General features: G+C 48.7%; 2 protein-coding genes across 7 annotated transcripts; one reads left to right on the forward strand and one right to left on the reverse strand.

Moving 5' to 3' along the window:
• The first annotated feature begins 15,927 nt into the window (after window positions 1-15,927).
• ROBO3 (roundabout guidance receptor 3) lies at window positions 15,928-32,795 on the forward strand. Of its 4 annotated transcripts, XM_064375524.1 has the most exons (28): window positions 15,928-16,230; window positions 19,288-19,614; window positions 19,926-20,083; window positions 20,487-20,607; window positions 20,704-20,842; window positions 21,141-21,268; window positions 21,545-21,669; window positions 23,168-23,339; window positions 23,663-23,868; window positions 24,085-24,166; window positions 24,471-24,636; window positions 24,843-25,009; window positions 25,813-25,934; window positions 26,123-26,348; window positions 26,575-26,696; window positions 26,962-27,133; window positions 27,283-27,468; window positions 28,161-28,184; window positions 28,268-28,310; window positions 28,516-28,655; window positions 28,934-29,128; window positions 29,296-29,434; window positions 29,599-29,811; window positions 30,231-30,382; window positions 30,492-30,602; window positions 30,814-30,975; window positions 31,460-31,644; window positions 32,570-32,795. In XM_064375524.1, the coding sequence occupies exons 1-28, from the start codon at window positions 16,074-16,076 to the stop codon at window positions 32,579-32,581; spliced, it is 4,152 nt and encodes a 1,383-aa protein (XP_064231594.1). In that variant the 5' UTR covers window positions 15,928-16,073; the 3' UTR covers window positions 32,582-32,795. The 4 variants fall into 4 exon arrangements, with proteins under 4 accessions (XP_064231594.1, XP_064231595.1, XP_064231597.1 ...); XM_064375525.1 differs by lacking the exons at window positions 15,928-16,230; window positions 19,288-19,614; window positions 19,926-20,083; ... (12 more) ...; window positions 26,962-27,133; window positions 27,283-27,468 and adding an exon at window positions 27,591-27,936; XM_064375527.1 differs by lacking the exons at window positions 15,928-16,230; window positions 19,288-19,614; window positions 19,926-20,083; ... (13 more) ...; window positions 27,283-27,468; window positions 28,934-29,128 and adding an exon at window positions 27,591-27,936.
• A 2,607-nt stretch (window positions 32,796-35,402) lies between these two features.
• Window positions 35,403-49,040, reverse strand: ROBO4 (roundabout guidance receptor 4). Of its 3 annotated transcripts, XM_021671220.2 has the most exons (18): window positions 48,669-49,039; window positions 47,903-48,232; window positions 47,480-47,637; window positions 47,165-47,285; window positions 46,762-46,889; window positions 46,449-46,677; window positions 46,073-46,185; window positions 45,184-45,352; window positions 44,837-45,022; window positions 44,671-44,713; window positions 42,611-42,747; window positions 42,244-42,507; window positions 38,682-38,789; window positions 38,304-38,445; window positions 37,922-38,158; window positions 37,409-37,767; window positions 36,004-36,210; window positions 35,403-35,884 (listed from the first exon to the last, which is right to left on the reverse strand). In XM_021671220.2, exons 1-18 carry the CDS (start codon window positions 48,736-48,738, stop codon window positions 35,874-35,876), a joined length of 3,012 nt encoding a protein of 1,003 aa, XP_021526895.2. In that variant the 5' UTR covers window positions 48,739-49,039; the 3' UTR covers window positions 35,403-35,873. The 3 variants fall into 3 exon arrangements, with proteins under 3 accessions (XP_021526895.2, XP_064231599.1, XP_064231598.1); XM_064375528.1 differs by lacking the exon at window positions 35,403-35,884 and having other exon boundaries at window positions 36,146-36,766; window positions 48,669-49,040; XM_064375529.1 differs by lacking the exons at window positions 47,903-48,232; window positions 48,669-49,039 and having other exon boundaries at window positions 47,165-47,315; window positions 47,480-47,546.
• Window positions 49,041-60,791: the final 11,751 nt, after the last annotated feature.

Raw genomic sequence — 60,791 nt, forward strand, 5'->3', positions numbered from 1 at the left:
AAAACTAGGCCCCTACCTCTTACTGTACACAAAAATCAAATCCAAATTGATTAAATACCTAAAACTATGAAACTACCAGAAGAAAACTTTGGGGGAATGCTCTAGGATATTGGTCTCAGCAAAGACTTTTTGTGTAAGACATAAAAAGCATGGTCAATCAAAGCAAAAATTGACAACTAGGATTGCATCAAGCTAAAATGCTTCTGCAGAGCAAAGAAAACAATCAACAAAGTGAAAAGACAGCCCACAGAATTGGAGAAAGTATTTGCAAACTAGCCATCTGACAAGAGATTACTAACCGGAATATATAAGAAGTTCAAATATCTCAGTAGAAAAAGAAAACCAAATAATCTGATTTTCAAATGAGCAAAAGATCTGAACAGACACTTCTCAAAAGAAGACATGCAAATGGCCAATGGGTATATGAAAAAATGTTCAACATCACTAATCATCAGAGAAACGCAAACCCAAACCACAATTCATTAACATCTTATCCCAGTTAAAATGGCTTGTATCAAAAAGGCAAGCAATAACATACTGGTGAGGATGTGGAGAAAGGGAAACACTCATGCACTGTTGGTGGGAATGTACATTAGTACAGCTACTGTGGAGAACAGCATGAAAGTTCCTCACAAAATGAAAAATCGCACTAGTTTATGATCCAGCAATTCCACTACTGGGTATAATATATATGTGTGTGTGTGTGTGTGTGTGTGTGTGTATACATATACATATACATATATATATATAAAGGAAAACAATATACAAAGAGATGTCTGCACTCCCATGTTTATTGCAGCACTATCCACAATAGCCAAAATATGGACTCAACCTAAGTACCCATCAGTGGATGAATGAATGAAGGAAATGTGGTACATATACACAATGGGATATTATTCAGCCATAAAAAAGAATAAAACCCTGTCATTTGCAACAACATGTGGGAAACTTGAGGCCATTATAGTAAGTGAAATAAGCCAAGTACAGAAAGACAAATATCACATGTTCTCCTCATTTGTGGGAGCTAAAAACAGTTGACCTCATGAAGATCCAGAGAGGATTGGTGGTTACCAGGGGTTGGGAAGGGGGCAGGAAGTGAATGAAAGGGGAAAAAGAGGATATAAATATATCCGTGACCACTGAACTGTACACTTAAAAATGGTAAAGGTGATAAATTATGTGTATTTTACCTCAATTAAAAAGAGAAATTTCTGCCACACAAAAAGACAGAGAGTTTGAAATTAAAACTGAAATTTAAAAAAAAAGGGGAGCAAAAGAGCAAACACAAGGAGTACCAGGTTTAGTATGGATAGGTGCAGGGACGAAGGGATTTAGGAACCAAAAACAGAATGACAGAAGAATAGCCAGAGGTCTTAGTGGATTAAATTCAGTAATATAATGGTAGGAGTCATTCTGTTACAAGAAACATACATAAAAGTAGAATGTGTGTGGGAGCGGGAGCAGGGGGAGTCTTCCTTCTGCTATACTTGCTATACAGATGAAGGTCTTTCACAGAGATGTGGTGTACAGTATTGAGTAAGCATACAAGTGTACAGTCAGCCTGAGTTTAAATCCTGGATGTTCTACGTCACAGCCAAGTAACTTTGGGCAAGTTATTTAAACACTCTGTGCCTAAGTCTCCCCATCTATAAAATGTAGATAATTTTTTTTTTTTGAGACAGACTCTCACTCTGTCTCCCATGCTGGAGTGCAGTGGCCTGATCTTGGCTCACTGCACCCTCTACCTCCCAGGATCATGCAATTCTTCTGCTTCAGCCTCCGAAGTAGCTGGGATTACAGCCAGGCTGGTCTCGAACTCCTGACTTCAAGTGATCTGCCCATCTTGGCCTCCCAAAGTGCTGGTATTACAGAGGTGAGCCACTGTGCCTGGCCAAAATGTGGATAATAATTAGACCTAGTCTTAGTTATTTGGAAAATTAAATGAGTGTTAAATAAAATCTATAGGAAGTCATTGGTTTGGACTGAGCTCCTGCACTAGACCCAACAGACCAAACCAAAAATGCAATTACTCAGGCTCAAGTTCCCACCACCAGCCAAAACTAAGATCTTCATCTGACCTTCTAAGAAATCAGTGGGGGGAGAGAGGCAGGTACTAGCCAAATCCTCAACCGACCAGTTTTAACAGATGTAATAAAGAAGTCCCCTCTACTTTCACCTTTACAAGAAAAGTTATGTTGAAAAGATCAATCTACTTTTTTATTTTCTGTTTATTTTATTTTCTGTTTCTGCTTCCCTCCACCCTTTTCTGTCTAGAAAACCAACCTCCTCTGCTTGGTTAATCAGAAGACTCATTCTATTTTATAGAATGAGGTGTTACTCAATTCTAGGACCTCAAATAAAAGCCAGTTAAGATCTTTAAACTATTTTCTTTGGTCATTTTGTCTTCTGACGTGGACAAATACATGTAAAGCACTTAGAACAGCCCCCACAATAGCAAATTCACAATTATGTTATATGTTAAAATTCATGACTTTGTTAATGTTAAATGCACACCTACTATAAACCATACATTGTGTTAAGCTCCAGGGATAAAAGACAAATAAGGTACAATTCCTGCTCTCTATGGGGAACTTGAAGCTTATGGGGAAAATATACATGTAAGCAAACATTTAAAACATTGTTTATTAAGTTATACAGGAGGGAAATAAACCAAGTGGTCTGGGAGGACCATACAGTCTGAGAAGGTTGGAAAGAGTCTCTAATTAGTTAACTGAAGCTGGATTGCTAGAATAAAAGGAATTCAGAAGGTGGGGAGTGGAGAGGAGAGGGCATTTCAGGAAGAGGGAGTAGCAAGAGCCGAGGCATAGAAGTACAAAGTCAAGAAGTGCAGTCAAGAAAAAAAGGTGGTTTCGTGCTGGAATATAGATGCCCAAAGAGGGGTCGGTTGTGGTGGCACACGCTTGTAATCCCAGCACTTTGGAAGGCCGAGGCTGGTGGATCACCTGAGGTCAGAAGTTTGAGACAAGCCTGGCCAACATGGTGAAAACCCATCTCTACTAAAAATACAAAAATCTGCTGGGCATGGTGGTGCACGCCTGTAGTCCCAGCTGCTTGGGAGTTTGAGGCAGGAGAACCACTTGAATAAGGGAGGCGGTGGTTGCAGTGAGCCGAGATTGAGCCACAGCACTCCAGCTTGGGTCAAAGCTTGAGACTGTCTTAAAAAAAAAAAATGGCCAAAAGGGCTAGAGTTGGGGTGGGGAGTAGTGGAGAAGGTCTTGGAAAGGCGGTCAGCACACAGACTATGGTGATAACTTGTGTGTCACCTGTGTGGGGGTCTATCCTGTAGGAAGTAGGAAGCCCTTATAATTTTTAAGTAGGTGAGTGACATGATGAAACCTGAACATTAGAGACAAGCATGTAGCCCAGTGTCTGGCACTTAGTAGGTGCTTACTACATGGGAGTTGAGCAAATATATAGCAACTCCTTGCAGCATTAGTGTAGAGGGTGAATTCTCAGCTGAAAGCAGGGAGTTAGGAGGCTTTGGTGAACCTGAAGTAAGAGAGTCACATGGAGATAGGCAGGAGGTACAGGGTTGATGAACTCCTTCTCAGAAACTCTGGAGTGGCATGTTCAGTTTGGGGTTCAGGGTTTCAGAGGGGTATGGAGAAGCTAGAAAGAGTCCAAAAGAAAAGATCCCGTTTGCAATTGTAGCACAAAAATAATATTTATTATTACTGGAATAAACACAACAAGAAGTGCTCTAGATCTAAACTACGATGATTTAAAAAGTATTAAAGAATATAAGAAGGTAGCTGTTTTATCTTTCATAACTGTACTGCTGGACTTAGTGGGATTGGCATTCTTCTTGCTCTCCATTGTTAAATCTGAACCGTTTTCCTTTTACCCTCCCTAAAAACTTCCCGTCTTTGAGTCTAATGTCATAAGACACTACTATCCACTGTCTCAGTGCTACTGACTACCTCCTCCTGGGGTCGTTGCACCTCATTCCCTGCAGAGTGTAGCTCTCAGCTCACTGTTGCTCTCACCAACTCTTTCCCTGCTGTAATTCTTGATGGTCTCAAAACATACTAAGACAATTTACCTAATATCCTTGCTTCTTAGTTTTGTGACCTCCTCTCCTCCCACAATCTTGTGGTCTACTCTACCTTAGCTATTCATTCCTGTGCTAATACCCTAGTAAATTGTTGTCCCCAGTAACTGAGCTTCTGCATGATGTCAGTTTCAAGCATTCTTATTTCTAGTCACTATCTCACATATTTTCCAGTTCACTTCTTCTGGTATTTCAATTCCAACAAATCTTAGGCCACACCAAAACAATCTACCGATCTCACTTTTTTTTTCCATTGATTTAATTTTCTATCACTGCTGCTCCTTCAATTTATTGACTCATGGCTCTGCTTCCCTCCTTACTCAGTTTAGATTCCCATGGTCAATCATCAGAATCAGTTTCTTGCTTACATCGTCAACTTCCTTGCTTGTCTTTCATGTCTTTGAGCTTGTCTGGCTCACCCACAACTTTGGACAAACCCATCTTTCCACCTAATTCATCACCTGCACCCAAGAAACTGAATGTACCTGCAGAAAAATGTGAAACATGCAGATTGGTCTCACTTTTAATTTATAATCACTAACCTGAAGCAGACCTCTAATGCTGCTTAGGAATATATATATTTAGAGACAGGATCTCGCTCCATCACCCAGGGTGGAGTGCAGCGGTGCAGTCATAGCTCACTGCATCCTCAAATTCCTGGACTCAAATGACCCTTTTGGCTCCAGCCTCCTGAGTAGCTAGGACTATAGGCATATGCCACCATGCCGAATGTTTTAATTTTTTGTAGAGATGGGATCTCACTATGTTGCCCAGGCTGGTCTCAAACTCCTGGCCTCAAGTGATCCTCCCACCTTGGCCTCCCAAAGTGCTGGGATTATAGGTGTAATCCACCATCCCCAGCCAATTTTACTTTATTTCTATAGCTGTAAACTGTCCTGCTTTCCTTCCTGACTCTGTCAGATATTTTCCTCTCTGCTCAAACTGTCATCACCTCTTCACCTATTCTTACTCCTATCTGGTAATTTTGTTTCCCATTTCATGGAGAATAGAGATGCAATCAGGAGAGAACTCACATTGGCTCCTAGCACTACATCTTACTACCTCTTTGTGTCTGTGTCCACACACCCTATCCTTTGTCCCATTACTGTGGATGAGCTGTCTGTGTCCTGGCTAAGTGACTCCGTTCACTTATGCTCTAGACCCCATCATCTCTCCTACTCAGGAATATTGTTCCAGCAACTCTCACCCCTCTTCTCTATCATAAGTTTTCCCTCTCAATGACCTAATTTTAGTTAGCACATAAACATGAGGTTGTGTTAAAATTCCTGATCTCATTTCTTTAACTATCTGCTTATAAATCTCCTTCCCATTTCACCAAAACTCTAACTTCTGTGCTTCCATTTACCGTTAAATCCACTCCAGTCAGATTTAGCTTTCACCAATCTACCAAACGTGCTTTCAACAAGGTCAACAGGGACATCCATGTTACTAAATTCAATGATCAATCAGTCTTCATCCTAGCTGTCTCAGTCCGCTTGGGCTGCCATCACAAAAATGGCATCGATTGGCTGGCCAAAACAACAAATATATATTTCACACGGTTATGGAGCCTGGGAAGTCAGGATCAAAGTGCCAGCAGATTCCGTGGTGAAGGCCTGCTTCCTGGTTCATAGATGCTGTCTTCTTCAAGTGCCCTCACATGGTAGAAGAGGTGAGAGAGCTCTCTGGGGCCTCTTTTTTTTTTTTTTTTTTTTTTTTTTTTTTGAGACGGAGTTTCGCTGTTGTTACCCAGGCTGGAGTGCAATGGCGCGATCTCGACTCACCGCAACCTCCGCCTCCTGGGTTCCGGCAATTCTCCTGCCTCAGCCTCATGAGTAGCTGGGATTACAGGCACGCGCCACCGTGCCCAGCTAATTTTTTTTTTGTATTAGTAGAGACGGGGTTTCACCATGTTGACTGGGGCCTCTTTCATAAGGGCACTAATCCCATTTATGAGGGCTCCACCCCCATGACCTAATCACCCCAAAGGCCCCATCTCCAAATGCCATCACTTTAGGGGTTAGGATTTTGACATCTGAATTTTGAGGGGACGCTGCCATAACACTAGTTGGTCTCACTCCCCTTTCCCATTGCTCACTGCCTCCTCCTTCACTTGCTTTCTCCTTTCTGCACTGAGTTTCCAGGTCCCAGAGAATTTTATTTCTCTGGTCCCTTAGTCTTCTTTATTCTTCCTCCTCAACTCCCACTCCCCAAATTCAAAATGTTTGGTTACCCAAAGGCCTAGTCCTTGAACCTTTCAATTTTTAAAATTTCCTTTGATGGTCTTACCTAGTTCTATGGTTTTATATGCCACTGATATGATGAGGATGCTCCTATATATATATATATATATATATATAGCCAAGACTCTGCCCTGGAACTTCAGACATCTCTAGCTTAACATGCCCTCAACCAAGTTCCTAGTATTACCCACTGAAGCTACAATGCCTTTAGGTTTCTCCATCTCAATAAAATTTTGTCAGTTCTATTTTCAAAATATATCCAGAATCCAGGTACTTCTCATTTCTACTGGTGCCACCCTGATCTGAAACACAACCATCACTTACGTGTGTATTACAAAAGCTTGCCAGAGCTTCCCAGCTGCTTCCCTTGCTTCCTCCCTTCAGATTTCTCTTCAGTCTATTCTTAGCACAGCAGCCAGAGAAATTCTATTAAAATAAGTGAGGTTATGTCACTCTTCCACTGAAATCTCTCTCCATGGAATCCCATTTCACTCAAAATAAGCTGGAGTTCTTATTATGTCATACAAGTTCCTATGTAATTCCCCCAGTCTTGATGTCTCTCTCTCTCTTACTCACCCTACTCTGCCTCCTTTTTTCCCTCCAACCCACTTGTTATGCTCCCGTCTCAGGGCCTTGCATTGGCTGTTTCATCTGTCTGAAATAACGCTTCCTTAAGGTAGCCACGTGGCTAATTCTCTCACTTCCTTAAAGGCTTTACTCAAATGTCATTTTTTCAACGAGACTGGTTCTGGGAACCCCATTTAAATGTTAGTTTCTCACGCCACTACCAAATAATTCTCATCACTATTTAACTTCTTGTATATTTGAGTGCTTGGTACAGAGTAATGTTCAATAAATAACTTGTTCCTGAAAAGAAAGAATCAATATTGTAAACATGTCAAATTTCTTAATCTACAAATTCAATGTAATTCAATAAAAACATCAAAAATAGGCTGAGCATGGTGGCTCACGCCTGTTATTCCGGAACTTTGGGATGCTGAGGCGGGCAAATTACCTGAGGTTGGGAGTTTGAGACCAGCCTGGCCAACATGGTGAAGGCCTGTGTCTACTAAAAATACAAAAATTAGCCAGCCCTGGTGGCAGGCACCTATAATCCCAGCTACTCGGGAGGCTGAGGCAGGAGAATTGCTTGAGCCCAGGAGGCGGAGATTGCAGTGAGCCGAGATTGGGCCACTGCACTCCAGCCTGGGCAACAGAGTGAGACTGTTTCTCAAAATAGACACACACACACACACACACACACACACACACACACACACACACACGATTTTTTTCCTAAAGCTTTGTTTATTATTATTATTATTTTTAAAATTTTACCTTGCAGCTCCAGCTCAAAGGACCTAAAGCTTAACAGAAAAACAATTAAGGACATCTGAAGGAAAATGAGAATAACTGAAGAATATCTAAACATTAAGAGTCATGAAGGGTAAAAAACGATGAGTTCGTTTACTTTGTAGGGACTTGGATGAATCTGGAAACCATCATTCTCAGCAAACTGACACAAGAACAGAAAACCAAACACTGCATGTTCTCACTCACCACATGTTCACATAGGCGGATGTTGAACAATGAGAACACGTGGACTCAGGGAGAGGAGCATCACACACTGGGGGCAGTTGGGGGGGGGCTAGGGGAGGGACAGCAGGGGGTGGGAAGGGTGGGGAGGGATAACATGGGGAGAAATGCCGGATATAGTATGCACCTATGCAACAACCTGCATGACCTGCACATGTGCCCCAGAACCTAAAGTAAAATAAAATTTAAAAAAAAAACAGTCATGAAGAGAAACTGTCAGATAGTAAACTGTGTTAAGAGCTATAATAATTGAACAGTTAAGTACGTCATGGGAAATAACATGCAGATCAACTAACAGAACAGAGATTCCTATTCATATTTAGAAATATCACTAGAAATTCAACATATAAGGGAAGTGGTTCTGCAGATCAGTGCAGGAATCAGGGACCACTGCTTATTTAAGAAGCAACTATATTTTTACCTTACTATTCATACCAAAATAAATTCTAAATGCATCCAAGAGCTGTATGTGAAATATCAAACCTTAGAATTATTAGAAGAAAGTAAAGATTCTGTTTTTATAATCTTAGCATGAGGAAAGTCTAAGCATGACACAAACTGAAAAGCTATATTGAAATACATTAATACACTTGACTGTTTTTTAAAATCTGGTAAAATATTTTCAAGTCAAAAACTGTATGACAAACTGAGGGGAATTTTCAACATATACCCATGAGACAAATAATAAATTTTCCCCAGTGACACAAGAAGGCAAATCACGGAAAAAATGTGCAAGTGGCCATTAAACATACGAAAATGTGCTCAAGTTCACTCAGAATTAACTATATAGATGTTACAGTAATTACATACATATTTTATTTATTTAATTGTAAAAAAAAAAAAATTGGCCAGGCGTGATGGCTTACGCTTGTAATCCCAGCACTTTGGGAGGCTGAGGTGGGCAGATCATGAGGTCAGGAGATCAAGACCATTCTGGCTAACACAGTGAAACCTGTTTCTACTAAAAATACAAAAAATTAGTGGGGCATGGTGGCATGCACCTGCAATCCCAGTTACTCTGGAGGCTGAGGCAGGAGAATCGCTTGAATCCAGGAGGTGGAGGTTGCAGTGAGCCCAGATTGCAACACTGCACTGCAGCCTGGGCAACAAAGCAAGACTCAGTCTCAAAAATTAAATTAAAAAATAAAATACATTATAATATTTGGTCATGATGAGCAGACAGGAGCTCTCATACACTGCTATGGGACTGTCAATTGTGGCACCATTTGGAGGGCGATTTGATGATATATATGAAAAATGTAAATGCAGCCAGGCGGATCACTTGAGGTCAGGAATTCGAGACCAGCGAGGCCAACATGATGAAACCCTGTCTCTACTAAAAATACAAAAATTAGCCAGGCGTGGTAGCGTGCACCTGTAACCCAGCTGCTCGGAAGGCTGAGGCAGGAGAATCACCTGAACCTGGAAGGCGGAGATTGCAGTGAGCCGAGATGGAGCCACTGCACTCCAGCCTGGGCAACAGAGTGAGACTGTGTCTCAAAAAAAAAAAAAAAAAAAAAAAAAAAAGCGCATACTTCCTGCTATATAACTTTAGGCAGTTTACTTAACACTTGCTATTCTTTCTTAGGCATAATTTTGGTATTTGAAAACTGGAAGTAATCGTATCTACTTCACAGGGTTCCTATGAGCATTACGTGAGATTATGCCGACAAAGTGCTCAGATTTTTCTCATTTCTGGTGGCCTGCACATCCAGAACTATGTCTAGCACATGGTAGATACCTGGTGAACATCTGCTGAATGAATGAACTTACAGAACCACTCAATAAACAGTAGCTGCTGTTAACTATTATTTGCCTCTATAATTTCACTTTTTAAAATTTATTCTACAGCTATAGATGTGTGTAAAGATATAGGTGTAGAATGTTTATTAATAGCATTGTTTGTAAAACAAAAAGCCAGAAACAACCTAAGCCTCCATAAATAGAGGACTGATTACAAATGTACGCTAAACCTATGTGATGCAGTATTAGGTAGTCAGTAAAGTAAAAAAGATGGAGATACATGAACTGATAAAAGAGATGCCCTAAAAATATCAATGGGTTAAAAAAGGCAAATTGCAGAACAGTACAGTCTGAGACAAAGGTCTCACTGTGTTGCCCAGGCTGGTCTTGAACTCCTAGGCTTAAGTGATTCTCCTGCCTCAGCCTCTCGAGTAGCTGGAACTACAAGACGGTGCCACTATGCCTGGCTAATTTGTGTTTTAAAAGAATAGAGAGGAGGGATGCAGTGGCTTGCACCTTTAATCCCAGCACTTTGGGAGTCCAAGGCAGGTGGATTACCTAAGCGAAGGAGTTCAAGACCAGCCTGGGCAACATGGCAAAACCCCATCTCGACCAAAAAACAAAACAAAAAAATTAGCCAGCTGTGGTGGTGCATGCCTATGGTCCCAGCTACTCGGGAGGCTGAGGTGGGAAGATCAGTTGAGCCTGGAAAGTGGAGGTTGCAGTGAGCAGAGATCGTGCCACTGCACTATAGCCTAGGTGACAGGGTAAGACTGTGTCTCAAAAAATATGTAATTAAATAAAATGAAAGGAATAGAAATACATATGCTTATATATGCTTTTAAAAAAATCTGAGACCAGGCGTGGTGGCTCATGCTTGTAGTCTCAGCACTTTGGGAGGCTGAAGCAGGTGGATTGTCTGAGGACAGGAGTTCGAGACCAGCCTGACCAACATAGTGAAACCCTGTCTCTACTAAAAATACAAAAAATTAGTGGTGGTGGATGCCTGTAATCCCAGCTACTCGGGAGGCTGAGGCAGGAGAATCACTTGAACCCGGGAGGGGGAGGTTGCAGTGAGCCGAGATTGCACCATTGCACTGCAGCCTGGACAACCAGAGCAAGACTGTCTAAAAAAAAAAAAAAAAAAATCGGAAAGGATACGCAAGGAACCATTGGTAGCTCCCAGGCAACTGAATCTGTAGGATAAAGAAAGACTTAATGATGGAGTGAGGACTTAGACTTTTCATTTTATAATTTCTTATATTGTTTGAATATGTTTGCCTGAGCATGCATTATGACTGTTATTACAAGAATATTTTAAAACCTCAAATAATAGGGCCCTGGGAGAGTATCTGGAATATGGAGAGAGCAGGGGAGGAAGGAAATATAGGAAAGTAAGGTATACTGAGTTAAATGTATTGCCCCCTTTAAAAAAATTGCTACCCAGCCAAAACTTCAAAATGTGACTTTATTTGAAAATGAGGTGTTTTTCGGATGTAATTAGTAAGGGTGAGGTCATGTTGGATTAAAGTGGACCTTAATCCAGTGACTGGGGACCTTATAAGACGAGCTACGAGACACTGAGACACACACCCAGGAAAGAAGGCCGTGGCAAGACAGAAGCAGTGATGGAGTGATGAATCCACAAGACAGGAGGGCAAGCGCTGCTGGGAATCAGCAGACACTGGAGGAGGCAAGAACGGATCCTCCCCTGGAGCTTTCAGGGAAAGCACGAAGCTGACACCTTGGTTTCAGGCTTCTAGCCTGTGAGAGGATACGTTTCTGTTGTTTTAGGCCACCTAGTTTTTGGTACTTTCTCACAGCAGCTGTAATGCAAAAGGAGAGACAGAGAAGTCCAGTGGGCTCTGCACAGGCAGTTGTGAGGACTAACTATATAATCAGGTATAGTCACCAAACATATATTTATGGAAGCTTGCTCTGTATCTTTTTATAAAGAGAACCAAGAAAGCTCTTGTTCTCCCTGGCCTTTGTTGTATCTGTATTGGGATGTGGATATTTCTGCCCAGTTGCCTCCAGATTTCCAGACTTGGTAGAGTGTGTTGCAAAGTGTCGCCCCGCAGTCTCCTCCACTGGAACCCTGTGAGGAAAGGCGTACTCTCACGCAGGGGCCTTGGCTTATTATCTCAGCAGCTACAGGGGTTGGGCCAACACACTCTGGCTCCTGCCGGGGGCAGGCTCCTGCTATCTGCTTTCCAGCTGGGTGCCTGCTCTTTGCTCTCTGATTCCCCCTCCTGTTTGGTTCTCTGGCCCCTGCTGGCTAGGTCACTGCCCCCTGGCATCATCACTCTGAAGCCAGCAGCCCTGCTGGGCCATTCACAGGGATACCCTAGAGGGGGTAAGGGGCAGATGTTATTTCCGTGTCCCCCTCCCAGCGCGCGCGCGCGCACACACACACACACACACACACACACACACATTCACACTCAATATGTATTAATGCCCTGGGAAGGGGTCCAGGCAGAGAGTGATGGGAGGCTCTAGGCTCTGGGGGGATGCAAATGGACTGGGTAGTGTGTGTGTGTGCATTGGGGAGAGGCAGTGGTAGTAATGGGGGGTTGTCCTTGGACTGCCCTCTTGGGCAATTACATGCCAGCAGCTCCATCCACTACCAGCTGGCATGCAGGCTTTAGACCACCAAGAAGCCTCCCCATACGGCCCCAGCTTGACCACTGAAAATTCCCAGCCACATTCTCTGGCTGATATGCTGGCACTAGGCCAAGGAAGTTAGCCTAGGGTAGCTATTCTTTCCCTTAGCACGTGTATGCACGCACCCGAGCACACACACCCACATCCCAGTGCAGGGTGGAATGGAGAGTTCCTTTAGAGTCTTATGATTCCCAAAACACCACTCCTGTTTAGGGTTTCTGCCTTACTCATAATCACTTGCCCTTCCCATTTCCCGTGTTCCTCTGCAAATCCACCAACCCAAAATATCAGCCTGGGAAAGAAATACTCATCTTCCATATTACCTCATCAACTCCTGGCCCAGGGCTCTCTACCTGTGAACCCACATATGGACACACATGCATGCGCGCACACACACACACACACACTTCTTCCCATCAGATGCTATAACCTTATCAGAACAAACTTAGCCCCTAACTCTACAAATTCAACTCACCTTATCCTCCCTGCTTCCTGCTATTCTCTTTTCTTTCTGCCAACCCTCCTTCGAAACCTGTTTTTTTTTTTTTTTCAACCTTCCTAAAGTCTGGTCTGTGCGTATTATTGGTAAAACTCTGGGAAAGAAGTAGTTTCCTGAGGTGGTAGAAGGGAGGAGCTCTAAACTCAGCTCTGATTCTTTCTCCAGCCTAAGGTGGAAATTTGTAAGTCAGTGGACTGGACCCTGACTGAGGCTCCTCCAATCGCAGGCCACCTGTTCAGTGTTTTAGGTGGTGTACAGGCGCTTACAGTTAGGAAACGGACATAGTTGCAATGAGTTGCATACCCACTCTAGCAAAAGGACAAAGAGTTGTCTTGGTAATTTTCAGAGGGTAGAGCAGGCAATGAGGAGACTAGCAGGAGGCAAACCCCTTCCAGAACTCCCTATGGTGTAGCCAGGAGAGAAGCTGGATGTGGACAGGGACAGGGCCAGTTTCTAGGCTGCCTGTCTGACCCTCAGTAAAGAAGGGAAGGTGGGGAGAGGGCAGCTGAAGAGCTGGGGAGTGTGACTTCTGCTGGGCCTTCTCTGCCTACTCTCTGCTCCTCTCTGTCCAGACCAGGGCCCTAGGGACACCAGAGAGTGGGGAGGAAAAGGGAGGGAACTTAGGCTGTGGTTGGGAGGTATTTATTCTCTGACACTCCCAGTTGGGAGAACTCAGCCCTCTTGGCTTAGGTCTGAGTTTGATTTAAAAAAAGAATATCATCAAGATACAGAGAAGTACAAAGAAGGCAAGAGCAGAGAGAAACAAGAAAAGGTGGAGAGAGAAAATTAGAGAGAACCCAGATAGGGTGCGGTGTAAGAGAGACAGCAGATTCCTGGAAAGGAGAGTGGCTCCCTTACTTGTCCAGCCTCCAAACCCACATGGCAGGGATTGTGAAGCAGCCTTGCCCACGGGCTTAGCCGTGCCTCCGCTCAGGGAACCCTGAGCAAATACGCCCTGATCCCCACATAAAGGGCCAATTAACTGCGCCGTCTCCAGGAACAAATCCGCTAACAGGGTGACAAGCCCCTAGACGCTGGCGGGCCCTGTGTTTGCTGAGAGGCCAGTCGGGAGCAAATCAGGGGATTAGGACGGGGCAGGAGCTGGATGGTGGGAGGGTTTCTGGGCCCCTCCGCCCCAGAGCAGGGCCTGGTGCCAGAACTCAGGGTTTCAGTTCCGGTTCAGCCTCTGGTGTGATGGAACCCAGGTGACCTCGGTCAGCAGGGGGTGGAGCAAAGCCCACCGCCCCAGCTTCGAATCTCACGGGTCAGAGTAGATTAAGTACTTTAATTCCTCCTTAACAGATGAGAAACCTGAGATCCAAAGCGGTGACGTCTTGTACTTGGCAAAAATAGGATTAGAACCCACTTCTGTGTTGGTCATTCCTGAAAGACAGATTTTGGGTGGGAAATATATCCCTTAGCTTCTTTCTTACCTGAATACCACCCAACCCTGGATCGAGGAAGGGAGGGTGTCAAATCACTTAGTATCTTCTTGCTTTTGAAAGGACGTGACTCTAGCCTGTCTCCCACCCACCCCAGTCCTCAGCCTCAGGATCTGCTCGATTTGTGTCTTCCGTGGGGGCTCCAGGGCCCTAGTCAGGCACCTGCAGATGAGGTGCTGAAGACGACAGCTCTCAGCGCTCTGCCCTGCGCCGGGCCATCCGCCCCTCCCCCAACTCCCACCTACCCCCTCCCCAACACCTAGTGCTTCCAGGCTTCCTATATCCCGCCCAGAGCTGCAGGGGTTGGAAGGCACCTAAACCCCCATAGTTGGAGGCTCACAGCCAGGTGCCTGGACTGAGGAAGGAGGCTTGGAACAAGCCCCCCACCCCTTGACAACCTCTCCCGTTCCCTTGAGCAAGCTCTGCCTGAAATACTCCAATTCTTGGTTCTGCTTACTCCCAAGTCTGTCACTGTATAGCACCCACCCCTCTGATCTCGACCCCTCTGGGGTCAGAAGCAATCACCTCAAGTAAGTTGTCTCATCCCAGAACCTGAAGGCTGTGCCAGAACTCGGGCACTCACTCTCCAATCAGCAGGGCCTTACCTCAGATTAGGAACGCCCAGGCGTCTCTCTTTCCCTGACACCCCAAAGCCAGCTCTTGTCTAGGAAAGTGTGTTTGCCGGGGTGGGGACTGAGGGGGTCTTCAAGTAGAAAGAACTCCAGCAAAGTCAGAAGCAGACAGGGACTGGAAGTGGGAGGTGGGAGTGGGGACGCATGGTTTCCTTCTCGCCCCCCAGTAAGGACGACTGTTAGCAGATTTGAACAGGTTTGCACGAATTTTGCATCAATTCCACATGCTTTTGCAAAAATAATATTATTCTCTTTGTTTTTGTCCTAGAATCCTTGGTTCCACTTCTGTCTCCTCGAAAACGTAAAACATTTAATAAAAAATGTCAAAGCAGAGTAGTGTAAAAGTATTCAGTCAAGTGAGAGTTGCCTGGCTTTCCCTGGGCTTTCAGCCCTCTACACGAACTCCTAGATTAGGGCCTTTGGAGCAGGACTCCCTGGTCAGGGCGCGCCGCTCCATCCCGTGGCCTCCCTGCTGCAGACCAGAGGACCAGAGGGCAGAGAGGTGGACCCGTCATGGAATTCTCTTCCTACTCCCTAATCTTGCTGCAAACCACCCCAGTCTCCTGCGCTTCCGTCGCCAAACCCCGATACTTGGGAGGGAATGGAAGGCAGAGCTTTGGCAACAAGGAGCATTGCTTGCGCTTTGCCTCAGTTTCCATAAGGTTCGGGAAAAGAGAGGACAGATTTCTAAAGTTCTAAAGTTGGGCAGAAGGGCAGAGTCCGACAGAGCCTCATCCCTCATCTTGGGTGCTTCGAGAAAGAAGGGAAAACCTCTAGCCGCCTCCAGAACTGAACGCGGGGCTCGGGGCGCGGGGCGGGGACTCCAACTCGTGCGCTACTCTACTCCGGTCTCCTGCCGGGATAGTGACGGTAGGGGTGGGGATGGGAGGGCAGAGGGAGGCGGATTAATCCCTTAATTACGCCGTGATCGGCGTGGCACCTGCTTTCCGCCTGCCCAGCTCCCAGGGGACTCCGGCACTGGGGGGTGGAGAGAAGGACGAGGGAAGGAGGAGGGCACGAGGAGGCAACGACCGTACCCAGGCGTGCCGGCAGGAGAGCGGCACCGTGGCTGCGGCAGCGCGCAGAGGCTGTGGAGGGGCTTACGGCTCCCAGCCCACGGGTCTCAGACCCAGGGGCTGGGCCCCGAGCCCCCAGCCCCGATCCCAGCTGAGTCGAGCCATGCTGCGTTACCTGCTGAAAACGCTGCTGCAGATGAACTTGTTCGCGGACTCTCTGGCCGCGGACATCTCCAACTCCAGCGAGCTGCTCTTGGGTTTCAACTCCTCTGTGGCGGCGCTCAACCACACCCTGCTGCCCCCCGGCGATCTTCTCAACGGTGAGACCCTGCCTCTGGGGGATAAGGGATCCTGGGATGGGGATGAGGTGAGAGGGCGGCATAGAAGGGAGGGAGAAGCGCTCCTGTCCCGAGGTCCAGGATTGAGCTGCGCCTCCCGGAGCCTCCCTGGGTCGTGGGGGCTAAGGGATAATTTGGAGCTTCCAGCACCTGAGTGACAGTACCTGAGGGAGGTCGAGGGCTTGGGAGAAGATGGCTACCGACTCTTTTTACACCGCCCCCCCAACCCCCTCAAAAAACTTCCACCCGTCCAAAGTGAGAACTGTGGCTGGTGATGGGCAGGGAAGTCCGAGCGAAGAAAGGCCGGGACCCAGCTCAGGGAGGGCAGAGGTGGGGGCATGGTCGTCTGCCGGCCTCGGCCAAGCCGGGTCACTCGGTGGCCCACCCAGGCAGCCTGTCTTCGGAACCTGAAGTTTCCCAAGAACTCACTTAGGACCAGAGAAAGCCAAAATGCTGGATGTGTTTGCTACGGAGGGGACAGGAGCGACGATCATTTTAAGAGAACTTAGAAGTTTGTCTTTCAGCGGCGGGACTCTCAGCCGGCCCACCCTGGTAGAGCTGCGGCGGGCGGGCGGAGCTGACGGCGAAGTCGTTACCGCTAATTACGGTGATTAATAAATGACTGGGACAGCGCGCTGTCCCCTAGCGCCGCCCGGAAGCTGCGGGAGCCCGCAGCCCGCAGCCTGCGGAGAGGCCGGAGCGCGCCCCCTGCCGGCCGCTTCGGGAACCATCTCTTTCCCGTACGCCTTCGCGTGTGGTCCCCTCCAGGTGCACGCGGTCCCCATCCCTCTGCCTCGACCCACTCGAGATTAGTGACGAGCACTGTGCTGGGGACTCGAAGGTGGAGAGAAAGAAGCCCCGAGCAATATGTGTGTGTTTATGTGTGGGGCACATCAGGTGCTGAGGGAGGAGCCCCAGAGCCTCATTAGCATGGCCGTTAGCTATTCATTAGGCTGCAGTCGAAGCATCTCCTGAGACTGGGAATGGCCGGGGGGAAATTCCAGGGAAAGGGCGCCTGCAGCTGTGTCTACAGGAATTAGGGGGAAAGGGCCGACCAGAAGGGTGTGGTCCGTATGGAAGGAGTGGGGAGAAAGACGATGGGAGATGAGCCCGATTCTCCAACCTCTTGACCCTTCTAGGTTTCCAGGAGGTTAAGCACAGACCCCTTTTCGCGGACACACAGCAGAGTCCCGTTTCTGCTCACCTAGCGAGTTTATAGAGCGTTTTCACCATACTTTGTCTCACCTAAGCTCGAAAACTAAGTGAGGTATGTAAGGAAGGTGTTGGCAGACAAATGTTGCCGCTGAGAAAGCGCATTTATAGAGTGAATGGTGCCCTAACGGTCACAAAAGCATCATGAAGCAAAACGTAGCGATAACAGATCAAAGCTTATTTCCATTACAACTGAGGGCTATACCAAGGGAAAACAAGAATATTGAGGCCTGGTAGAATCCGTTTCAGGTAGCGACTGTAGGAGCCAAGATCAGGTGCAGATGCTGGGGAACACAAGCCCTTAATGGCTGAGTAGTGACATTTGTCCCCCACGTGCTTTACATACATTATGGTCTTATAGCAACCCTATCATTACTCCCACATCACAAATAAAGAAACGAAGACTCAGAGAAGTTAAATAATGTGCCCAGGTTCTTACAGCTGGGAAGGGTCAAAGTCTGAGATTCCAGCCCTGGTTAATTCAACACCAGCACCTGAGCTCTCAATCACTCCAGTGTTGCTCACCACGGGGTGTTCCAAAATTGGGAGTGGGATGAGATGGAGAAGAGACTGGTGAAAAGCAGAGATTTCCATTTAGAAGGGAGGATATGGAGAAAATTACTCTCCCAAGTGGGACAGAAATCAATCTTCTTGACTCCAGGCAATTAAAATAAACTCCCCAGGACAGCGCCAGCACAGGTCAGCCGGTCCAGCTTTGTCTACAACAGATCTTCTTAGAGGAGGGGCGGGAAATGAAACCCAATCTCACACCTGGGCTGGAAGCGGGAGGTTTCTGCCGATTTTGGAACAGGGCAGGAGGGGCGGGGGTAGGGCTAGGGGACAGGGGCCAGAACAGAAGCTTGAAGTGGTCCCTGCTTGACACCAGATTATTCAAGGCTGCAGTGGCACCTACTGGCCGCCACGGGTTACAAATCCACTTTTGTTGGCTGGAGTGGGGCGGGGTGCGGAGAGGCTCTGGGATCCAAAACAATGCTGCAGAAGGCGAAACAGGCTGAAATTTGCAGGCCAAGTGACAGGCAAGACAGAATATGTGGATGAACTGATCCGAGTGAACAGGGAAAGTAGAAGAACATCAATCAGAATAACCTATTGGAAACTAAGCGCCTGTCAGGAAAAGGAGCCTTACTAACATTTCTACTGCTATTTGCGTTCAGTTCCTGTGACTTTACAGGACCCCTGAAATGAAGCATGATTATCCGTGATGTGACTAAGAAGGACTTTGTGCTGACTCATAGAATCCAGGTTGACAACCCTTCTAGTCCCGGCCCTATCACTCACATCTTCACTTTCATAAGGGATCCCAGGCCAATCCACATTCCGAATTTTACTGGGCCGGGACCTTGTAGAGGTCAAGAACTAATTGTTGGCTCCAGTGCACGGTTTATGGTCCTTTACTGAGCAAAGACGATCTGTGAACCACTGCAGATGGGAAAGGGAAACCAATGGGCAGGAGGCTGGGGAGCGGTCTACTTGCCAAGCGGTGGTTCAGCCACTTCCGCTTAAACTTGGCAGGAGAGGAGGTGGAGGTCTCTAGGTAATCCAGAAAGCCAGCCTAGAAGTTTGTGTCCTGATTCCTCTACTAACTCGCCTGTCTGTAGGCATCTTCTTTTGAGACCAAGAACGTGGAACGTCTGCCAATAGGGAGATATTGGAGCCTGCAGAGGGAGAGGGTAGGCAGGTGGGGACTGAGCTCCAGCAGAGAAGCATAGGAGATGGGACGACCAGAGGATTCTCTTTCCCTCTGGAGCCTCAATCTCTCCTCACAGTTTCCCGTTCTGAAGGCTCTGCACCACCCTCTGTCCCCAGGGTCAAGGGTGGAACCGGAGGACGCTATGCCCCGCATTGTGGAGCAGCCGCCAGATCTGCTGGTCTCTCGAGGCGAGCCCGCCACGTTACCATGCCGCGCAGTGGGCCGGCCGCGACCCAACATTGAGTGGTACAAGAACGGAGCGCGTGTGGCCACTGTGCACGAGGACCCGCGCGCACACCGCCTGCTGCTGCCCAGCGGCGCCCTCTTCTTCCCGCGCATCGTGCACGGGCGCCGCGCGCGGCCGGACGAAGGTATCTACACTTGCGTGGCTCGCAACTACCTGGGGGCAGCAGCGAGCAGAAACGCCTCGCTGGAAGTGGCAGGTGAGAGTCAGTTGATGGTCAGCTGGTTGCTTCCTGAGCCCGGGAGAGGTGGGAGGGCACCTGGCAATCAGAACCAGAACCAGCCCCAGGGACCTCAGCCCACTCAGCATCCTCCTTTGAGATCGCGAGTTTTGGGCTCTAATGCCCACTCCATGGCCAGAGAAGGAACTGGATCTGACTCCAGGCTGGTATTTTCCCAACTGGGAACGAATGCCGGTCTGCGGTGATCAACTCCTTCCCAAGACAACACTGTCCTTGTGTCCTCAGCCAGTTATGTCACTCTACACCCTGCTTATCCCCCCGCCCCCCAGTCCTCCGCGATGATTTCCGGCAGTCTCCTGGGAACGTGGTGGTGGCAGTGGGGGAGCCAGCAGTACTGGAATGCGTGCCCCCTCGCGGCCACCCGGAGCCTTCTGTGTCCTGGAGGAAGGACGGTGCAAGACTCAAGGAAGAGGAGGGAAGGATCACGGTGAGGGGCAGGATTATGGCTGTGGACCCCATGAGGGGAGGGGCCATAAGGTAGGGGTCTGGGACCAGGCTCAAAGGCTCAGGAAGGCCTGGGTCTAAGGGTCTTGGAGGTGACAAGGCTGGAGATTGAGATCAGGGCATTAGCTGACCAGAGATTAAGAGTCAGCTATACAGTAAGGGATAAGGAAGATGGAATTGATATTAAAAGGGGGGTGGGGGTATGGTGCTCCAGGAGCTCCCCATCTGATATGTGGGTCAACTTCCTTGGTCTTCTTTATCAGCTTGGTGTGAGGATTAAATAAACTTTATACATATGCATATACACACATATACACCATAGATACTTATATATATGTATGCCATGATAGCTGAAAAGGACCAAAGTTGCCATTATTACTCTGCAGATCCGTGGAGGGAAGCTGATGATGTCATATACACTCAAGAGCGATGCAGGGATGTATGTGTGTGTGGCCTCCAACATGGCAGGAGAACGAGAGAGTGCACCAGCTGAAGTCGTGGTACTGGGTAGGCACAGGGAATTTTGAAGTTACGGGAACAGGTGGCCTGGAGAGTAAGCAGCTGTGCAGATACCCTGACTGTTCATTCACTACCATTCCATAGAGCGTCCCTCATTCCTGCGCAGACCAGTGAATCAGGTGGTCCTGGCTGATGCGCCTGTGAATTTCCTATGTGAGGTGAAGGGGGATCCCCCACCTCGTCTAAGCTGGCGCAAGGAGGATGGGGAACTGCCCACAGGCAGGTGAGAGGCCTCCTTCTGCCTGTAGGAAAACCCAACCTGATCAAGAGACTATTCTGCCCTAGAAAACTGGAAGGCAGGCACATTCTCACTTGACAGCACAGAGAAGTCTGTTCCCTAAAGCCTGTCGCCCCAGTCCTATCCAGTCCCCCACATCCATTGATGGGTCCATGGGTAACCAGCTTCTGCCCCTGCTGGGTCCTGCCTCTCTTTATGTACCCTGACCCTGGTGACTGTCCTGGGGGAGAGAGAAGGGGTCTGTAGCTGTAGCCAACCCAGCCTGGGGTGGGGAGTGGAGCAGGTATGAGATCCGGAGTGACCACAGCCTTTGGATTGGGCATGTGAGTGCCGAAGATGAGGGAACATACACCTGTGTGGCGGAGAACAGTGTGGGCCGCGCTGAAGCATCTGGCTCCCTCAGTGTTCATGGTGAGGGCTATACTGAGGACTGCCTGCAGCAGGGATGGTAGGAGGGAAGGAGGAGGATGGCTGGCAGGAGACTGGGGGAGAAAGGGCAGAGCAGGACATGTGGATGGGATACCTGAAGCTTCTGCAAGGAGTGGGAGGAGAATGCTAAACAGGCTGAGCAGGAAGAGATAGATATCTTAGCTCAAGATACACTTAAGCTAAGCTGGATCTTCTCTCTCCTGTTCCCTTCCTAGTTCCTCTGACTCCCTGTTCCTTTATCTCACTTTCCCTTCCCAGTCCCACCCCAGTTGGTGACCCAGCCCCAGGACCAGATGGCAGCTCCTGGAGACAGCGTGGCTTTCCAGTGTGAGACCAAAGGAAACCCCCCACCTGCCATCTTCTGGCAGAAGGAGGGGAGTCAGGTGGGTGGCCATCTTCAAGGAGCTTCCCATCAGCCTTCCTCTGTGGCTCAAACTCCCTCCCTTTGCATTCTGCAAATTTCTCTCTGGGGCTTCTGTTTTATCTTTGGGAGCCCCCAGAAACCCTTGCAGATTATTTGAGAGGATTAAATACGATGATGAATATAAAAGGCCCGGAACACACTGGGACACTTTTTAATAAATGATAATAATACATTTAGGTGGTAGAGAACAGTCCTGGATGGTAAGTTTCTTAGAGAATCTGTTTCGGGCAGGGCTATCCTGAGGCTGTAGCAAACTCAATTTATTTCCCCTCCCTTAGACCCCTTGGGATTTGGCTTTGGCTTTGGACATACACTGCTCTGGAAACAGTATTGAACAAAAGCTGCTCAGGCTAGAAAATTACTTGCTCTTCTATTTATAATAGCAATGGACTTTCACAAGGGAGAGCTTACAGTCATCCCTTTTGAACCTTGCAAACAAATCTCAGAATCCAGAAGCAGAATGAACTTTTTTTTTTTTTTTTTTATTAAAGAGAAAGAGAGAGAGAGAATGGGGAGGAGGAAAAAGGAAGAGAAAGAGAGAGAGAGAATGGGGAGGAGGAAAAAGGAAAAGAAAGAGGGAGAGAGAATGGGAGTATTGCTTTCTTGCCCAGGCTAGAATGCAATTTAGTAATGGGTATTGAAAACCTCTTGTAAACTGATAATTATACTTAATGATGTAGTCAGGAAGGAATAAGGGAAGAAGATAACAAACAAACAGCCAACCAATATTTCATTTAAAGCAGAATGAACATTAACTGAAGTTGCAACATAAATAACTCTCTCTAAAGGAAGGGTGAGAATTTTGCTACTGGAGACAGGATCAGTAAAATAAAGCAAGTATTATTAGCTCCACTCTGCTGGAAAACCAGGCAACCTGCTACCTCATTCCAAATCCACAGCCACAATTTTTTTTTTAACATCTTTTCTAGCACCTGGGACTGTTGCATTCTAATTAGATTCTCACATGAATAAAAGCAGTAATGGTTAGTAGGGGGTGGAACAGGTATTAGTCAGGGTCTCAACATGGTGCCATTTATCCTGAGACCCAAACCTGCTTCCCTACCTAATCAAATGAAAACTGTTAAAGCCAGGAAGAAGATGAATGTGTTTACCACAACGTGTTAGAAGACTTTCAGATGATTACTTCATGTGATCTTTATAACTCTCTAAGAGTCAAATTTGGGGAAATTTGGGCTCAGACAGGTTAAATATCTTGTTTGGGGTTTCCCAACTAATAAGCCACAGAGCTGGGAAGTAGACTCTGAAATTGTCTAATAACATTCCCTGATTGTTTGTTATTAAACTTAAAAACTTTGCCCAAGTTCACATCACTGCTGGAGATAGAGATTGAACTAGAATCTTAGAAATTCTCTGGATTTTGAGATTGATGGGAACGGGGACCTCCCCTGGCCAGCTGCCTGCTCATTCCCTACCCTGGTTCCTTGCTGTGTCCCCAGGTCCTGCTTTTCCCCGGTCAATCGCTTCAGCCGACGGGGCGCTTCTCAGTCTCTCCAAGAGGCCAACTCAACATCACTGCAGTGCAGCGTGGGGATGCCGGGTACTACGTGTGCCAGGCTGTCAGTGTGGCTGGCAGCATCCTGGCCAAGGCCCTGCTGGAGGTAAAAGGAGGTACGTGCCCATGGAGATAGGGCTGGATCTATGGCTTGGAAGGAAATAATGGCCTAAAGTGATGTGTTTCTCTTGGAGTCTATATACGATGTCTGCAAGAGGAGGGGTGTGTTCTTGAGATATGTCCTTGAAGTTTGGAAACCAGCAGCAGAAACCACTAATAGATGGCTGGTCCCGGGCAGAGACTTCAGATGATTCTCAAAGCCCCCTCTGATCACCGGAAGTTTCAAGGGGTGGGGGAGGGAGGGCGAAGGAGCAGAGAATAAGGACAAGGGGCTGGCTGCCTGACCTCCCCTGAGGTGCACACGTTCTTCCTCTCTCAGTCTCCTTGGATGGGCTGCCTCCTGTCATCCTCCAGGGACCAGCCAATCAGACGCTGGTGCTTGGCTCCTCTGTGTGGCTGCCATGCAGAGTGACTGGTAACCCTCAACCTAGTGTCCAATGGAAGAAGGATGGGCAGTGGTTGCAGGGGGATGACCTCCACTTAATGCCAATGGCCAATGGTACCCTGTACATCGCCAACGTGCAGGTGAGTGTCACCCTTGGGGCCTAGTAGCTGAGAATGGCTCATTTCTCCAAGTTCCCTACACAAGTAAGTACCCACTGGGCCTGTAACCCCATCTTTGCCCCTCTGTCCTCTCAGAGCACCTAGTGTCCAATGTCTTCCCATCCTTCTACCTGCCTCCACCCCATCACTGGACCTTGCTCTACTCCCAGTTTGCCAGTGCTCTGCCCTCTCTTACAGGAGATGGACATGGGCTTCTACAGCTGTGTGGCCAAGAGTTCCATAGGGGAAGCCACATGGAGTGGCGGGCTTAAAATGCGGGGTGAGTTTTTTCTTTGTTCTCTTGTTTTGATAACACCTTCCTCCAAACCTGCTTTGAAAAGTAGTCAATACGTCCTCAAACTCTGGGATTAACTTTATCTCAAAATGCCATGGTCATGGTGGTGAGGATGAGGAGGACAGTAGTGGTGCCCACAGGAGGCAGATGTGAGTAGGGGTTCGTATGCTGTCGCCCACTCTGACCATCACCACTGCTCAGAGCTCCACATCTCCCCTGGGAAGGAGACAGGTTATACTAGGATCATCCTTTCCCTATCCTTCTACTTAAAGATTATCTCCCACTGCAGAAGATTGGGGAGTATCACCAGACCCTCCTACAGAACCCAGTACCCCTCCGGGGCCTCCCTCTCAGCCAGTGGTCACTGAGATCACCAAGAACAGCATTACCCTGACCTGGAAGCCCAACTCACAGACTGGGGCTGCAGTCACGTCCTATGTGATAGAGGCCTTCAGGTATGGAGAAAGCTTTGAATGTCAACCTGGAGAGTTAAAAGGAGGGGATCCTATGCCTGAGAGTCTTTGCTATAGTGAGGTGGGATTCTCCAATACCCTCTCCCAAGGCAAAGACATAATGGTGGTCTATAGAGAGCAGATGACATGGAGTAGACAGATTGGGAGTTCCTGGCTTAGACAACCCTGTCATCTCCTTCCTGTTGTAGCCAAGCAGCTGGCAACACGTGGCGTACTGTGGCAGATAGCGTGCAGCTGGAGACACACACAGTCAGCGGTCTACAGCCCAATACCATCTACCTGTTTCTGGTTCGAGCAGTGGGATCCTGGGGCCTCAGTGAGCCCAGCCCCGTCTCTGAGCCTGTCCGTACACAGGGTAAGGTCAGAGTCTCTGTGCTCATGGGCATGAAATGTACATCACAGAGCATCCCTCTCCCCGAAAACCAGGATACCATGGCCGTTCATAAAGTTCTTCCCTGCTATGCCAGGTCTATACTGGTGCCCTGGCCTGGAATAGGAGAACATGTTTTCCTTTCTCATAGAAGAGACAAGGGAGGAAGAAGGCAGGGAAAGGGGAGGAGGGAAGAAGGAAAGAGAGAGAGGTATTCATTCATTTTAGCAGCTTCTGACTTCTTTTTTTTTTTTTTTTTTTTTTTTTGAGACAGAGTTTCGCTCTTGTTACCCAGGCGGGAGTGCAATGGCGCGATCTCGGCTCACCGCAACCTCCGCCTCCTGGGTTCAGGCAATTCTCCTGCCTGAGCCTCCTGAGTAGCTGGGATTACAGGCATGCGCCACCGTGCCCAGCTAATTTTTTGTATTTTTAGTAGAGACGGGGTTTCGCCATGTTGACCAGGATGGTCTCGATCTCTTGACCTCGTGATCCACCCACCTTGGCCTCCCAAAGTGCTGGGATTACAGGCGTGAGCCACCGTGCCCGGCCCAGCTTCTGACTTCTGAGCCTGTTAGAGATGAGGAACTGGGCCTTTAAAGGATGCATGTGTAGTTATGCTAGCTGGACACCGGGCCCATGTCTGGAAGCTGTTTCCCTGGCCAGCCCCCTCCTGACTGTGGGTGTGCTCTGGAGTACTAAGTGGAGCAGGGGGGTAGGACACGAGCACACTCTCAGCCCCATCTCCCTGGCCCTGGCAGCCTCTGCTGAGTGGGTTCTTTGGCCAACAGACAGCAGCCCCTCTAGGCCAGTGGAGGACCCATGGAGAGGCCAGCAGGGACTGGCTGAAGTGGCCGTGCGCATGCAGGAGCCCATAGTCCTGGGACCAAGAACCCTGCAGGTGTCCTGGACTGTGAGTGTGTATGGGGAAGAGCTTTAGGGTGGGGATGATAATGAGGCACATGAGGGCCTCCAAGAGTGAGTATGGGAGAGTGGGAGGTGAGTGGCTGGGGAATGGCATGAGAGGACGAGGGGCTGGTCCTAGAGGGCCTGTGTGGCCCCAGCCTCCCCTTCTGGTGTGCCTTGTCCTGTCTCCCACAGGTGGATGGCCCAGTCCAGCTGGTGCAAGGTTTCCGGGTGTATTGGAGGGTAGTGGGCCCTGACGGAGGAAGCTGGACAATGCTGGACCTACAGTCCCCAAGCCAACAAAGTACTGTGCTAAGAGGACTTCCTCCAGGGGCCCAAATCCAGATCAAGGTGCAAGCCCAAGGCCAGGAGGGGCTGGGGGCCGAAAGCCTCTCTGTGACCAGGAGCATTCCTGAGGAGGGTAAGGAGGGCCACCAAACAGATGGATGGACAAGAGGGAAGAAGGGGTGGGGCTGTAGATGGAGGGGGGATGAAAATTTGCAGGAGGAGAGCAGGGCGAGTGGGTGGGAAGGAGAAATGCCTCTCAGTTCCTTAAGATGTTGGAACAGGGAGGGGAATGTTGGGGCAGGAGGGGCAGCTTGCAATGACTATTTGTGTCCTTCTCACCATGCTCCACCCTGGCCCAGCCCCCAGTGGCCCCCCCCAGGGAGTGGCGGTGGCCTTGGGGGGTGATGGCAACAGCAGTATCACTGTGTCCTGGGAACCTCCACTCCCCTCCCAGCAAAATGGGGTCATCACAGAATACCAGGTACAGGGATTGAGAAGGGACTGGATGGGAGGGCCAGCCAAGAGGGAGAGGGAGGACCTAGTGGCTAGAATTAGGGTGGAGGAAATCCTTTATAGGTCTGGCTTTAGGGCTGGGGGTGAGTTTAGGAGAGAGGAGAGAAGTTTCTGAGTATTGCTTCCAGGTTGAATTACATCTGTCTAAGGCTCCTCTACCATTGGAGCCTTAAGTTTCCCGTGAGGCTAAGAATCCCATTTCTGACTCTAAATCCGGGACTCGGCCTCCCTAGATCTGGTGCCTGGGCAATGAGAGCCGCTTCCACCTCAATCGGTCTGCAGCAGGCCGGGCACGCTCCGCGATGCTCCGAGGACTGGTGCCCGGTCTCCTCTATCGAACCCTGGTAGCGGCGGCCACCAGCGCTGGCGTGGGCGTGGCCAGTGCCCCGGTGCTGGTGCAGCTGCGTGAGTCCACTCGATGGAACCACTGGGGATCTTGGCGGGGGCGGGGCAAGACCCCCATTGGAGTAGCTGTGTCTGCGGGGTAGGGAATGACCGTTTCCCAGTTCCAGGGTTTCGCACCTCTCCTCCCCTCATCTCTCTAACCCCCACAGCGTCCCCCACGGACCTGGAGCCCGAGCTGGAGGTGAGCGCGGGGCTGGCGGAGCGGCTGGCGAGGGTGCTGCGTGAGCCCACCTTCCTCGCGGGGAGTGGCGCCGCCTGCGGGGCGCTGCTGCTCGGGCTCTGCGCCGCCCTCTACCGGCGCCGGAAACAGCGCAAAGAGCTCAGCCACTACATGGGTGAGCGCCCGGCCTCGGAGCGGTCGGAGCCTGGAGGGAGCCAGGCGGGCCATGGGGAGGGGCAGGGGCTTTGCTGTCGGCGAGTGAGGACCGGGTCGGGAGGAAGGGGTGGCATCTGAAGTTCAGTTTCTTGGGTAGGGGCGGGATACGCGGGGCGGCGCGAGGAGCTGCCTGGACTGGGGAGAGGGGCGGGCCAAGACGGGGCAGGACCTGGATCTGGGGAGACGGGTGACGTTTGCCTCTAAAACGCCGCGAGGAGGCCAGGCTAGTTCGGGGCAAGTTCCAGGATGGAAAGCCCACTCCATGGACGGGGGCGGGGCCTGGCGAGAGGGGGTGTGGCCAGGATCCCAGGCAGTAAATTGTGAGGCAGGGTCTGGATGGAAAGGCGGGGCCCGCTGACAGGAGGCGACCTGAGTTTTGCTACTCCCTAGTAAGGGACGTCTCTGAAGAGATTCTGAGGTGTCTGAGGTCAGTGGTTTTCAATCTTGGTTGGCTATACATAGGAATCACCTGGGGAGCTTGAGAAAAATATCGATACCTGAATCCCATCCCCCAGAAATTCTGATGAAATCGGTCCAGGGTGCAGCCTGAGTGGTGGAACTGGGACCGGGGCCGAGGAGTGGACAAGTATAGGGTATTTCTGACCCTTCTCATTTCCCCTCTTTTTTTCCCCACGGGTTCCTTTCTGGAAGCCTCTTTTGCCTACACACCAGCAGGTAAGCCATCTCTGCCCTAGGGGGGTTCAGACCCCCCGAGGACAGGTCCTTCTATCACTCATTCTCCCCCTCATCTTCCTCAGTGTCCTTCCCGCACTCAGAGGGCCTCTCTGGAGCCAGTTCCAGGTAATTCTCTTAGCCCATCCCCCCAGGATGACCTCCACCGAGAGGCCTTCTTCTGCCCCGCTACCGCCCCAGGTGGAGGGAGCATGGCCATCTCCCACTCCAACACCACCGCCACTGTCCTGCAACTCCCCAATATTGCCACCTCCCTTTCCTTTGCTGGCCACTTCAGGCTCTCCGTCCACAACTCTCACCTGCTCTCCCTCAGGCCACCCATGGGCCTCGGCCCCGCCCCCTACCCATGGCTGGCAGATTCGTGGCCCCATCCATCTCGAAGCCCCTCAGCCCAGGAACCCAGAGGAAGCTGCTGCCCCAGCAATCCTGACCCGGAAGACAGATACTACAATGGTGAGGAGTTCTCATTCCCTCACCTGGCTTCAGTGCACCTCTCCCTACCTACTGGGGCAAACTGAAGGGCGCCTGGGAGCCTGGTCTCTCTGAGGTTGGTCAGTCTCTGGGGAGGATGTGAGGTGGGGGAGCCTCTCTGACCTGCCTCCACCCTGGTTTAGGATGTAAGGCTTGTGTCGGGGAAGAAGTTGATCCCGTGTGATCTTCTTTGGCCCTCCATTCTGTTGTCCTCTGTTTTTCTGTCTCTGGCCCCGGGCCTCCCTCTTTCTCCTCTGCAGAAGCAGGAATCTCCCTGTATCTGGCTCAGACAGCCCGGGGCACGGCTGCCCCTGGAGAGGGTCCTGTCTACAGCACCATTGACCCAGTGGGGGAGGAGCTGCAGACCTTCCACGGGGGCTTCCCTCAACATCCCTCTGGGGATCTGGGCCCCTGGAGCCAGTACGCTCCTCCAGAGTGGAGCCAGGGGGACAGTGGTATGAGTCCAACTCCTGAAACCCCGTTTAGCCCTGACCAGGGTAGGGTATCCCCAAAGAGGATCCTCCTCCCTGACCCACTGGCACCTAGCCCAGCACTTCTGACCCATCTCTTCTCTGGCTCTTTCCTGCCTGTTCTCTGGGTGTCCCCATCCTATTCTCTTCAGGAGCCAGGGGAGGCAAAGTGAAGCTTCTGGGGAAACCTGTGCAGATGCCCTCTCTGAACTGGCCAGAAGCCCTGCCCCCACCTCCCCCTTCCTGTGAACTGAGCTGCCTAGAGGGACCTGAGGAGGAGCTGGAAGGCAGGTAGGATGCTCCCTGCTTCAAGGCCCACACACCTACGGCCAGACCAGGGGCTCCTGGAGGGTGCAGAGACACAGGCAGAGGAAGGGAGGGGGCAGCAGGAAGTCCAAAGGGAAGGTGTGGAAGCCACTCGGCCTTTCCCTTTTCTCCTGCCTCTTTGCCGCCAGCTCAGAGCAAGAGGAGTGGTGCCCGCCGATGCCTGAGAGAAGCCACCTGACGGAGCCCAGCTCTAGTGGAGGGTGCCTGGTCACTCCATCCCGAAGGGAAACTCCCTCTCCCACACCTTCCTATGGACAGCAGTCCACAGCCACTCTTACCCCCTCGCCTCCTGACCCTCCCCAGCCCCCCACTGACATGCCCCATCTCCATCAGATGCCCAGGTAGGGAGGTATATAGAACCTCATTCATTGCAAGCAAGCCTTCTATACATATCTACTCAGTGGATGACTGAATGGGTGGATGGATGGATGGGTGGATGGATGGATGGACCTGGGGTACAGAGGTCTCAGGGGTACAGAAGTCTCAGGGCTGTGTCAGGTGGAAGTATAATTTGGGCAGGAATATGGAGGCTGACAAGATCTCTCATGCCCATCAAACTGTCCCTCGCTGGAGTGGTCTGCAAGCTTCCTGAGACATTTCAGATATGGCTCTCCTCATGCTTCTCTAGCTTGGGAAGACATGGGCAGATGGGTTGTGTCTTGTTTATCTGTTAGGCTGAGTGTCTAGCGCAGTGCCTGGCACATAGTTAGCACTCGGTTTTTGTAGAAGGAACAGTTGCTGAGGCCTCATGTCATTGCAGGAGGGTGCCCCTCGGGCCGGCTTCCCCTCTCAGTGTATCCCAGCCCACGCTGGGGAACCATGAAGGGAGGCCTGCTGGCTCAGGTGCTGGCCCTGCAGCCTCATCTCACCTCAGCCCCAGCCCTGCCCCTAGCACAGCCAGCAGTGCCCCAGGTGAGTCTGTACAACCTCCTTTTACCGCCCCCCTCTCCAGTGCTTGCTTTTCCTTCACCCTTAGACCCCTTTCCTGTCCCATTCCTCTTCCTGTCTCCTAACCCTACAGGCAGAACCTGGCAGGGGCATGGGGAGATGACCCCCCCACTTCAAGGACCCCGTACTCGAATCCGGAAGAAACCCAAGGCTCTTCCCTACAGGAGGGAGAACAGTCCTGGGGGTGAGGGGGCATGCACCTGGGAGATGGTGACAGTAGTGGTGGGGGGACGGGCAGGAAACCAAGAGAGCACTCTGGGGGCTGGAGGAGGGAGCAGGTAAACCCCAATCGTGGGCTGTTCATTGTTAGCCTCCTGGTGCCAGGGAATGCAGGTGAGAGAAAGATTAGTGACAGGAGCAGCAGGAGGCTCTGCTGAAAACAGCTCCCTCCCCAGACTTGCCCCCACCACCATTGCCGCCACCAGAGGAAGAGGCAAGCTGGGCCCTGGGGCTGAGGGCAGCAGGCAGCATGTCCTCCCTGGAGCGGGAGCGCAGTGGGGAGAGGAGAGTGGTGCCAGCAGTGCCCCTGGCGGCCCAGCGGGGGCCCCACACAGATGGTAAGCAGGGCCAGGGCAGGCAGGAGGGCTGCTGCCACAGGAGACGGTAAGCTTTGGGACCCAGGGCTGATAGCAGGGCAGACAGCTCAGCCCTCCCTTTAGTTACATTCGTGCATTGATCCACATCGAACTCCCCTGTCTCTCTAGTTCTCTCTGAGCATAATCCCCTGAAGTCCCAAGCTGTGTTCATTCCCAGGACGGAAGCCCAGATGAGAGGAGTGGGGTCTAGGTGTGCTATCCCTGCTCCATACAAGTCTCCCTCTGCTTGGAAGCACCCTCACAGGTTTCTGAGCACCTGTTATGTCAAGGCCATGTGCTGGACACTCCCACGAGGAGCTAGGGCTCCTCAGCCCCAGGCTGGCTAAGCCCGGTGCCTGCCCTTCATCTTCTTCCAGCTCTGGGCTTGTGGTCAGGGCAGTAGGGTGGATGACAGGGAAGTTCTACTCCCTGCCTGCACCTGGCTGCCTTCCCTCTTGTGCTGCAGAAGAGGCCTGGCTCCTGTATAGCAGACCAAGCTTCCTGTCCCGAGGCCAGGGCACCAGCACCTGTTCCACTGCCGGCAGCAACTCTTCCAGGGGCTCCAGCAGCTCTAGGGGCTCCCGGGGCCCTGGCCGGAGCCGGAGTCGGAGCCGGAGCCAGAGCCAAAGGCCTGGACAGAAAAGCCGAGAGGTAGGGGCTACAGATTGCAGAAAAATGAGATTAGTGGCCAGGCGCAGTGGCTCATGCCTGTAATCCCAGCACTTTGGGAGGTGGAGGCAGGTGGATCATGAGGTCAGAAGATTGAGACCATCTTGGCTAACATGGTGAAACCTCGTCTCTACTAAAACACAAAAAATTAGCTGGGCGTGGTGCGTGCCTGTAGTCCCAGCTACTTGGGAGGCTGAGGCAAGGGACTCCCTTGAACCTGGAAGACGGAGGTTGCAGTGACCTGAGATCTTGCCACTGTACTCCAGCCTGGTGACAGAGTGAGACACTGTCTCAAAAGAAAAAAAAAAAAAAGAAATGAGGGCAGAGGACTAGGGAAGGGTAGACCAAGGGGTGATGGAAAATAGGAAGGTAGGAAAGGCTTGTGGAGGAGTGTCAGAAAGAGGGGATCGAGAGAGTGAGGGGGAGGGAGAAATCCTGTAGAAGTGACAAGGGGGCTGGGCGTTGTGGCTCACACCTGCAATCCCAGCACTTTGGGAGACCAAGGCAGGCAGATCCCTTGAGCTCAGGAGTTCGAGCCTAGCCTGGGCAACATGGTGAAATCCCATCTCTACAAAAAATACAAAATTAGCTGGGCATGGTGGCATGCTCCTGTAGTCCCAGCTACTCAGGAGACTTGAGGTGAGAGGATCACGTGAGCCTGGGAGGTCAAGGTTACAGTGAGCCATGATCACACCACTGCTTTCCAGCCTGGGCTACAGAATGAGACCCAGTCTCAAACAAACAAAGAAAAAACAAAAGAAATGACGAGGGGTGAGGAAAAGATGACACATAATAGAGGAGCCTGGGCTCTCTTCCGTAGGAGAACTGGGTTAGGAGAATGCCTGAGCCCCTCCTGGACTTGTTTGCCCTGGGCCAGGAAACAGCATCCCTCTCTCTCTGTCCCTAGGAACCAAGATGACCCTTGTTGGGGCATTGAGAATATCAGGAGTGCCACAGGGAAGGGGAGTGGGCATGTCTCTTCCCTCCCAGCAGTGATGAGTGGGGTTTCTGAAGCCCGTTGGTTGCCATGATTTCAATTGGCTGAGAAGGCAGAGAGCTAGCTTTTCCCTTCTTTCTCTTTTTACCTGAGACTTGTTTATAAAAAAGAAAACAATAAAAAGAGTCTGATCAGAGCCCGGGGCCCTGTTTGTCTGGTTCTGTGCAGAAGTTGGGAAGAAGAGGACTGCAAGGGGCCTGTATATCAACACGCACTGGTAGCTTCTGCTTCCCTTTCCACTCTGTCAAAAGCACTAAGTTAGGCCAGGCACAATGGCTCACACCTGTAATCCCAGCACTTTAGGAGGCTGAAGCAGGAGGATCACTTGAGCCCAGGAGTTTGAGACCAGCCTGGGCAACCTAGCAAGACTTTGTGTCCACACACACAATAAATAAATAAATAAATAAGCCAGGTACAGTTGTGTGCACCTGTGATCCTAGCTACTTGGGAAGCTGACACAGTAGGATTGTCTGAACCCAGGTGTTGGAGGTTACAGTGAGCTATTGTGCCACCGTACTCCATCCTGGGTGACAGAGTGAGACCCTATCGCAAACAAACAAACAAACACACACTAGGTGGGGACTGACCTGTCCTGCTTTCTAAAGGAGTGAGAAGCCCACTGTCCCGGAGTTACAACCATAGAGACTTTCCAGTTGCCCAGTAATAAGACATATGTTCCACTTTTGGAAGATCGACCAGGCCCTTCTTTAGTGCCCTCCTCTGGGGTTTGTCTACTTTCCCACAAGGAAATACACCTCTCACAAATAATTATCTTGAAAAACTCAAAGAAAGAGGAGCTTATGGGAGAAACCCCCGACAAAAAGGAAGAGCATGCTTCTTCAAACCCTCTGACTCCATCACAGAGTGTATGTGCAGATGGGCACCTCTTGGTAGGCCCAGATGAGATTGGGTTGACGGGCGCAGAACTGTTAAGACTGTTTGGTGTTGAATGCTGTGGTTCTTGTCACCCGCTGCCCTGCATCCCTAGTACTCACTGGTGACCTGAGGTTTTGTTCCTTCTTGCTTGCTCTACCCTCGACTCAGTGACTTCTCTGGACTCTCTGGGCTTGGCAGCTGCCCTCCAGGTCCAGGCCCTGACCTCATCTGCCCCTTTGACATATGTGTGTACAAATCTCTTTTCCCTTCAGTCTGGCAAACAGGGTTGGAATGTTTTCAAAAGGAATTTTACCAGGAAGCTAAAAAAGAAAAGAAAAGAAAAGAAAAAAGTACAGAGAAATGGATGTATATGTGGAGTACTGATTGTTCCTCCTGAGATCACAAAAATCCAGCCCAGACTGGCCTGATTAACACAGCTCAGGAAGCCCCCAGTCCCCAAGGTCCTGCCTTACTCAGCCTCTCAACTCCCAGTGACCTCCAAGGAGAGCTGCTGGGTTTGAGGGAGTAGTACCCCCTTTCAGGCCCTGCTTCCTGCGGCCCTGTCATGCTTCTTAGCATCCCCTCCACCAACTTGTGGATTCTGCCCCCAACCTTTCCCACTGAGGGAGGAAGACACAGCCCTCCTGCCCTCCAGCACCTTCTGTGGCTCAGGCCCTGGAAGTCCCGCTTCGAGGTTCATCTCTCTGTTCTGTTTTTTCTTTGAAGGGTGTTCCCAAGCCAACCGTGACAGGTGGTTCTACCTTTTGTGGAATTTAGCCACTTTGCCTATTTTAAGAAACCATTCGGGACTGCTGAAAGCAGTTGTCTCCTCGGGACAGGTGAGCCCGAGGGGCTAATTTGATCAGGTCTGCCTGCCCTGCTTGCTTTTGGTTGCTGGCTTTTTGTTTTTCCCCTTTTCTATGAAGCACAAGGCTTCGGTAGCTGAAGGCCTCGCTGCTGAACGTGGAAACAACCTTCACTGGGTACTTGATAGATAACATTCATAGGTCACCATGGGAATGGCGACTTCAGTCATTTTACAGGAATCTGGGCCAGCTCTTGTCCAGCTTAAACTGGTGGAGACCATCAACCTTGCAGCTAGGCCTCTGCAAGTGCTCCAGGGGTAGCCTTTAGACATCAGAGGGCCAAAAACTCCACCTTCAGATTATAACAACCATTTTCTACACATATGTCCTCATGAAATGCCATGAACCCCAACTACGCTTGGGCAGAATGAACCTATTACTTCATTTTCCCCACTGCCAATCACCCTTCCCCGTGCCTTAGACAATCCCACTTCCCTCAGCCATAAATATCCCTAAGGCTTATCTTGGGGAGGCAGATTTGAGAGCTGTTCTGCCACCTCCTCACTCAGCAGTTTGCACATAAATGTTTTCTCTTTTGCAAAACTCTGTGACAGTGATTGATTTACTGTGTGCAGGCAGACGGGCCCTGGACCTGTTGGTAATATAAGTTTCCAGGACCAGCAGACCCTGAAACAAGGGAGAAAGACACAGCCCTTTCTATATTCTGCTTAAAATTTGATGGATGAACACCATTCTCCCTTTAACTGCAGAACAGAAATGGGTGACACTCTCTGAGTGTCGGTGAATGCCTGATCCCTGCCTAACTCCGGGAACTCTTGCCATCTCTCCAGGTGCCCTCCTAAAAATGGTGCTCCAGGGAATGATCTCACAGAATTCAAGTCTTTGCCATTTTATGGTATCAAATTTCTTAAGCTCATAGTGACAGCAGTACGAGGACAGTGCCTTCATCCCATGGCTTCACACCTCCCTTCCTTCAGCATCCTCCCTAGGCACAGCCTTGAACCCTTTGCTTGGTGTGAGGTTGGGCCTCAGTGCCTTAGTGGCGTTCATCCTTAATTTATTTCCATGGTGAGGTTGGGAGAGAGTTGAGCTCTTCTCTAAGAGGGGGCTCCAAGAAGCTCCTTCCTCCACAGCCCTCTCCCAGCAGCCTTCACAAAGGCCCCTCTGGCTCCTCCACTTCCTGTGATCCAAGTGGGTGGGGAGGGCAGGAGACAGGGCTGCTTCTCAGGCCAGAATGGCCTGGTCGTGGGAGTGGGTGGCATAGAGGAGAAAGCAGTGGCTAGGAATCAGTGGAGATGATGTTTTGCCCTCTGGGGCTCCAGGTCTGCTTTCCTCTAATTTCGTTTTCATTTGTTTTCACAATCCTGGAGGGAGAACTCTCTGGAGGCTGGGGAAGGTGGACCCCGACTGCAGAGAAGCACAGGCCGAGATCCTCACACCACGGCCCAGGTCTTGTGGGCGGATGGGAGAGGTGGTTCTCATTCCCTTCTTGGCAGTCTCAGGGACACATTTCAGGAGGAATCTGCAGGAGAAGCTAAAGGACAGTGAAGTTATCTCCCCTGTTCCTTCTCTCCCTCCGGGCTTCCTCCCAGGAGCCCTCTGGTCAAGATGGCCATGTTAGCCAAGAAGATAGATACTCACCACCAGCCTTGGGCACAGGATAGTGGAGCTGACTTCTCCAGGAAGAGATCCGAGAGTCAGGGGGCCAGGCAGGCATCCCCCTTCCCAGACTCTGGGTGTGGTTGACATCCATGTCTTCCAACCAATCTGGCCTCCACTCCCACAGGGGCAGGGAGAGGTTGGGGGTCAGGAAGATGTCATCCCTTGGGGAGGGAGGTGATGAGGCATCTGTCAGGGAGGGTAGAGGTGTCTGTGGGAGGTTGACCAGTTTAGGACAGAAAGCTTAGGACCAGCTCAGGGCATGTACTCGGCCCTAAACATAACCTAACCCCAATTCAGCCCATCAGTCTCAGAGGCCACATCCCCAGGGGCTGGATCCATTGGTTTCTTTAGGGAGAAGTGCTTGCACTGTTTCCTCCCAGGGCAGCTCTGGCCTCCTATCTGTACTCTCCCTTCACGCACCCATTCTCTGGGCATTCTTTTTCTGCCACCCTGAGCCCTTCTGTCCTGGATAATCCTTGCCCTCCCATTTGCCACAAGCCTGGTTGTTTTTCTTGGGGGCAAAGGGTAGAGTTAGGGTTAGTAAAATGGGGACGGGGGAATCTGACCGGGCATGTGGGGAAGGGATACCCAAGGAGCCAGGGCCCTGCACAACCTTCTGTTGACATGGAGATGATAAAGGTCCCACTCTGCTGGGAATGTCAGAGGTGAGCCCTGTGGCTCCTCAGCCCCAGCCATGGTCAGAGCAAGAAGAAGGGATTGGAAGAGGCTGGAGCAACCTTTCCTGGAGACCCAAGTCAGGGTAAGAGGGGAGTCCTGGAGTCAGGGAAATGGACCTACAGTTGGCAGCCTTTAGAATTAGACAATTTGGGCCGGGCGCAGTGGCTCACCTGTAATCCCAGCACTCCGGGAGGCCGAGGCGGGCGGATCACTTGAGGTCAGGAGTTTGAAACCAGCCTGGCCAACATGGTGAAACCCCATCTCTAATAAAAATACAAAAAAATTAGCTGGGCATAGGGGCGGGTGCCAGTAATTGCAGCTACTTGGGAGGCTGAGGCAGGAGAATCTTTTGAATCCAGGAGGCAGAAGTTGCAGTGAGCTAAGATCACACCACTGCACTCCAGCCTGGGTGACAGGGCGAGACTCCATCTCAAAAAAACAAAAAAGAATTGGACAACTTGTTCTGTGGGTGACCTTCGGCAAGCTAATAAAACTATCTGACTTACAGTTTCCTCATTAGGATAAGAGGGATAAAGAATGTTCTACATAGACTTTTAATATTAAATGTATGTAAAGCACTTATCATAGTACCCGAGATATAGTAATCATTCAATAAAATGAGTTGTTTCAACAATGATGTCATGATGATGGCTGTTAGAAAGGCGAGGCGCATGAGTGAGGAGTAAGATGGGGTGACCTCACATACCTGTGAAGACGCAGTCTGCCTCCCTGGGCTCTAGACCAGAACCAAAGCTGTCCATGGCCACTGCCAGGGCCCGGGCAAAGTGGGCATCAGCGAGGAAGGAGCCATCAGAGGAGCTGACCAGGCTGGCTCTGGCACTGGCGGCATTGTCCTCAGAGGCTGAGCCCCAACCATTGGCTAAGGAACCCTCGCTGGGGGTGGGGGTGAGGCAGGGCCGAGGTGGGCACAGCAAGACTCCCCCCTCGGGCCCCACTCCTCCTCCGGTCCTGCCCATGTCCGCAAGCTCTGAGGCTGTTGGGACGCTGATGTATCCATAGGTGGTGGGGGGTGAAGGAGCCCTTGGCACGGGAGAGACGCTGTTCCTAGGGAGAGGCAAAAGAGGAGACAGCAATGGTTAGGGTGGGGTGGGAGTCGTAGTAGCAGAAACACCTGGATCGAGGAAGGGCGGAGCGAGTAGAGAGGCGCGTGTTACCGTAGTTTCTCTGTAGTTCTTTGCTTATCTCTCAAGCTACTCACCTGGGAGTCTCCTCACCCTCACTGAGTTCCAAGCACAGAGCCACCTCCTCAGGGGTCAGCACACTGTCTTGATCTTCCCCCAGAGATGACAGTGAAGAGCTGGACAGGCGACTGGAAGCTGGGCTGGGACCAGAGAGTGAAGAGGCCCGGGGGCTAGGGGGACTGCAGGGCCTGAGGATGGGGGTGGGGGCTGCCGGCAGCAGGACCGAGGAGAGAGCCTGTGCTGCCACTGGAGGCCTGATTGGAGTGAGAGAGTGATGGCAGGGTGGTTGGCACAGCTCTTCAAGTCTTGGTCCCGCCTTCCCCAGCCTGTCCAATGCCAGCACACACTCCCCACACCCCTGCTCTTCCAGCCCTGCTTCCCAACCCCATGCCCCCTTACTGGGTCTGTTGACTCTGAGTTGGGGGAGTTTTGTGAGGAAAGAGGGGTGCTGGAGGGAGAGGTCGAGTAACCAGCTCATTTGAGGAGCTGAGGAGTTTCGGTCCCAAGGCTCGCCAGGCAACCAGAGCTTGGGGCACAGCTCCTGGAAAACAGAAGCCTGGGCGTGAGCACAGTGGCATCCCCATCTGCTCTGGAGCCCAGCTTGCCAGCCTGCCCACCAGCCCCCTTAGCTACCTGTCCCCTACCCCATCCACCCTCATCATCCTTCTCAGGGAAAGGAGGATGAGCCCACGGGAGGGGCCTGGGCTGGTAAACCCATGTACCCCTACACTCTCACTTCCTTACCCCTTCACTTCCTTTTAAGGACCCCCCTCTCACCTGGGCTTTGGGAAAGGTTCTTGGAGCCTCTACTTCCCAAGTCACAGGCCCGGAGTTCCAAGGGGTGGCTGGCCCGGAGCAGTGGGGAACTGTTGACATGCTGCAGCTCTGCAAAGAAAGGGTTAGTGGTGGCAGGACCCAGCATGGACCTTTCAGACTCCAACTACCGACTCCATCTTCAGCCTTATCCAACTGAGCCTGCAGGACCCCGAACCCAGAGAAGAGAGGGAAACACTTCCTTGAATCCCCTCCACACCCCCATCTTCATCCAGCAGCTGTGATAGGATAGAAGGAGCACTAGGCTTGGAGTCAAAAGACCTGCACAACCCAGCTGTGTGATCTCAGGGAAGTCCATGCACCTTTCTGAGTCTGAGTTTCATGTATAAACAACCACTTCGAATGATGGTCTTGACAATTAAGTGAAAACAGATTGCAAAAATTCTTGACCTTTGATAGATGCTTTAAAAAACAACTTTGTTTTCCTTGACTGTATTCATTCCAGTCTTCCTGATCTCTATATTCTCACATTGCTACTCTCATAAATTTTGGCTCAGTAAGAAAAATACTCCTTCTTTTCTTGCAGAGAATCTATTAATTTCCATTTTTCACATTGCAAATATCTCACATGGTTCTGGATAGCCCTGCCCTGGGAAACTTGACTATCTCTCATTTGAAAGATGGGGTGGACCGTCAGGTTGAGCTGAGTGGGTAAGATAAAAACAGAGATCGACACACTATGTTGGCTGTGACAGGAGACAGTCAGCTGCTGGGAAGAAGAACTTCAGAATGGGAAAAGGTATTGGTCTATCCCAGGGAGGCAATGCCCTGACCATAGCTATTCTATACTGTTTGTTGAGTGAATGAGCGAATGCATGGGTGATGTCAGAGATGTGGATGTAAACACAAGGTGAGAAGAGCCATCTACAAGACAGAAGCTGTCATCTGGCCCACATGGGCAGTGGAGAGACAGGGCTCTGGGTGAACTTGACAACGGAGAAGCTGAGGAAACTAAAGAGACAGCCCCAGCCGTGTGCAGTGACCTGTGAGCATGCTTGTTGGTCAGGCCAGAACCCAAAACGTATCTAAGTTTAAGCCAGAGAATAGAGTAATAGAGGAAAGATATTTTTCCAGGGCCAGGAACCAGAAGCACATCAGACAAAGGAGAAAAGAAACAGCCTTCAGATTAGTGTCCCTTGATCAGAAGCCCAGCTAGGAAAAGTTTTCCCTTCTTGGTAGACCAGGGACCAGGCAGGACCCTCAGGGTAGATCTATCTAGTCAGTCTCATATCAGAGATCTGGGGGCCACTACCGGCAGCTTCAGAGCAGGGAAGTGAGCCAGGCCTTGGCATTGACCAAGACCCTATTTATGTACTAGTGGTCAGAACTTCTGATCCTTTGGGATGAAAACTCACCAATGACTAGACTTCCTCCATCAAAGTTTCCTTTGGTACTTTGGCTGTTTGGTTTTTTATTGATTTCCCATAGCTTTCATATGACCCAGGTAGTCCTGGGAGCCAACTTCGGGGTTGGTGCTCCAACTCTGCTATCATCAGCTTTGTCATGTCTAGTGCCTGGCTTCTTGACTGAGCTCAGAAATGTGAGCACAAGTTGGTTGGCTGGTTTGAGTGGAAAGGGAAGGAAAAATGCCAGGCCTGGAAAAGGTCACTTTTATCCCAGCCTGTTTCACCTCCTCTAAGGGACCCTGATAACAAAAGCCCTCTTCCTACATTGCTTGGAGCTACTTGAACTTTAGTTTCAATTCTACTTGAATAAACTATACAAGAAAAATGTTATCAAGGTGAAAGGTTGAAACTCACTGATCGAATTGCAATAAATATTTGTTTGAATTAAAATAATGAATGAATGAGAATATTCAGTGCATGTGTCTGGCAAAGCAAGCGGAACTAAGAACCTGATACGATGGATGAGAAGAGGAGACTGCAATTGTGAGATATCAGCACTGGAGAAGAAACCCTAACTAAAGCCAAATAGTAAGAAAAAGGAACAAGCAGGTCAAGGGGAGTGGTGGGCACTGGGAGAGCCTGCCAGTTTTAGAAGAGGAAGAAACAGTAGTAGAATCAACTCCATGGCTCTGAAGAAGATCACAGCATGACCTTGCTGCTGCTGAGGTCCTGGGAGGTACAGGGAATATCTAGTGTCCACCAGCCAAGGAGTCACTGGAGTTGACCTACCCTGGGGCAGTGGCAAGATGGGGCTGGAGTGATAGAAACAAGGAGTGAAGTAAGGATCTAAACCACAGGCTAGGAAGCTTCCTCTCAGAATTGGAACCCTTCTTAAGAACTGGCTGTAGAAAACCACTCACCTCTTTACAGTAGTATTACTGTTCTAAGAGGGGCTATCCATTCCATTAGATTCAGTGTAATTCTCCATGGGAAGGCTGTTTTTCAAATGAGACTATTCAACCTCTTTTAAGCTGGTGTTTCATTACCACTAAGGATTTATAATGCAGTCATTCTGAGGCAAAGCTGGTAAGGATGCCAGCTTTGCTGATACTTAGAGTCATAAAATTCTGGATATTGAACAAGCTCTTAATTATCTTAATCCATCTTTGTCTTAATAAAAGTTGGATTATATCCATTTTAAAAAAAGACTTGGCTGTAGAACATTTGTTAGGTCTTACTAATCAGTACAGAAGACTCATGAAGACAGCAGGTAGAATGCAGGCCAAGGTTCTGCAGCCCAGAAACAGGAAAATAACTCAACGAAAGAATAGGATTTCCTGAGGGAACTCCAAAGAGACTCAGAATCACCTTCAAAGGCAGACTATCCTGCCTTCAGATTTTATCCCTGAAGCTAAATACTTGCAGAATTTTGAACCAGCAACTCAGTCATTCTGACCCTCTTTCTGTCTGTAAAATTAGAGAAATAATAGCTAGCTAACTTGTTGTGAGGATTAAATGAAATAACAAATATAAGTAAAGCACCTAGCATATAGTAATTGATCAAGAAATGGAGGCTATAATTATTTTTCCCTGGAAAGTCAAAGAAGGCAGCTGGGAGTCAGGAGAGAAACCTGACCAGAAAGGAAATACCCCTTCCTCTCTGAGAAGTGAGCTGGGAGTCGATGCCTAGGCACACCTGTACATAGTACACCAGGAGATGAGCTCGTAGGAGCCTGAGGCTTCATGCCAGCACTGGTCTCATTCCTCCAGGCTCTAGCATGACTTGTATGCCAGTCAGCACTTTTGTTAGGCCCTGAGCCCTTAGAAGGCAAGGGCTGCGTCTGGTGTCTCTTGTGTCCCCCGTGTCTGGCATGCAGTGGTGCTTATTAAATGTTTGCTGAGTTGAATTGACTGCAGAAACAGGGCTCACTGCTGGTGTACCCAAACTGAAACAAGAACACAGTGCAAACAGAAACTGAGGAGATCGCACTCCTAGCTGAGTGCTCTGGTAGTAGGAGAAAGAGGCCTCGTGTCCACCGCGAGAGGAGAATGGAAGGAGGGTGTGGGGGTTGCACCCCACTCCAGGCTTTGAGGCCTCATTCCCACTCCTGGGCCTGCGTACCACCAGCTCAGGCTATGTCTGTCCTCCCCATCCTTACCCTGCTTCTTTTTGGCCTTCCAAGCCTCTGCAGGGGCCAGAGACAAGCGTGGAGAAGAGAGTCCCCTGTGGCTGCATAAGCTGTCTGAGCTGGAGCAGGGGCTGGAGAGCCGGGCCAGCTGGGGCGGGAGGCACCTGACAGCTGGAACCCGGGGGCTTGGCCTGGCTGGGGGAGTGGAGGGCAGCTCAGCGATGAGGGAGCCATAAAAGGTGCTGGTGTCTGGAAGCAGGGGCACGCCAGGGCTTCGGGAGTCCCAAGAGAGCACTGTGATAAAAATGACAGGAGGAATTATGGTCAGCATGTTCCGCTTTCCATCTCTGCGATCCCTGCTCCCAGCTAGGCCCTTGCTCCCACTGGGCATGCTCACAGGAGCGACGACAGTCTAGCGGGTCCCGGGGGTCCGCCCCCAGTCGACTGCTAAGGCTGCTGCTGCTGCTGAGGTCCCGAGAGCCAGAGGTGGAACGCCAAGTGTCTGCCAACAACTGGGAGTCACTGTGATCCATCCTGGGGCAGTGGAGGGAGGGGTGAGGCCGGGAGAAACAGAGAGAAGTGAGAACCTAATTGGCCAAGACCTCCTGTTGAGAGGGCAGCAGAAGAGGGCGAGGAGATGGTGGTATCGACTTCATCCTTACTACTGCTTTACAGCCCTTCACAGACCCCTTAAGATCTCTGACCTGGTCTCACAAACTCAGCACCCCTTTCTATTCCTGGATGAGGGGAAGTGCGAGTCACCCGGAGCTGGGAGATAGTAATGAGAGACAGCTATGTATGCTGAGATGAAAAGAAGACCTGAAGACAAATCTGGTTTGACAATCCTTATCTGTCGCAGCTTAGTTTGGGTAAGTACATCTACTGTCCTCTCTAAGCCCCAGTTTTCTCATCTGTAGAATAGTAACAATAGGCCCTTCCACACTCAAGGCTGATGCTCTGAGTTTGAATGAAAATATGTGAGATCACTCAGCTGGCAGAGTAGGAGCTTGTTCCACGGATGTTGGCCTCTGGCTGCCTGAGTGATCCTTCAAGAACGGGGATCTAAGCAAGGAACTTCTCCATGTAGGACCTTCAATGGCCCCTCATTTGCCATGATAGAGCCCAGGTGCCTAGCATGGCTAACAGAACCCTCCTTGGTCTGGATTCTAGCTCCCTAACTATATCCTTTGCTCTGACCCATCTCACACCCTGTACCCGAGCCAGAACAAACGGTTTGTCTTTCCCTATGGACATAGCAGGCTATTACTTGCTGCTTCATTGCTCTTCCCTCCACCCCCTTCTAACTGTCAGGGTAATGTGGAATCCTCTTTCTCCTATGTTTTTCCACATTGACCCCCTCCGTGTGTCTTGTACCTGCTTCTGCATGGCCAATACGGGATTGCATGTATATGCTCTCATGCCTGTCTCTGTCTATACTGAGAGATCCAGGACGGTGGAGGCTATTCCAAAGGAATGAATTAACCGAAGGTCAGAATGGTGTCTCTCTCAAGGACAGAGTAGGAGGTATCAGGGAAACCAGAGAAAACTTAGGGCAGAGCAGACAAAGCCAGGCAGTTGCTGGAACAAAGAAGTCAGTTTGTTCAGAAAAGCTCAGAACACACAGCCGGCTTGGACCCCTGCTCTGGGCTTAGAACCTGACAGTGAAATGACAGCTCTAGGCCTGGATGTGCTGGCACATAGTAGGTGCTCAATAACTCCTGTTGATAGATGCAGACCTGGAGTGGAAGCCTCCTGGAGGAGATCTAATGAGATAAAGAGCCAAGAAGAGAGGCAGAGGAAAGTAACCATTTCGCGCTAAGGAAATGGTTACTTAGCGCGAAACTCAGACAACGGGAGCAAGAAGGATGTGTTCCTTATCAGCATGATGTCCCCAAACTGCAGACTTATTCTGGCAGCCAAGTATACTAGAAGCAGAAGGGTCTATGGGCAGCTTCTGTTTTTGACAACAATGAGGAGGCATCTATGCAGTAGGCACTGAACACCGTCTGCTGGAGCTGCGGGTGGATTACGAGGCAGGCACACTGGCTCAGTGAGAGAGTTACTGAGTACACAGGCGCTACTTGGTCGACCATCGGTGCACAGAGAAGATGAGACATTTGAGTTGGTCGTCTCATGCTGGTTTTTCTCCACCTAGCAGAGTGAGGCAACAGGAGAGGTGGGTGACAAGAGCCCTGGATTGGGGCTTCAGAAGTTAAGCAGCCTTGAGCAAAGTCACTGAAGTTTTATGAGTTTCAGTTTACTAGTCTGTCAAGTGGTGTGATAGGAAATATTAATGACAGAGAAATGAACTCTCACTTAGAGTCACAGGAGAGATTCAAGTACGAGGGTCCCAAACTGCCGGGCAGGTAGACTAATACTCCATTCGGTTCTCTGTTGCAGCTCCACTGTCCCTTGCCCCCATCCTTTACTTCAGGTCCCTCCCCCTTCACCTCTCACCTGTGTTTTAGGATGGCGTCCTCGCTGGTATATCTGTACAGACCTGGGAGAAGGCAGGAGGAAGGCTAAATCCAGAGGCTCTACCACCTGGCCAGAGATCCAAAGCACCATTCTGGCTGGATGCTGAAGAGGCCAGTACACATATGGGTCCCCCTAAGACTCTCACCTGGGCCCAGGTGCACCCCAGCTTGGCGCCGGCGGTGGATACACACTGCGGTGCCCAGAAGCAGCAGCCAGAGCACAATGCCACAGCTGGCGATGACCTCTGGCCGCTTCAAGGTGGCCCTCAGCTGCTCCAGGGTCCAGAGATGATGCTCACTGGGTTCTCGGGTGGCTCGCTCCATGGCCTGCTCTGTATAGGATGCAAAGCTCAGCTGGAGGGGCAGGTGAGGTAATGAGGGCCTGGCAGGCAAGGAGGAGGAGCTGGAAGTGTGAGGCAGGAGCGAGGAGAGAGGAAGGCAAGATGCGATGCAGGCTGAAGGGTAGGGTGGGGCCTCTGGGTACTGCCCTCACCTAAAAGGAGGCAGACAGGGCTACTGGGCTCCCCAGCCCCAGCCCCAGTGACTGCAGCCACTTGCACGCAGTAGGAGCCTGGCATGTGGGTGGCGATTTCCAGCTGGGTCTTCTCAGCAACTACAGTCCAGTTGGCTGGGGGCAGTGATGTGTTGCCCAGGCTCCAGACCTGAGGCACAAGCAGAGATGAGCAGCTGCCCCAGGCACAATCCCAGAAGCAGAGCCCTTTATCTGCAGATCAGACTCCTGGGATGTGGTCATTCTGCCCTGCCATCTACCTGGAGAACCCCTCCCCGAGCATGCACCCAATTTCCTATTTCTCTTCTATTCTTCCTACAAAGTGAGAGACTCTTCTCTCTAGATCAACAGAAGAGCAAAAGCAATCTGCTGAAATACATGTAACACCAGCAGTTCTCAGATAACAGCGTGCTTCCGAGTCACCTGGAGGGTCTGCTAAGTACAGCTTGCCAGGCCCATCTCTGAGTTTCTGATTCATTAGGCCTGGGAAAGGATCTGAGGTTTTGGATCCCTAACAAGTTCCTGGGTGAGGCTGATGTTGCTGCTCCAGAAGCCAAAGATTGAGCACCACTTTCTTACTCACAGCCTGGTTTGATCTACTCTGTTTCTTATTCCTGTGGCCTTAGCCTCACTTTCCATGTCTGTAAATTGGGGATAATACCCCAGGGTAGACTGTGAGGTGAAATGGATCATGGAGGAAAAGTGCTTGGCAGGGTCTGGCAGACAGTAGGTCCTTGCTCAGCAGAAGCAGGTTTCCTTTGCTTCTCTGCAAAGGTACCTTTCTCAGTGCCCAAAGAAGGGTATGCAGAACTCCAGAGAAAAGAGATGTCTTAGTAGCACTAAGAAGGGCTCTGTCAGCTTGTGGGAGTACCTGGTAGCCACGGATGATGCCATTGTGGTTTTCAGCAGGTGGTGGGACCCAGCTCACAAGGACACTGCCATTGCCAGGTTTTAGGGTCACCTCCTGGGGTGGGGCACTGGGCACTGGAGGGGTGGGAGAGAGGCTATCAGGGGCTCTGAGGGAAAGGACTCTAGGGAAAGGAGCTGGGATGGGGGACACAGAGACAGAGCCCCAACGAGGAGACGAGAAGCCTCTCAAAGCTCTGCTGGCCTGGCCAGGGCAGAAGGGAGTCCCGGAGCAGGACCTATCTTCTCCCTCCAAGACTGAAGTGGGACAGCCCAGGGGACCCCAAATAAGAAGGAGCCATAGGGGATATTGTTGGGTTCTGAGGGGATCAGGCCCCGACCTTTTTCCGGCAGCCTCAGGAGCAGCACGTTGCTGTCAGGGCCTCGAGCCCGGCCGGAAGATGGTCTCACTTTGAACTCATAGTCTTGGCCCCAGTGGAGGCCTCCAAGCTCTGCGCTCTGCCAGCCAGCCAGCAGCTCCTCTGCCCACGGAGCTCCCTGGGCTCCTGGGGCAGTCTGGGTCCTGAACAAGGCCGTGTAGGATTGGGCAGGTGCAGCAGGGCCGCTAACCTGGAAAGGAGTTGCGAGGAATAGCGAGGGTCAGCCCTCTCTTGAGCTCTGGACTGGCTTTCACCCTTAGCACTTGGCCCTCACCTTCCAGCTGAGCCACACTGCCGGCCCAGGCTTGGGGCCCTTCCCGGGGTCCGGGGTCAGCAGCGTCACATTTTCCAGCTGAATTCGTACAGCCAGAAGCTCCACAGGCTCCGTGTAGTCCTGGGGCTCTGTAGGGAGGATAGGGCTGGGCTGGGGCCTACAGGCCAGAGTGACAGAACTGAGGCATGGAACATCCCCCAGCCAGGGAGGAATCCAAACTCCCAGAGTCCTCAGGTCTTGAGCATTAAGATTTCTACTCTGGCAGTGGGGAGCCTCCTGCTACATGAGACCCCCAGCACTTTGACCCTGACCCCACATACCTTAACCCCAGCCCAAACCAGAGCACACCACCCTAACTGAAGCCTGCAGCCCGGCCCTGACTTTAGCCGACCCCTGCCCTTACCCTGGATGGACACCCGGGCTGCACGGCTCTCCCTGTGTCCTGCGCTGTTGGTGGCCACACACATGTACGTCCCTGCGTCACTCTTCTCTGCTCTTGCCATCAGCAGGGACCCCCCGGACACCTGTCAGGGCCAGGTTCACTGTGAAGTCTCCTACGTGGGGAGGGATTCTGAGCTGGGGGGAAGTTTGAGACCTCCCTGCTCTCCCCTCCTCAAATTCTACTAGAGGATGGGGGGCTGGAGGGCAGGTCAGTCCCTCAGGGTGTGCCCAGGTCTGCCCCGGCCAGGATGAAGTGTGGGGGAGGGGTCACACTTACTGTGTGCCTTCCAGGCTGGAGGGCCAGGGGTTTCCCATCTTTCCACCAAGAAACTGTGGGCTCTGGGTGGCCCCAGGGAGGCCCACATTCCAGAGTCATCTGCTCACCCACCATGGCCACCGTGTCCCGAGGCTGGATCTGGAAATCCTCCCGGAGGACTGTGGGGAGGACAGAAGGTGACAGGGAGCAGGGCCCAGGCCTCCTCTTCCTCCCTTATCACACTCTCCCCCTTCTGCTTTGCCCATTTCCCTGGCCTCCCATTCTGGGCCAGCCCCACCCCAGCGACCTCTCCCAAGCCTTCCAGCTCAGGCCTCTGCTCACAGGTATCCCACTGACCTCCTCTCAGGTGCTCCCTCTAACATTCAACTCAGATATCTCCACGCAGGTCTGCCCCACCCTGAAGCTCCCCTTCCCAGGCCTCACCAGCCACAGAGAGCCGAGCGCCTCTGCTGACTGCCGTGCCCAGCCGGTTGCTGGCCTCACATGTGTAGACACCCAGGTCTGTGGACAGGGCCTGGCCACCATGGACGTGTCCCTGGGCAGGGGGCTGCAGCAGCAGAAGTGTCCCATCAGGCAGGAGGTGGTGTGGGTCTGGGGGCACCATACTCAGGGGCTGCCCATTCAGCAGCCAGCGGATGGTGGGAGGTGGCTGGCCAGAGGCTTGGCAGCTCATCCTGGCAGGGCCAGGGCCCTGGAGCAGCTGGTCCTGGGGGTGGACTAGGATCTGGGGCGGGGAGTCCTGAGCCATGCCTCCTGGAGGATAAGGGAGGAAAGCCCAGTCTGATCAACAGCAACATCCCAGCAACATCCCAAATTCCTGGCCCACCCTTCATCTGTCTTCTCCTGTGTGCGAGTTTGCCAGATGACCGGTACTCTGAACTACTGAAGGTCGCCTCCCAAAGAACAAGCTAGCTGGGAGGAGAGAGGGCCAGCGTGCACTGCATCCAGGCCAGTGCTTGCATGGCGTGTTCGCTCTCTTTCTCTCTCTGTCTCTCTCTTTCTCTCTCTGGCGTGTGCGCACACACACAAACACACATATACTTAAACACACTAATCATCATCATTGTCATCATTCTTATCTCTGGTTCCCCCACTGCAAAAGGGAAGCAAGTCGTCAGCAGGCCTCTTCTGCGCTGAGCAGGCCTTGGATCCCGGGAGCATAGACCAGGAGAGGGAGGGCCGTACTTACCCATGGTAAGCAGGAGCAGCAGAGGCAGGGAACCCCTGTTCCCCAGAAGGCTCTCTCCTCCAGAGCCCATGGCTACTCTCAGTCCTCTGTCCTTGTCCGGAGCACTTTGTCCTGCTGCTCTGAGCTCACAGCGAAGAGGGAAGGAGGGGTGGGGTGGGCTGGTGGTGGTTGTTTGTGACCGAGACTCTGCCCCAGGAGGGAAGCGGCTTTGAGGAAACCGATGCTTCCTGCCTGGCCCTCAGTGCCTTGGAGAACTGGGAGGAGACCAGAGGCGAGAAACTCTCTGACCTCGACCCTTTAGCCGTAGCCCCTGACACTAACTTCAGCCCTAAGCTTTATCTCATGATCTGGTCTGGGATTTCTTACAGGGTATCCTTACACTAAGCATAATTCCAATCAAAGCCTTAATCCTCTATTCAAATTGTATCCCTGGATCCCAATCCTTATCCCTTTGCCACCTGCTACAGAGGAATGAAAACCCCAGGAGTCTCAGGACACAACAAGAGGCTGAGGACAGAGGGCAGTGGGGCTGCAGGCCGGAGAGGTTGAGTGAAGCAGAGCAGGGGTGGATTGTAATGCCCTGGTCCATTTCCCCAGGGGCAGATGGGCCGGAGGTGGAGTAGGGTGAGACAGGAAGGACTCAGAGACTCAGGGACAAGCTGGGAGATTTCCACAGGATGTGTCCATATTCAGTTCAGAGATGGATAAAAGAAGTGTCTGTGGAGACCTTGGGCAAGTCCGTTTCCTTCTCTATAGGATGGAAATAATAATATTAGTTCCTGCCTTGAGGGATAAAGTAATGACAAAACACATAAAGCATAAAACCAGGGGCATCTAGTGCCTGATGCAGTATGAACAATCCATAAAGCTGAGCCAATACTGTGCATTTATTTTTAGGTCTATCCCATCACTGAAACTATTGGAGCATCCTCAGCAGGAGTATTTTTCAGGCCCTGGAAAGTTGGTTGTAGTAAAAGACCTTTTAAGAGTCTTTCCAGTCCTGAGACCCTGTGTCTGTGTCTGTAGCAGACAGGCCTTGCAGCTTTTGAGCCTAGAATACCACCTCTCACCCGCTGCCCCCTTCCCCCCAACAACCTAGACAGAGGCCACACTCCCCTCTCAGAGCTCAGCTCGTGTTTACAGATCTCTTCCTTCCAAATCTGGAATCTCAGCCATTTCCTGGAGCTGTTCCCGGAAGGCTAAGGCCAGGCTCTGAAGCTCAGCGGAAGAGTATCCAACCTTTGTTCTCAATTGTTACTGGCCGGCTTCTCTGCAGGGCCGCTAACCCAGCTGACGCCCCTCCCTTCCTCCCCTTCCCAGCCCGGCTTCAGTGCCAGCCACAACCTAACAGCCTGTCAAGTAGAAGGCCGCTTCACTCCTCCTCTTTCCTCTCACACCCAGACCAAGACTGACAAAGACAGAATCAGAGCAAGGAAACACCATGGTCTTTACGCTAAAGAACAGGCAGAGTGAAAGTTACAGAGTGACAGAGTTGGAAGGACAGGAATTGGGACCAGAGAACAGAATGTCACCACCTTTAGCACCTCTACTTCTGAAATCCCCAATTCAGTTCTCTGGCCCTGATTCCTATCCCAAATTCTGTGGGTGTATGTGGCAGAGGCAGAATGGAGTGGAGTTTATGGGGTCAAGGATCTGTGGGGCCAGAGTGATAAAGGGGAGATTCATATGGACACTGAAGTCAGCTGAGGACGAGACAGGAAAGGATGTGGTGGGATGGGAGGATTTACTGCACAGGAGGCCAATTTGGGATTTCGCAGGCATTGAGCCTTCAAGAGTGTCTGACTCCCCCGACTGCTGGCTCCCCAAGAATGTCGCTGTCAGCAGTCTGACTTTAGTCTTCTCTGCTTCTACATTGGACTTGGGGAGACTAAGTGCTTGCTAATGTTTTCATGCCAACTTAATTTTACTCCACAATCCAGAAAGATGATAGGTTTCCCTCAGGGTAAAATAAGGCAAGTCTCAAAGGAATTCCAATCCATCACTAGCTCTGTCCTCAGCAGGGTGAGAGTGGAGAGGTGAGATGGCCTGTGTGTACCGCAGGGAGAGAGCCCCAGGGGCTCCCGTAGCCTGAGGAATGGCCCCTGCCCCATGGTCACATGCCCTGTGCCTGGAGATCACCTTTGGCACACCCTTGCCCTACTCCCAGGTTCTGGAGAGCCAAGTGCTAACACCTGAAGGCGACTGGAGGGGCCGATTCCTCAGCTGTTCCTGCAGAACACTAGAACTCTTTCTCCAGGGCACTCAGAGAGACTTGCGGCGGTGGCCGAGGGGACTTCCCAACAGTAGGGTATGTCTGGATGGCTCCCAGAGACCACAGGGCTCATTTCCAGCAATCTGGCACATCCGCATCTTCATTGTCTCATTTCCACAAACTAAGGAAGAGCCAACTGCATGAGTCAAGGGGATGATACGGCTTGGTGGGAGCCGCCTCCAGTTGCTATTTCAGGGAAGCTCTGTTCTGTGGCCCTGGTGATGTGTAGTCCCAGTGACCAGTTTAAGCACATCCTTCACCCCTAGTCCTAGTGTTTTGTGTTTTCTAACTCCCCTTTAGTTGTTTGTAAGAGGGAGAAGAGAGGGGAAACACCAGGTGCTCTTCTGAGCAAAACTTCAGAGGAAATTTCTCTTCATCTCTGGCTCCTGGCTTCTTCTCCTGCCGGCCAAGCCAATGGAGAAAAACGGATGAACGCAGGTGGGATTTGGAGTCAGTTACACTGAGGTTGAGATCCTGCTTCCGCCTCTTATTGGCAGAGAGATCTTGAGTAAGTCACGTAGCCTCTCTGAGTCCCACTTCCCTCATTTGTAAAATGTCGGCATGAGGTTTACAGACAGTGGATATGGAAGTTCTTTGAAAATACTAGGTGTGTGTGTTAGTCGTCCCTTGAATGTTCTGAGATCAGCATGCCTGACCAGCACAGCCATAGCCAGTCCCAACCACCCCTTGATACTCTTTTTGGATTTGAGACTCACACTTATTGCCTTCTTGTTTTTTTTTCCCCTTCTATGCTTGAGTCTGCTTGGTCTCAATCTATAAATTCTCATGTTTGGTCCAAGATGCCAACAGCTGGAGGGAAATTGGGTCAAGAGAGAAGATAATAATGACCTCCTCTTAGTTGGCTGGAAAAATCGTCCTAAGGCCACTTCACTGGCACAGCTTCTATTCCCTAGCTTTGGTTCCCATCAACATCATGGGTGATTTTAGGTGCCTGGAATCTAAAATCACATCTAGTACTCTTAACTCTACATTTTCTCAACTTTCTCAACACCAATGACTATGGGTCACACCTAGCTCAAACATTGCCCAGTTGGAGATTTCAAGGGCTGCTGACATCAATATTTAACCATTTGCTCACATGTCCAGGCAAAACGGGAGATCACTTACTGTTCTTTGTGTTCACCCTGCCAATGTTCTCCAGTCAGAGACCACCAGGAACATACCTATTGTTGAACAAGTTGGTTTGCTTCTTGTAGCTCGAGAGAGTGCATGCCATGGAGAACTATGGAATGTCTCAGTAAGAGGGCTGTTAGAAAGACCCTCTTCTAGGATTTGGGCTTTGATTGTATGATTTTGAGGAGGGTCCAGGCAAGTGAGGCATCACTCTAAACTGAGTGCTGTTGGAAAGCAAGGACAAAAAATGATTCTTTGCAGAAGAATGTCTTTGATGATTTCCTTGCTATGTAGTATATCAAGTGATTATTTTTCTTCTTTTTCTATTATAAACAGTACTGCTCTGAATCTTTATTTTATATGTTCCCTAGTATAACTATAAGTGTTTAAGAGTTTCTCTAGAAAATAAACCTAGGAGTAGAATATCTGAGTCTTGAGGCATACAAATATTCCACTTTAGATGATATTAGCAGATTGTTTTCCAAGTCAATTCTACCAGTATCCCTGAGCCACATCCTCAGAGCAGTTGGTGGACTTCTTAATTTTTGCTAGTCTAGTAGAAGAGATGATATTTTATAGCTGTCTAATTGGCATTGCCTGGTTAAAAAATAATGAAGCTGAGCATCTTTTCAAAGGTTTACTCACTGTTTCGGTTTTATCTTCTGGGAAATATCTACTTCTACCTTTTGTCCACTGTTCTATTGCTTATTTGTCTTTTTCTCAATAACTCTTAGAAGTTTTTATGTGTTCTGGGTAATAATTCTCTGTGGATTAAAGATGTTGCAAAAACAAGTTTTGTCTCATATTTTATTTCTTTGTGAAATAACAGTTGCTAATTTTACTGTAGATAAATTTATTAATATTTATTTTTATGTTTAGTGTATTTTTTCTATTTTTAAAGAAAACTTCATCTACACTAAAGTAAATATATTATTCCATATTTTCTTCTAAAAATTTAAACATTTCACATTAAAATTTTTGAACTATCACTAATTGATTATTTTATATGGCTTTAGGTAGGGATCAACTTTTTTCAGATGGTAATCTATTATCCTAGCCCCATTCACTGCTTAGTCCCAGTGACCTGCTATGATTCCTTCATACATCAAATGATCGTGTATACGTAGCTTGTTTCATTAGTCTATTGTCTATTCCTGCATGAATACCACACTTTATTACCAGAGCTACATAATAAGTTTTGCTATTTGGTAGGGTGTTTCTCCTCCCCCCTTTCTTTTTCAGGAGTATCTTGGCTATTCTTGGGCCTTCTGCTTGTTAAGTTCTTTGAAAATATTGTGAAATGTTTATTGGAATTGTTTGAATCTATAGAAAGAACTAACATTTAAGTCTTCATATTCAGGAACATGTATACCTCTTTTTAAATTAGATCTTCTAATGTATTTTAATAAAGTTTTATAATTTACACTATACAGAGTTTACACATAGTTTGCTAAATGTATTCTTAGCTAACTTGTTAAATATTGTGTTGCAGATTATTTATAAAAATAGCTGCAATAATCCCTACCATCCTGATGCTTATCCCTTTTCAATGCTTTTTTCCTCTCTCATGAAGAAGAAAACCTATTTCACAGATCCCCAAAGCTGAATTGACCTTGTGAATTGCTTTGGCCAACAGAATATAGTGGAAGTGATACCAAAGAACTTCCAATACTAAGCCTTTAGAAACTTTGCGGCTTCTGCTTTTCCCTATTGAAATATTTCCTAAGATGACCATGTGAAGAAGCTTGGGTTAGCCACATAGAACAGAGATGAACTCTTCAGCCAACAGCCAACATCAATCACCAGACATGTGAGTCAGGCTATCTAAGGCATCCAGCTCCAGTTCAAATCCCTAGATAATATAGTGACCACAGGCAGTACCAGCAAATGAATTGTCTACCTGAGTAGGCAAATTGCCGACACAAAGAACTGCAAACAAATGAAATGCTATTAAGTCATGCAATAATGGGGTGGTTTGTTACAGAGAAATAAAGAACTGAGATATCTTGATAGTAATAATGGTTTGTAGATTCTTTTGAATTTTCCATGTAGAAAGTCATATAATCTGAATATGTGGCAGTTTTGTTTTATTTTCAAACTTTATACTGTTATTTCTTTTTCTCACTTTATCAGTACAATGTTGAATAAGAGTGATTGCATCTTTATTTACTTCTTCATTTTAAAAGGACTATTTCTTGTGTTTCACCATTAAGAATGATGTTTGTTGTTAGCTTTTATAGATACTATTTATCAGGTTTTAAAAGTTTCCTTTACTTCTAGTTTGTTGAGATCTTAATCATAATTAAGTATTAAAGTTTACAAATGCTTTTTTGGGCATCTGTTGAGATAGTTTGTTTCCTTTAATCTGCTAATGTGGCAAATGATATTTATGAATTTGCTAATGTTAAATTATTTTTGCATTCCTGGCAAAAACAGAGTTTGGTCATGATAGATACCTCTTTTAAACATTCTTGGAGTTACTTACTTATATTTTGTTTAGAATGGTTTGCATCTATGTTCATGAAATTGACCTGATTTTTTTCCTCTTACTGTCCTTGCCTCATTTTGATATCAGGGTTTCACCAACCTCATAGGATAAGTTCAAAAGTGTTCACACTTTTTAAATTTCCTGGAAAATTTTGTATATGATGGAAAGTATCTGTGGCTTGAATGTTTGGTAGAACTCACCTGAAAAAAACATTTAAGCTGATTTATTTAACAGAAAGATTTTAATTTTTTCCTGGCACAATTTCTTTAATAATAACAAGACTATTCAATATTTTAATTATTTTTTGAGTCAGTCTTGGTATGACATATTTTTCTGGACAATTTTCCATTTTGCCTAAGTTTTCAGACTAATTTTGTTCTCTCATGATATAGTTTGAATGTTCGTCTGCTTCAAATCTCATGATGAAATGTGTGTTAATCAGTTATCACACTGCTGTAAAGAATTGCCCAAGACTAGATAACGTTTAAAGAAAAGAGGTTTAATTGACTCACAGTTCCCGATTGCTAGAGAAGCCTCAGAAAACTTACAATCATGGTGGAAGGGGAAGAGGCACATCTTACATGGCAGCAGGTGAGAGACAGCAAGTGTGTGAAAAAGGAACTGTCAGACACTTATCAAACCATCAGATTTCATAAGAACTCATCACTGTCACAAGAATAGCATGGGGGACACGTCCTAATGATTCAATCACCTCTCACCAGGTCTCTCCCTTGATGTGTGGGGATTATGGGGATTGCAAATGTAATCCCCAGTTTTGGAGATGGGACCTGGTAGCAGGTGTTTGGGTCATAAGGGTGGGTCCCTTATAAATGGCTGGATGCTGTCCTCACGAATTATGCTGAAGATCTGTGGTTTTTTTTTTTTTTTTAAGCGTGTAGCACCTCTTTCCCTGTCTCTCTTGCTCCTGCTCTTGCCATGTGATGTGCTGGCTCCTCCTTCACCTTCCATCATGGTTGCATGCTTCCTGAGGCCCTCACCAGAAGCAGATGCCTATGCCATGTTTCTTGTACAGCCTGCAGAACCATGAGCCAATTAAACTTTTTTTCTTTACAAATTACCCAACCTCAAGTATTTCTTTATAGCAATGCAAAAATGGCGTAACACACTTCACTTTGCTGTTTGCCAAATTCTAGTCTTCCATTATAATGCAGATACAAATATTTGCCCCTGGATTATCTCACATTTTCTTTCATTTTAATTTTTGTGGGTACATAGTAGGCGTATATATTTATGGAGTACATGAGATATTTTGATGCAGGCATACAATATGTAATAATCACATCAGGTTAATAGGTATCTACCTTTCATCCATAAAAGTTTCTATCCTTTCTGCAAATAATCCAGTTATATTCTTGTAGTCATTTAAAAATGTACAGTAAATTATTGTTGACTGTAGTCACCCTGTTGTGCTATCAAATATTGGATAGGATTAATTATATTTAACTATATTTTTGTACCAATTAGCCATACCCACTTCCCCACCTTTATCCCACACTACCCTTCCCAGCCTCTGGTAACCATCATTCTACTCTCTATCTCCATGAGTTCAATTGTTTTCATTTTTTGCTCCCGCAAATAAATGAGAATGTGTGAAGTTTATTTTTCTGTGCCTGACATATTTTACTTAACATAATGACCTCTGTCCTTCTATCCATCTTGTTGCAAATGACAGAATCTCATTCTTTTTTATGGCTGAGTAGTATTCCATTGTGTATATGTAGTGTATGTACTACGTTTTCTTTATCCATTCATCTATTGATGAGCACATAGGTTGCTTCCAAATCTTGGCTATGGTGAATAGTGAGGCAGTAAAAATGGGATTGCACATATTCCTTCGATATACTGATTTCCTTTCTTTTGGAAAGGAAAGAATATATCTAGCAGTGGGAGTGCTGGATTCTATGGTAGTTCTATTTTTAGTTTTTTGAGAAAGATCCAAACTGTTCTTTATAGTGATTGTACTAATTTACATTCCCACCAACAGTGTACGAGAGGCGCCTTTTCTTTACATCCTTGCCAGCACTTGTTATTACCTGTCTTTTGTATAAAAGCCATTTGAACTGGGGTGAGATGATATCTCATTGTAGTTTTGATTTGCAGTTCTCTGGTGATCAGTGATGTTGAGTACCTTTTCATATGTCTGTTTGGGAATAATATGTCTTCTTTTGAGAAAGGTCTATTCAGATCTCTTGCCCATGTAATTGGATTATTAGATATTTTTCCTATTGAGTTGTTTGAGCTCCTTATGTATTCTACTTATTAATCCTTTGCCAGATGGACAGTTTGCAAATATTTTCTCCCATTATGTGGGTTGCCTCTTCACTTTGCTGATTGTTTCCTTTGCTATGCAGAGGTCTTCTTCTTCTTTTTTTTTTTAAACATGGTGTGATACTATTTGTCCATTTTTGTTTTGGTTGCCTGTGCTTATGAAGCATGACTCAATAAATCTTTGCCCAGTCCAATGTCCTGGAGAGTTTCCCCAATATTTTGTTTTAGTAGTTTCACAGTTTGAAGCATTAGATTTAAGTCTTTAATCCATTTTAATTTGATTTTCATATATATTGAGAGATAGGATTCTAGTTTCATTCTTCAGCATATGAATATTAGTTTTCTCAGTACCATTTATTGAAGAGACTGTCCTCTCCCCAATGTATTTTCTTGGCATCTTTGTAGAAATTGAATTCTCTGTAGATGAATGGATTTGTTTCTGGGTTCTCTATTCTGTTCCACTAATCTATATGCCTGTTTTTATGACAGTACCATGCTGTTTTAGTTACTATAGCTCTGTAGTATAATTTGAAATCAGGTAATGTGATTCCTCCAGTTTTGTTCTTTTTGCTCAAGATAACTTTGGCTGAAGAATGTCTTTAATATTTTTGATACAGATTGCATTGTTTGGGTAGTATGAACATTTAAAAACTATTGATTTTTTCAATCCACAAATGTGGAGTATGTTTCCTTTTTTCTGTGTCCTCCTCAATTTGTTTTATTGGTGTTTTACAGTTTTCATTGTAAGTATCTTTCACTTATTTGGCGAACTTAACTCTTAGATTTTTTAAATTTGTCACTATTGTAAATGGGATTACTTTCTTGATTTCTTTTTCAGATTGTTTGTTGTTGGCATATAGAAATGTCATTGATTTTTGTATGTTGATCTTGCTTCCTGTCACTTTGCTCAATTTTTAATTTGTGTGTGTGTGTGTGTGTGTGTGTGTGTGTGTGCAGTCTTTGGGTTTGACCAAATATCATCTGCAAATAAGAATAATTTGACTTCTTTCTTTCCAATTTGGATGCCCTTTATTTCGTTCCTTGTCTGATTGCTGTAACTGGGACTTCCAGTACTATGCTGAATAACAGTGGTGAAAGTGGGCATTCTTTTTAGAAGACATTCTTTAGGGCAAAGACTATCAGTTTTTCCACATCAGTATGATACTAGCTGTCAGTCTGTCACATGACTTTTATCGTGCTGAGGTATGTTCCTTCTATAGCCAGTTTTTTAAGGGATTTTTATCATAAAGCGATGTTGAATTTTATCAAATGCTCTTTCAGCATCAGTTGAAATGATGATAAGGTTTTTGTTCTTCATTCTGTTGATATGATGTATCACACTGATTGATCTGCATATGTGGAAACATCCTTGCATAAATCCCAGTTAGTCATGATAAATGACTTTTTTAATGTGCTGTTGAATTTGATTTGCTATTATTTTGTTGAGGATTTTTGCATCAATGTTCATCATGGATATTGGCCTGTAAGTTTTTTAGGTTTTTTTTTTTTTTTTTTTTTTTTTGCATCGTTGTTGGATTTTGGTATCTGGATTTTGGTATCTGGGTGATACTGGCCTGGTAGGATGAGTTTGGAAGTATTCCCTCCTCCTGTTTTTGAGAATAGTTTAAGTAGAATTAGTATTAGTTCTTCTTTAAATATTTAATAAAATTTAGCAGTGAAGCCATTGGGTCCTGGGCTTTTCTTCACTGGGAAATGTTTCATTACAGCTTCAATCTTGTGACTTTTTTTAAAAAATATTTTATTGCATTTTAGGGCATTCAGATAATTTCTTATTTTTTATTAATGTCCTTTTCTTTCACATTGAGGAACTCTCTTTAGCATTTCTTGTAGGACAGTTCTGAGTGTTGATGAAATCTCTCAGCTTTTGTTTGTCTGAGAAATTCTTACATTCTCCTTCATGTTTGAATAATATTTTTACCAGATATACTATTCTACAATAAAAGTTCTTTTTCCATTGGCAGTTTAATATGATTACTCTCTCCTGGACTATAAGGCTTCCGCTAAGAAGTCTGCTGCCAGGCATATTGAAGTTCCAGTATATGTTATTTGTTTCTTTTCTCTTCCTACTTTTAGAATCCTTTCTTTATTCTTGACATTTGGGAGTTTGATTATTGAAAGTCTTGAGTTAGTGTTATTTGGGTTAAATCTGCTTAGTGTTCTATAACCTTTCTCTAGGTTTGGGAAGTTCTCTGATATTATCCCTTTGAATAAACTTTGCCCTTATCTTTCTCTCTACTTCCTCTTCAAGGCCCAGAACTCTTAGATTTGTCATTTTGAAGCTATTTTTTAGATAGCATAGGCATACTTTCATTCTCTTCTATTTTTCTTTATTTTATCTCCTGTAACTGTGTATTTTCAAATAGCCTGCCTTCAAGCTCACTAATTCTTTCTTCTGCTTGATTAATTTCACTATTAACAGACTCTACTGCATTCTTTAGTATTTCAGTTGCAGTTTTTAAATTCCATAATTTCTACTTGATTCTTTTATTTCAATCTCTTTGTTAAATTTAACTGGTAGGATTCTAAATTCTTCTCTGTGTTATCTTGAATTTCCTTGAGTTTCCTCAAAATAGCCATTTTGAATTACGTGTCTGAAAGGGCACATATCTCTGTCTGTCTGGGATTAGTCGCTGGTGATTTACTTAGTTCATTTGGTGAGATCATATTTCCTGAATGATCTTGATGCTTGTGGATGTTCATTGGTGTCTGGGCTTGTTTGCACCCTTCCTTCCTGGGAAGGCTTTCTAGGTATTCAAAGGAACTTGGGTGTTGTGATTTAGATTTTGGTGAATGCAGCTGTATTTGCATTAGGGGGTACCCCAAGCCTGGTAACACTGTGGCTCCTGCAAACTTGAAGAGATACCACCCTATGGTCTTGGATAATATCTAGAAGAATTCTCTGGATTATCAGGCATAGACTCTTATTCTCTTCCTTTTCTTTCTCCAAAACAAACAGTCTCTCTCTTTCTCCTTTCTCTTTCTCCTATCTTTCTCTCTCTCTCTGTTTGTGTGTGCTGAGCTGCCTGGAGTTGGAAGAAGGGTAGCACAAGTACCCCTGTGGCCACCACCACTGAGACTGTGCTGGGTTAGACATGAAGCCAGCACAGCACCGGGTTTCACAAAAGGCCTCTGGCAACCACTGTCTGGCTACCACCTATGTTCACTCAAGGCCCTAAGGCTCTACAGTCAGTAGGCGGCAAAGCCAGCCAGACTTGTATCCTTTACTTCAGGGTGCCAAGTATCCACCAGTCCTGGGCAGGTCCAGAGATGCCACCTGGGAACCAGGGTCTAGGAATGAGAAACTTTAGGAATCTACCTGGTGCTCTGTTCTACTGCAGCCAAGCCAGCACCCAAGCCCAAGGCAATGTTTTTCCCACTCTTCCCTCTCCTTTCCTCAAGCAGAGGTGTCTCTCCCCGTGGCCACCACTGCCCCAGGCCCATGATGAATACTGCCTGTCTACTGCTGATGTTTATTCGAGGATCAAGGGCTCTTGAGTCAGCCTATGAATGCTGCCCGGCATAGGGCTCTCCTTTCAAGTCAGTGGGCTCCACTATGGTCCAGGGCAGGTCCAGAAATGTCATCCAAGAGCCAAACCCTGGAAGTGGGACCCCAAGTGCCCACTTGGTTCTCTACCCCACTGTGGCTACACTGGTACCTAAGCTGCCAGACAAAGTCCCCTTTACCCTTCCTCCTACTTTTCCCAAAGAGCTGGGATTACAGGTGTGAGCCACTGCGCCCGCCTTCCTCCTACTTTTCTCAAGCAGGAGGAGCCCCTTCCCATAGCCACCACAGCTGGAAAGGTGCTTGGTGACATCTGAAGCCAGCATGTCTCTTAGTCTCACCCAAGGCCAATGGCAAGTACTGCCTTGGTTCTACTGCAAATTATTCAGGAACCTAGGGCTCTGTAGTCAGCAGATG

The sequence above is a fragment of the Aotus nancymaae genome, unplaced genomic scaffold (assembly GCF_030222135.1).
Source record: "Aotus nancymaae isolate 86718 unplaced genomic scaffold, 86718_ANA_hifiasm-v0.15.2.pri h1tg000012l, whole genome shotgun sequence".
In the NCBI taxonomy this organism is placed as follows: domain Eukaryota; kingdom Metazoa; phylum Chordata; class Mammalia; order Primates; family Aotidae; genus Aotus; species Aotus nancymaae.

Bases quoted from the DNA above. Each gene is read 5' to 3' on its own strand.
- ROBO3 (XM_064375524.1), top strand. From the start codon at position 16,074: ATGCTGCGTTACCTGCTGAAAACGCTGCTGCAGATGAACTTGTTCGCG. The intron at 26,697-26,961 runs GTACAGGGATTG...CGGCCTCCCTAG, and splicing joins GGGTCATCACAGAATACCAG to ATCTGGTGCCTGGGCAATGA. The intron at 28,656-28,933 runs GTGAGGAGTTCT...TCTCCTCTGCAG, and splicing joins GGAAGACAGATACTACAATG to AAGCAGGAATCTCCCTGTAT.
- ROBO4 (XM_021671220.2), bottom strand. From the start codon at position 48,738: ATGGGCTCTGGAGGAGAGAGCCTTCTGGGGAACAGGGGTTCCCTGCCT. The intron at 46,678-46,761 runs GTGAGGGCCAAG...ACTCCTTTCCAG, and splicing joins CAGTGTGGCTCAGCTGGAAG to GTTAGCGGCCCTGCTGCACC. The intron at 46,186-46,448 runs GTCGGGGCCTGA...CCACCCCTCCAG, and splicing joins CCTGAGGCTGCCGGAAAAAG to TGCCCAGTGCCCCACCCCAG.